General features: G+C 40.9%; 3 protein-coding genes across 3 annotated transcripts; all 3 read left to right on the top strand.

Annotated features, from left to right (window-relative positions):
- The first annotated feature begins 1252 nt into the window (after positions 1–1252).
- Positions 1253–7878, top strand: LOC308298835 (eosinophil peroxidase-like). Its single transcript, XM_080742519.1, has 16 exons — positions 1253–1318; positions 1436–1501; positions 1635–1722; positions 2593–2768; positions 2953–3085; positions 3328–3451; positions 3548–3754; positions 3871–4231; positions 4427–4587; positions 4739–4991; positions 5145–5315; positions 5499–5736; positions 5971–6173; positions 6401–6447; positions 6627–6704; positions 7324–7878. The coding sequence occupies exons 2-16, from the start codon at positions 1438–1440 to the stop codon at positions 7417–7419; spliced, it is 2400 nt and encodes a 799-aa protein (XP_080598645.1). The 5' UTR covers positions 1253–1318; positions 1436–1437; the 3' UTR covers positions 7420–7878.
- A 9860-nt stretch (positions 7879–17738) lies between these two features.
- LOC308299674 (eosinophil peroxidase-like) lies at positions 17739–24081 on the top strand (the record flags this gene model as incomplete). Its single annotated transcript, XM_080743465.1, has 15 exons — positions 17739–17802; positions 18097–18184; positions 18557–18732; positions 18921–19053; positions 19297–19420; positions 19533–19739; positions 19868–20228; positions 20427–20587; positions 21004–21256; positions 21400–21570; positions 21749–21986; positions 22174–22376; positions 22604–22650; positions 22830–22907; positions 23527–24081. 15 exons carry the CDS (start codon positions 17739–17741, stop codon positions 23620–23622), a joined length of 2400 nt encoding a protein of 799 aa, XP_080599591.1. The 3' UTR covers positions 23623–24081.
- An 8768-nt stretch (positions 24082–32849) lies between these two features.
- LOC308299675 (eosinophil peroxidase-like) lies at positions 32850–39398 on the top strand (the record flags this gene model as incomplete). The annotated part of the gene is made up of 15 exons (XM_080743466.1): positions 32850–32913; positions 33208–33295; positions 33673–33848; positions 34032–34164; positions 34408–34531; positions 34644–34850; positions 34976–35336; positions 35535–35695; positions 36110–36362; positions 36506–36676; positions 37023–37260; positions 37380–37620; positions 37819–37929; positions 38579–38683; positions 39273–39398. The coding sequence occupies 15 exons, from the start codon at positions 32850–32852 to the stop codon at positions 39396–39398; spliced, it is 2559 nt and encodes an 852-aa protein (XP_080599592.1).
- Positions 39399–53657: the final 14259 nt, after the last annotated feature.

The raw sequence follows: 53657 nt of genomic DNA on the forward strand, positions 1-53657 counted from the left end.
GTTAGGTTTACTGTTGCAAAACATTGCACAAATGAAATTAAGAAAGAAGGAGAAAACAGTGGGTGAAATTCATTCTTGTGCAAGCTTCATTTTTTTTTTGTTATTTCCAGAGAAAGGGAAGAAGAAGAAGGGAGGAGGGGAAGAGAAGAGAGATCAATAAAAGCGTTAATCTTTAATCTTTAATCATGATTTTAAAACCTCTAGGGACTTTTTTTTCATCCTTTATTTGCCCAGGGAGGTAGAGTTTATTTTAAGCCACACCCTGCACAGCCACAGACATACAAAACAGCTGAGAGGAAGTTTTATATATTATCATTTATAGATTAGAAGATATAGAAATTACAACAATATGCATTTATTTGACCACATGCATCATGAGGTTTCAGAACAGATTATAAATATTCTTAAACATGATATAAGGGTAAATAATGATCTCTGTATTATGCCTCTTACTTCCCCACTTCATCTATATCATTGTGGCAACACCTAATGACAACAGCATCCCTACATCAGTAAGCAATGCTAGTAATTCTCTTAAAATTAACTAATTATCTTCCATCTGAAACTCTCCACAGTACGTGTTCACCTAATCAGTGAATGTTGAAATAATGATATTTTGTAAACCAATTGCCGTGTCAGATGAATGACAAAAGTGTAAACAGAAATGTTTAAAAAAAGATAGACAAAGGCAAATAACAGAGAACACAATGTGTCCAGTTATAAAATCATCTCTTGTGATCAGCAGACAACAAAGGCTGATGAAATTATAGATAAGACTGCACTAAAGAATATAAATAGGGAGAGAAAAAGGCACCAAGAATTGGTGAATTGTGATAAATGTTTTATAATGTCGCCAAAAGGATGCTGAAATTAGCTGCTGCTGCTGCTGCTGCTACTACTACTATAATTGTTGTTAGATAACATATTATTATAATTATTGTTAATACAGAATGCTATATTAATTTGAAAATAATTTTAATTAATGTGAACCATTTGTCATCCTTTAAGGCCAGATTGCACCAATGCAACTAGACGCAATAACTGGTGCATTGGTGTGAACTGGCCTTTATCAGTGAATGATGACGTCAAACAATTACTTATTACTTAATGATGTGGAGAAGGAAGAAGGAACTACCACTTGAGCTGGGGGGGGGGGGGGGGGGGGAGGAACTACAACTGTGCTACTACATGGGGGGGGCGAGGCCTTTCTGACTATAAGTAGGGCTTGTGGTATTAGTATTATTGGTAGGGCCAGTGATCTGTAGATGCTAAAGCAACTTCCTATTTTGGATTACTCAGAGGACCATCAAAGTCACAGGTAAGGGATTCATTTTATGTTTCTTTCTGTTATTTTTTGCAAAGATTTTAAAATAACCTATTGTAGGCTATAATTTACTCTCAATGAAATAGACTGATATTTCTTTTCTCATTTCAGAGATGAGTCTCTTCATCCTTTTGACACTGGGCATGTGCTTCATGCTCAGCCTCTGCTCTCCATCAGGTATACTATTTTACTAAATGAAAAAAAGAAAGAAAAAAAATAAAATAAAAAGAAGCATGGATATTACAAACCCTGGCAATTTCCATGGTATGGAACTAAAGACGTGACTAATTATCTTTCTGGTGGTTTACAGGGAAACATTTGGGCAGCCCATACTTTCAAGATGCATTTGAGGAGGCAAAGACAATTGTGGATGAAGCCTACAAGTACTCCAGAGAAGAGTGAGTGAATGAATTAACCTACTACGTACAGTAGACCTACTGTAGCCTACAGTTCGCTAAAGAACTGAATAATGAATACAACCCATTTATTCTGCTTCAGACAGGAACAGCAATAATCATTAAAAAATATTATTTAAAATAGTTTGTGTAACACCCAGGATTTGAGCCCATCCTTGGCTGGGGAAGATAAGGCTCTGGGCTTATCTATTATTTATTATCTAGCCTACAACACTTGAACACTTTCCATTTGATGTATTGATGTTGATGTACTGATGTATTACCTAGCTTATTCTAAGTCGCTCTGGATTAAGAGCGTCTGCTAAATGCTTCAAATGTAAATTGTAACAACAAATGAAAACAAAACTAGACCAGGTCACCTGGTCGTGCCAGACCCGCAATGAAAACTAGTATGGCACTACATGAACACACAGGATTTTATAGTCTCAGCAACAAAGCGTAGTGAGCTTGTAGATCGTCTGTTTTCACTAGTATGGCACTGAACTAACACATGAACACACAGGATTGTATAGGCTGAGCAGCTGGAAATGTTTGTGAGCTTGTAGATGGGCTGAGGAATTTATAGTGTCAGCAGCTCGTCAGCCAACTCAACTCAGCTGGTCCTGTACAGGTGACGGCACTCAAGGCAATCAGCCCAGCAAGGGAAGGGAGGGGCAGATGAGCAGGCACACTGAGGAAAAAAGGGACAGGCACACTGAGGAAAAGAGGGACCGACAGACCGACCGACAGACCGACCGACAAAGCCTTATGTAGGCCGACCCCCTGGGTCTGGCAAATAGAGGACAGGAGGATATTTCGATCTCTGTAGGACATGATTCATTCATTAATCATTACTACCAATTTTCTTTCAAGGAGCCTGCGCAGGGTGCGTAGGGAGAACGTTAGCCCCTCTGACATTCTTCGGCTCATGAAACAACCACGTGGAGATGCCCGCCAAGCAGTGCGATCTGCAGACTACATGGCCCAAACCCTCAGACTGCTGCACGACAAGGTCCACCATGTGCACAAACGCTCACTGAATGCAACAGGTCAGCAGAGATTTCAACACAAGTTACTCATTCCCCACAATTTATACCTGGGTCCCAAAAAGTGCAATATACTGTAGCATATCTGTAAGCTCACAATGTATAACATTATGTACTGTAGCATTGTGCATTGTGATTATATGACAACATATGAACTACACTCACAAAAAATGTTTATTCTTTTCAGATCTTCTCTCTCCTGAACAGCTGACGATGCTCGCTGATATAACAGGATGTGCTGCTCGAGTGCGTAATCCGCAATGCCGCACCATCCAAAACGTGAACACGTTTCGCACAGCCACAAGTGTCTGCAACAACTTGTAAGTCATGCATTTGATACATTACAAAGCTAAGCCTAATTAGGCTGTATTTAGCCATCAAGATGTATAACTATAGAACTACTTTTATTATATGAAGAAACATTTACCTCAAAAGATTTGATGATTGAGCACGATATGTTTTCAAGACATCAATTTCATTTTAGAAATGTATCTTTCATGCATTTGAAAAGATACGTTTGTGCATTTAAATTACTAAATGCATGACTTCCATGTTTTTTTAGGAGGAACCCTCGTCTTGGGGCCTCCAACACCCCATTCGCCCGCGTGCTTCCTGCTCAATACGATGATGGAGTCTTCCTAACAAGAGGCTCCAAGAACAGGATCAACAATGTCATGCTCCCACTGGTATGTATGATTCACTGTAGGCTACTGTATAGTGTATGATGCATGAGATATCAATAAATGACTTTGTAAACATAACAATTCTGCTCCTCTCTTTAGGTGAGAGAGGTCTCCAACAGGATTCTAAGCACACTTGATAAAAACGTGGTCAGTGACAGAGAGAACACCCTCATGACAACCTTTTTTGGCCAGTGGAACGATCATGATCTTAGCTTCACACCTTTCTCCCCGAGCATTCGTTCCTTCAGCAATGGTGTTGACTGTGAAGAGAGCTGTGAACATGAAGAGCCCTGCATCCCCATTGTGGTTGGTGTCCTTCTTCTAGCCTTTCTGCATTTGGGCATGTCATTAGCTCAGCTATTTTCACTATTTGTCAAAGTACAAAGGGCTTAAGTGGTTAATCTATGCTTTCCAATGAACAGTTCCCCAGAAACGACCCTCGTCGCCCATTCCCCCGTGAAGGTTGCCTGCCTTCCTTCAGATCAGCTCCTGCTTGTGGAACGGGAACTTCAGCCTTCAATTTTGGCGGTGAACCAAACAGGAGAGAGCAGATCAATACTCTGACAGCCTTCCTTGACCTGGGCCAAGTATATGGGTCTGAGGAACAGCTAGCAACTCGCCTCCGTGACTTAACAAATGACTTGGGCTTGCTGCGTGTCAATCCGACCAGAGACGGTGGCCGTGAACTGCTTCCCTTCGACACTATGAACGCAAACATGTGTGCCACACGCAGAAACATCACCAATAACCAAAATGCAAGAGAGGTGCCCTGTTTCATTGGAGGTTAGTGTGAGCTCTGTTGGTTTCTGAGGCTGAGAATAAATTATTTTAATTTAATGAAGAATGAAGAATGCTATTGATACACTGTTTTAAAGCCCACCCACTCAAAAATAATGCAAACATCAAATGATAGTATTGGACATGTTGACAGGACAAAGTGATTGATATTTGGTCAATGTCTGCTTTGCTATTTTTCAGGTGATAGCCGTGTGAATGAAAACTTTTACCTGACATCAATTCACACACTATTTTTGCGTGAACACAACCGTTTGGCCCGTGCACTGAGGAGAATTAACCCCCACTGGGATGGTGAGAGGCTCTACCAAGAGGCTCGCAAGATCAATGGTGCCTACACACAGGTAACATGACCTTTGCAACGTATGAACTCATATTTATTTAGAAACAGAACTGACAGAACTACAGATGAGACAGACAGAGACATATATTCATCCAGACACTCACTGTTCCTGTACATGACTGACTGACACCAAAATATTTCATCTCTTCTAGGTGTTCGTGTTCCAGAACTACCTGCTACATATTCTTGGTCCGAACGAAATCAAAAGGCTTGGCCGTTACCCTGGCTACAGCCCTAATGTAGACCCCAGCATTACTAATGTGTTTGCTACAGCAGCATACCGCTTTGCACACAATACCCTCCAGCCTGTCTTGCCCCGTCTCGATGCGAACTACAGAGAGGCTAATGTCCGCAATGTCCCATTGTTCCTGGCCTTCTTCACTCCCTGGAGAATTGTTTTTGAAGGTACCGTATGTCATTCAGTGAAGATCAGTGCACTATACATGAAGGCAAGACTGTGTAATGTGAAGAAAATGTGAAAATATATATAGGCTATATAACACAATTTCTAAATGTGTTTTGTAACAATACATTTTTGTTTTACATTGGTTTTCTCAGGTGGCATTGACCCGGTGCTCCGTGGCATGATTAGATCGCCAGCTAAACTGAACACTCAGGATAACATGATGGTGACTGCTGTGAGGGACCAGCTTTTCAAATTGATCATGGACGTAGCTCTGGACCTGGGTGCCCTCAACATGGCTAGAGGACGTGACCATGGCCTTCCTGGTACGTGATAACCATCTTTCTACCTGGTGTCCAAATTCCATTATAACCCTACGCAACATTTCAAACATTTTCAAAATGTTTAAAATATATATATAACAAATGACTGTCTAATTAGCCTTGTTATAGACTTCCTCATCATAGCTTAATCAAAATCCATAACAATTTTCTTTGTTTACCAACCAGGTTACAACGACTGGCGCAGGGCTTGTGGTCTCTCTCAACCTCAAAACGAGAATCAGCTTGGTCAAGTTCTGGGGAATCGTAATCTAGCTCGCAGGCTGATTCAGCTCTATGGCACACCTGCTAACATTGATGTCTTTCTCGGAGGTGTGGCTGAGCCTTTAGGCCGTGGTGCCCGCGTTGGTCCTCTGTTTGCCTGTCTCATTGGAAGACAGTTCCAGGCTATCCGTCAAGGAGACAGGTGAGTGATATAGAAATACATACAATACACACACACGCACGCACGCACGCACGCACACACACACACAGACGCATGACAGATGCATACATACATACATACATGCATACATGCATGCATACATACATACATGCATGCATACATACATACATACATACATACATACATACATACATACATACATTCATACATACATACATACATACATACATCTCACACCTTCTTTTCTATTCCCAGGTTGTGGTATGAGAATCCCGGAGTCTTCACTGCTGCACAGAGAAATGAACTGCGACGCGTCACCCTGTCCAGGATCATCTGTGACAACACTGGAATCCGCACTGTCCCTCAGGATGCCTTCACTGTGAATTCACGACTCTGCAACTGCAACGTGATCCCAAGTCTGAATCTGGAGAGATGGAGAGAGACACCAGGCAGATCAGGTGAGATAGCATTTTAATTCTTAGGTTGGGGGAATTGATCTACCCTTCTTGTTCTTAGTGACATGTATTATTCAATGTTCAAGATTCAATATTAAAATATTGTTACATGTTGTGTACAATTAAGGCAAGCACATGAGAATACCATTATGTTGTTCTGCTTCCTCTGAATATAGCTGTGAAAATAAATCAGCAAATTATGGTTTTAATGAACAATGTTGGTGTTGCAGGCCAAAGAGACAATGATGTTGAAGTTGAAGGAGAGGGAGAAGGAGAGGTGAGACTGTTTTTGTTTATCGCTATTTGTCTTGACAACCACTTGATCAAGGCTATACTGTATATGGTTAACACTAACAATTTCACTCAAGCTTATATTTGACCAGTACCAGTCTCAAATATCTTCTAAATTGTGAGACAAAATAAGCTAAATATCCATTTTCTATCTTTGATATTAAGATTGAGATAGAAGACGAAGAAGCCAACCAGGTGGACCCGGAGAACGAGCAGTATGACCAGGAGCTTGAGGACAATGAAGTAATCATAAACTAATATACTTCTTGATTGCCAATAACAAGTCAGAAGTATGCATAGGCTCTGTGCATAACTGTAGTCCCAGGTTTCCATAAGGTTGCATTATGTGTTTCCTGTTCTGTTTCGGTTTGTTTCCCCATAGCTTCATCTGATTGGCTCAGCAGCAGATTTGAACTGGAAACGCAAGTGAAGATCCGTTTCCAGTTCAAACCTGGTTCAACACTGCTGCCAAGCCAATCACATGAACCATGTGTGAACATGAACCAGAACAGAACGGCTTTGCCAACTTCTGAAAATCTGAGTCTACAGTCATGGTCGGAACAAGACTATTAGCTCCCCATCGTATAATGCTGTCACGTGCCAAAATAGCTGACCTACATGCAAGCATCCAATGCATTGTGTCACAGCTCATTGTGAGCATTATTATCTTTCTGTGAGAGTGCAGTGTTATTTTGGTGCAATGTCTTGACAACTTGATCAAGGATATATATGGTTAATACTGACAATTACTGACGATTTCCAATCCAAGCTATTATTTGATCAGCAACAGTCTCAAAAATACAATCTTCTAAATTGTGAGACAAAATAAGCTAAATTTCTATTTTCTATCTTAAATATTAAGATTGAGACAGAATTCGATGCATGGAATCAAGACGAAGAAGCCAACCAGGTGGACCCAATGGACCCGGAGAACAAGCTTGTTGGGGAGGATTACTAGGAGCTTCAAAACAATGAAGTAATCATCAACTAATAGACATCTTGATGGCCAATAACAAGTCAGAAGTATGCATAGGCTCTGTGCATAACTGTAGTCCCAGGTCTCCATAAGGTTGCATTATCTGTTTCCTGTTCAGTTCCGGTTCATTATATAGCTTATATCTGATCAGCCAATCAAATGAATGTGTGAACATGAACCAGCCCAGGACATAACGTGCCAAAATAGCCAACCTACAAGCTTCCGATGCATCGTGTCACGACTCAATGTGAACATATTATCTTTCTGTGAGAGTGAACTTTCATCTATGCTTCTCCCTATTGTACATCCCACACATTATTTATCACACATCTTTAGAGGCTTAGAAGGCGTTAATACTGTACCAACATCTTCTACCTTGATTGCTCAAACACTGTGAGATATACAGTATGTTCGTCCATGCCTTACCCCTTATCCCTAAACTTATTTGCCTTTTTTTACTATGTTGAAAAAGATTAAAAAATACTACAAATAGCCGATCTACATCGGCACGTTGTGAGCTCGTAGATCAGCTATTTGAAATATCTAAAAAATAATAATAATAAGAAGAAGAAGATGCAAAAAGGTTTAGGGATAAGGGGTAAGGCATGGACAGAAATAGAGCCATGTGTGCTTTACTTGTTTTAGATTGCCTTGTAATAATTTAATTTATGGATTTTACCAGTATTATATGAAAGAGCATAAACTGTAATTGTGAACAAATATTATACCTTATTATGCATTGAATATATTTTGTATATATCCTGATTTACACTATTGCTTTTTGTTTTGTTTTACTGTAATCCTCAAAGTCTGTTTTATTGTGCATTCAACATTAAAAAGGTGAAACTAAGCAAAAGTTATTTTTGTTTTTCTGTTTATCACCATATATGTCCTGCTCATTGACTATATATTGTATATAAGTATTTTGCTTATTTTTATTTATTTATTTGAAATTTTACTGGAGGATAAACCCATTGAGTTGCATCAACTAGTTTTCAATAGTGTCCTCCTCCTCAGGGGGATACGGAGACCAGGGCTGGTTGTCTCGCGGGTTGGTTGTCACAGTGCTTATTACAGGCAAACTAGAGGACGCTGTTTCACCATTTTGATATCAGTCATGTAACATAACATCAGAATGATTTCTACACACTGTAAATTGCAAGAGTGCTCCCTTTTGAACAAAATGACTCAAATCATGAACACAGAGTGCGATTTCTGTGAAATTTTGTATGCACATTTCCACTAGGCCCAGGAAGAAATGCCACTTAATTTTTTTTAAATCAGCCTCATGGTGGCACTATAACAGGCCGATTCGTGTTTTTACCAATAACTCCACCGATCAGTGTAAAACTTTGTATGCACACTCCCTAGAGGCCAAGCCCCCAGAACGGCTTGTAAATATTGAAGCAGCCTCCCTACTGGCCAAAGCCGGAACAGCAGGCGGGTGGGAATGACATGCACGAGCATAAGAGCGCGCCACTGGGGTTTACACAATAGGGTTCAATGGATGTCGAGTGACGTTTGTGATGTAATTACATCTCGGCGTAACACATTTTGGCACATAATTATGTGCCAACAATTTCCCCCACAATGCACCTGGAGTAGCTACTTCCGCATGCTTCAAAACGCCACTGAGCAACTTCATTGAAATGAATAGCTGAGGGCGGGGCTGTCGGCTCTCTATTTATATATAACTATGCTAGAGTCCAAGGAAAAACCTTTGCCCTGAGTTTTTCAGATCTGCTTATTATAGAGCCACCAGGAGGCTGACTTATGTAAAACACCTTTTTTTATATTACTCCTTCAGATTTGTTCCAAAACTCACGCAAATCAGTACACACTATAGTCTAGTAGCCTATGTGATAGTATGTGATCAAGACTGATCTGTCTGATATTTCATATTCCATCCTATTGGCTTACATAGCTTCCAAAGTTTGCAGGATTGGTCCGTTTTCAACAAAATGCCTCAAATCATCAACGCAGCTGGCGATTTTCGTGCAATTTTGCACGCACATTCCTAATAGGTCAAGGAACAAATGCCACCCTTTTCACATTAGCCTGTTATAGCGCCAACAGCAGCTACATTTTTGCAAAACATATTTTTAGAACAAAATGCCTCAAATCATGACAGGCCGCAGATGACATGGCACCCTTTTCACATTTGCCTATTATTGCGCCACCAGGGGGCCACAATGACCTACCAGACCTGGCTGAGACCTGTGCTCGGAAGAACACTGCTTCAAGTTCTGGATATCAATTTTAGTACTATTTCCCTTTCTTATTTGTATTATGTTGCAATAAACACTGTCCTATAGTACAGCATTAAACTATGACTTCTAACAACAAATATTATATATCTCATTTGATTTCAACAACTGCCCATATGCATTTATACCCAATTGTCCACATGCATCATTCATACTCATTGCTGAAACCAACACCTTCCTTACTCACATGTACACAACTACGCAGTACAACGTAACTGAGTGCCGCGTAGCCTTACCTGCACTTCTTGTTACTTTAACTCTGACATCCCTATTTTGGGCACGCCATAGGCGAACATTTTATTACTTAGCCTAGGCCTATTACTTGAAAATAGGGATTAGGCCTAAGAAGTGTTTGACAAATAAAATGTAAATGTATGGGTCCTGTAGATGGAGCCATTGTTCTATGTCAAATAAATTACATAATATTTAATTTACTGTAATAATGACCTCACAATATACAATGATGTGTACCTACGCCTTAAGTAATCTCATGAATTTAAGTCATATATTCTTTATCGTCAGAATTTGTATTATGTTTATTTAATTATTAAATGTTCCTCTTCTCTTATATTTCAGTATCAAGTAGGATGATTAATGTGAGAACACTATCGCAGTAAACATGGGCGCAAACCCTTCACACTATGTTGATAGTTGTGTTGACATAGTGTAGTCAAGAGAAGAATTTAGAGTAGGAGAAGTTTGGGACAGGACTCACATGTATTCTGTGAAAGAAACCAAATAACCTATCCATTTGTGAGTGTGGACCATCTCTTCCTACAAAAGGCACACTGTAATATATCATTTCTTCAGTCATCACGGCAGTCAGTCATAATTCAGTCATCATGGCAGAATAACCTTCCTGACCTGGTGGAGACCTGTGCTTGGAAGAGCACTGCCTCTAGTTAGACAATTAGTTCAATTTGGGGGGACTGGGAGGAAAAAAGGGAATAGGCCTACAAGTGTTCACAAATGTCAGTGAAATTAGGCAATTCTTCTGAAAAGATTTTGTTTTACATAAGTTGGACTCCTGGTGATGCTATAAAAGGCTGATGTGAAAAATGCAGGGAAAAGATTTTTCCTTGGCCTCTATAGAGTGCACATAGAGTTTGACACTGATCAGTGGAGTTATAGGTAAAACCACAAATCGGCCTGTTATAGCGCCACCATGAGGCTGATTTGAAAATGTTGAAGTGCCATTTCTTCCTCTGCCTAGTGGGAATGTGTGTGCACAATTTCACGAAAATTGCATGCACGCTGCGCTCATGATTTGAGGCATTTTGTTCAAAACCGACCGATCCTACACATTTTGGAAGCCAATGTTTACCAAATAGGATAGACTATGAAATATTGGACAAATCCGTCTTGATCACATCCCTATAGAGATATAGCTGTCTACCGATTTTTTGACAAAATCTGTAGGTGCCGGAGACTAGCTGGTAACGGACAGACGGACGCACTAATGGACGCACGGACAGAGACAGGTGAAAAACATAGTCTCCCCATACCTTCGCCCTATAGCTGGCGGAGACAATTATTGCCTATAACCTTGTTCTGTGATGGTTTCTAGTAGCTGGTATTTCATGTTTAGAGAAGCTTCTAAGCTACTGTAGAGTCGAAGGTGCAGGCCACTTCAAATAAACAGACTGATGATGTGCAAAGTTTTCTGGATTATCAGTACAGAAATTAGTGTTTCCGGACAACCATATCTGACTGAGTTCTCAGGTGCCCACTGTTCCATGCCCATCTCTTTCTTTCTGGAGAGGTTGGGAGGGGTAAGCCATGATAGCCACTAGTTTCTTCATTGTTCTAACCTTCCTCCACACCTTCCTGTTTAGCATCAATGACCTCATAGCAGAGCCTGCTTTCTTTCATGTAACCCTCCTATCAGAAAATCACATAAATAAACAGACTGATAAAACTTCTGCAGCATCCTGTTGCACACGCAACAGTGCAACGGTGCAACACACAGCACTCAGGAGGACCTATAGTCTCATCAGGAAGAATAGAAGAGCAGAACTGTATTCATAAAGCACATTTAAAGGACAACTTAGTTTTTTACAACAAGGGTTCATATTTTAGATTGTAATTAGAGTATTTTACTGCTTTCTATTGTTTTAGCGATTTTAGATTTCAGTGGGTGGTGGCAAGTGGCTACATACAAGTTGTGAGCTTGTAGATCGGCAATTTCCGGCAAAAAGCTTTGGTTTAGAGGGGGAAAAGAGCAGACTTAAGTACAGAGTGAGAGGTCAAGTTTATTAAGTATTGACGGTTCAAGTGGTTAAATATCTGAAAACACAAATTGACGTGGATGACGGTGGATCCAAAATAAACTGATAATTGTGCTGTCAAATCATGAAACTATATGGAATATATGAACAGGTTGTGGGGGTCCCTGCTTCATCTCTCTCTCAACTAAGGGGTCCTTGGCCTGAAAACGTTGAAGACCCGTGCTCTACTTCAGTGAGGTTTGGTGGCAGATTCAGTTGAGGGTAGACGTTCAGGCACTGCAAGTGATGAAGCTGACGCAACGGCCTCCTTGCTGAAGGTGTTAGATGTTGTGTGGGGGGGGGGGGGGGGGGGGTCTGTGCACTTTCCACCAAACAGGACAGCTATTACTTTGCACAAGGGGAAAGGGGGAGACCTGATTAATTCTGCTGGGGAAATTCAGATTTTAGCATCACCCAGCCGATTGCTGCCGGTGAGCAGTTAGGTGTGAATTGTCAGATTTTATTAATATGCTTCATTCAGTATTTAGATATTTGATATACATTTTATCAGACACTCCTCGTCTTATTCAAACCCATTCTAACTTCAAACTCTATCCTGGTTAATCTATCCTGGTTAAAATGGAGTTTGAAGTTGGGAAGGGGCCCTGGACGGGAAGTGTCTGAAACTATTTATATCAAATATCTAAATACTGAATGAAGCAAATTAAAATCTGTCCACTGTGTTCACAAAATACCAAAAGTATTTTTGTGAAATATCCCTTTAAGCTACTGAATTGAAAAACATATACCAAAATATAAACTAGAGACACGTAAGAATATAAAAATGCTAGAAATGTACGGTCACCTTGGGTGGTACCAAAATCTGGCTTGGCCCCTGGACTACCATTCAGATAGGGATGACAAGTTTTGAAGCTTTGAAAACCCATCCTCAGGGAAAATATACTTTTCACACAAGATTTCTCCAAATCTAATAGGCATATTCCAGATGGGTGACAGTGCTTTTATACTTTTCTCCACAAAACTACTACTGTATGTGATACATTCTCAGGTTTTTAGCTGTAGGCCTAATTGTAGGAGTGCATTCCTATAATAGAAATGTCTTACAGAAAGGATCTCTGTATATTTAGGCAAGGATTTGTTATACAGTATGCAGCTGCCCTTTTACCTCAAAATGGCCTTTTGCCAAAAAAGGGCTTCAACGTGACATTCTGGCTATCCAGACAAATACTCAATCTGTGTTCGCTCATGGCCAACTCTACTACACACTTCTAGGCTGATTCTCAAAAGCCAGTTAGTGGTCTAGAGATCTAGCCTACAGATTCCCCTGTGCAGAAGTCCCCAGTTCAAATTTGACCAGGGACACTCACCTTAAAACCCTATCATGGATAGGCCTAAACACCTAATCATGTCATGTTGATTATTTGGTTGTTTTTGTACTTATTTGTAAACTTTAACTTTTTTCATGACTAAAGGTTTTAACGTTTTGTATATATTTATCTTATTGTTCATAACATGTACTACTACTTCATTGATACACTGTATGTAAGTTTGTTTAAGTATTTGAGTAAAGGTACTCTTTTTGAGGGGTGGAGCTATGTATCCAGTCCCTGTGATTGGAGTAGGTGGTTTGAGCACCACCCTACTCCCAGGTGTTATGCCTTACAATCAAAATGGTCCTGTATATAATGGGTTCTTTGTTTGTTACTATAACTTTTGCCTGATGAAGACGTAAAGTCGAAACGTTGCAGCCAGTTGCCTATAATAAAAGTAAGTTTTTGGAGCTAGGCGCTCTACAGACGGACAGCGGTTGCCGCCGGGGCTTCCGCTTGGATCTGCGAGGACCGCGCCGCGGTGATACACAAACACACTCGCTCTTTGAGTAAACGCTGCGCGGTATTTCACAAAGATGAACACAATCCATCTCTCACCGCCCGCGTACGCATGCACAAACGAGCACGCTCGCGGGGATTTTCACGGGACTGCGCCCGCTCGCCTCGCCGCCTCTAAACTTCGCTGCGCGGACGAAATAGCCGCCCGCCTTTCATTGAAAATGAATTACTAGCAGGCGGTGACCGCGTACCGTGTGCAATCCCCTTAACAGTGTGCGGGCGTTTTTCTCCTTCCATTATCTGATACCTTGATGTCCAGCACCTGGCCTGAATATAGGCTTGAGATGTGCACACAATCTTGTCTATGAACAACTCTACTACACAGCCTTCTCCAGGGGAAAGAGAGCCAGCGTTCTGCGCGTTTTCATTGTGGATAATGACGAGGGCATTACTGAAAACATCGTTTATTGCAAACTCCTTTAATTATCCAAAGACAATCATTCAAACAGCCTTTTTTACATTAAAATGTTACACAAGCTATTCAGTCCCCCCCCCCCCCCCAGTCTGATATATGAACATTTAACAAATTGTCTAATAATACCTCACTAGTCCTTGCCCGTTCGAACATATACGTATGTGCTCTGAATTATGTGCAGTTTGGGTTATGGGGTGTGAACAGTATATGTGAGGGATTGAATGTAGGAGTGTCAGTACTCAGTAGTAATGATGTCAGTCATCTCCAAATTTGGGCACTGTTTTAGCATGTGGCTGTTACCATAGAGACCACGCACGTGCAGTAAAGGCGGCGGCATCAGTGATGTCAATTATCTCCAAATTCGGGCACTGTTTAATATCAGTGATGTCAGCATGCGTGTATATCAGACAGACATCGGACAGACAGACTTCTGGTCGTTTATTAGTAGGATGTAGAAAAAACACAGTAAAATCCACCTAAGGATTTTAAGGATACCCAAATTAGAACCTGTCTTTGTGAGATGATGAGTGATATTAGGAGTAAGGTCACTGGTCAGACCACAGGCCCTATATTCTTGTCACTGCCTTACCTGCTATACTCTTACCCTCTACCTGAATTGCGGGCAAGTCAGCTTGCACTGTCCGTAAATGGTATTTTGGGCCGCGCCGTTATTCATCTGCATGTCTTTCTTTCTGGAGAGGGTGGGAGAAATTAGTCATGATAGCCACTAATTTCTTCATTGTTCTCACCTCCACCACCCCTCCACACCTCATATCAATGACCTCATATAGCAGAGCCTGCTTTCTTCACAAGTTTGATCAGTCACGTAACCCTCCTATCAGACAGTCACAGATAAGACTGATAAAACGTCTGCAGCAACCTGTTGCACACGCAACAGTGCAATGGTGCAACACGCAGCATCCAGGGGAACATAGTCTCATCAGGAAGAATAGAAGAGCAGAACGGTATTCATAAAGCACATTTAAAGGCCAACTTAGTTTTTTTTTACAACAAGGAAATTTTAGATTTTAATTAGAGAAAAGAAAATATGGGTATTAAAATGTTTTAATTTACTGCCTTCTGTTGTTTTAGAGATGTCTAATCTAAATGTATTTTTGGATAAGCCGGCACGATTTCTTTATTACTATTTAGAGTAAGACTGCTAGCCCCCATAAGTCACATCTGCCCATGAAAGATTACAGTGCATCTTGGGAATGGGCTTATTGTGTCTGTATGTGTGTGTGTATGCATGCATGCCCCCACCCACTGAAATCAAAATCATTAAAATCGCTAAAACGATAACTAGGCCTAAATGAAAACATTTTAACACTCATCTTTTCTTTTCTCTAAATACAATCTAAAATATGAATCCTTGCTGCAAATAAAAACGACTTGGTTGAGCAAGGTGCTATACAGGTAAATGAAAAACTGTAAGAACAGTGAAACGACAGAGAAACCACTACTATTAGACAGGAAGGCTTTGTTCAGTGAAGACTACCTGGTAAACACAGACAAATATGAATAAGTTAGTGATGATTTTCACCGTGGTGAGGAGTTCAGGTAGCCTGGTAAACCACCCTGGTTGTGGAAATCAACATTATAACTTCAAACAGATTGGTATAAAAATGTACTTAAAGTACCAAAGGAAGTACTCATCATGGAGCATGTCCCAGTTTTCAAATGCATAAAAATCTTTTGAAAATAGCAGATCTACAAGCTCACAATGCATCGCATCGGCTATTTTCAAATAGCCAAAATGTATATAAGACTGAAGTAGGTAATATATGATTTGTAATAATCAAAATAAACAACTAAAGTTTTAAAATAATAGTGGAGTAAAAGTATACAAGTTGTCTCTGAGATGTAGTGGAGTAGAAGGTAAAGTACTGAAAATTGGAAATATTCTAGAAAAAGTGCAAAATACCTCAAAATTGTGTATTAGGTTTTAGCAGCTTTCCACCACTGCTTCTTGCACAATATGCAGTTATGCACCTTCTCTTGGTTGAAGAAATATCCACCCAGTTTCTTCTTATATCATTTATTTTTAAAGGCAGTCAGGATCATAAAATTGATGAAAACTACCAGTCAGCAAGGTCTATCATATCAAAACTTAATCTAGGGATGTATAGGAATAAAAAAAACAAAAAAAAACACAACTATAATTTGCCATCCCAGGTGGTACCGATATGTGAAATGTGGGTCGTGGCCCAAGGACTATGTGCTTGTTCACCAAATCAATGAATATTGAAATGTTATTTTGTAAATGAATTGCAGTCAGGTGACTGACAAAAAGGTGTATTTCAGTAAACATTAATGTTTTAAAAAGATAGACAAAAGGAAAATAACAGAACACATGTGTCCAGTTATAAAATGGTCTCTTGTGATCAGCAGACAACAAAGGCTGATGAATTTATAGATAAGACTACTACTGAACAATATAGGTTATTGCGAACAAAGGTCACAGTTTAGTATGAGAAACGGCACATCATGTCTCTGTCTGTCTGGACGTGTACACTTTTTTACGGTCTATGGGTTTGCTGCTCTGACATCACACTCTGACATCACTGTGATGTCATGGGAACCACACTAACATAATCCCTTTTATACCCATATATGGATACAGGATATTATATGGGAATGCCCATATACTGTATGTAGGAAGACAGCCCATATCTGTGTGGCTGGTTCTACAGACCGGGATCTCCATATATGGGCATAAAAGGGATTGTATGTACAGTATGATGTCAGATGTGATAGACGTCATAGGACTCTCACATAATGAATAACTGAGTAAGCATCTTTGGGGACTCACAGCATATCTCCATATACAGTACATGGATCTCCATATATGGGACCACACCAGGGGTCTCCATATAGGTAACTGGTCCGATATACATCAACCACACTTCCAATTGCATCTTTCTAGTTGATATCATTATCATTATTATTATTAACAGAGAGCTATTTTAATTTGAAATAAATGTAATTCATGCGAACCATTTGTCGAAAGGCCAGACTGCACCAATGCACCTAGTCACAACTCCTTGCTTTAAAACAGTTATAAGGCCAGTTCACACCAGTGCAACTCCTTGCAACAGACATTGGAGATAATGATTGCAAGCAGTTGCAAGTGTGAAGGAGTTGCATTGGTGTGAACTGGCCTTTATCAGTGAATGATGAAGTCAAACAATTACTTAATTATGAGCCGGTGGGGGGGGAACTATACCATTGGGCTACAACACAGGGGGGGGGGGGGGGGGCCTTTCTGACTATAAGTAGTGGTAGTGGTAGTGGTATGGGTTAGTGTTGTAGGGCCAGTGATCTATAGATGCTAAAGCAACCTCCTATTTTGGATTACTCAGAGGACCATCAAAGTCACAGGTAAGGGGTTCATTATTATGTTTCTTTCTGAAATTCTTTGCAAAGATTTTAAAATAACCTATTGTAGGCTATATTTACTCTCTATGAAATAGACTGATATTTTTCCCTCATCATTTCAGAGATGAGTCTCATCATCCTTTTGACACTGGGCATGTGCTTCATGCTCAGCCACTGCTCTCCATCAGGTACACTATTTTACTAAATGAAAAACTCCTGCATGATTTCATGAGGTTATATTATATTCATTGTGTAGCTGCTCAACATTAGCCTGACACTCAGCCTGAATTGACATTTCGTTTCACTTCATTATTCTGAATCGCCAAAACAAAAAAATTAAAGGGGTGTGGCTAGCGATTCAGGGTCTGGAACTGGCTAGCTCAACATAGTGTGGTCATTATTTGCATGGATGTTACAAACCCTGGAAATGTCCATGGTATGGAACTAAAGACGTGACTAATTATCTTTCTGATGGTTTACAGGGGAACATTTGGGCAGCCCATACTTTCAAGATGCTTTTGAGGAGGCAAAGACAATTGTGGATGAAGCCTACAAGTACTCCAGAGAAGAGTGAGTTAATGAATTAACCTACTAAAATACAGTACTGTACCCTACAGTTCACTAAACAACTGAATAATGCTTAGGCCTACAACCCAATTATTCTGCTTCACAGAAACAGTAATAATCAGTAAGAAATCTTGTTTTAATGGCTTGTGTAACGCCAAGACGTTGAGCCCATGCAGGAAGAGACACTGTAAAGCCAATGATCCACTAATCATCCTTGGCTGGGGGAGATATTATTTATTTGGGTAGAGGCTCTGAGCTAATCTAGCATACTACACTTGAACAACAAATGAAAACAAAAATGGAGGACAGGAGGATATTTCGATCTCTGTAGGACATGATTCATTCATTAATCATTACTACCAATTTTCTTTCAAGGAGCCTGCGCAGGGTGCGTAGGGAGAACGTTAGCCCCTCTGACATTCTTCGGCTCATGAAGCAACCACGTGGAGATGCCCGCCAAGCAGTGCGATCTGCAGACTACATGGCCCAAACCATCAGACTGCTGCACGACAAGGTCCACCATGTGCACAAACGCTCACTGAATGCAACAGGTCAGCAGATTTCAACACACAACACATTCCACACAATTTATACCCAAAAAGTGCAAAATGCTGTAGCAGATCTGTAAGCTCACAATGTATAGCATTATGTAGTATTGTGAGGCATTTTTGGTAAACAACTCCATTAGGCTATATGACAACTTAAAGTAGGCTCACAAAAAAATGTTTATTCTTTTCAGATCTTCTCTCTCCTGAGCAGCTGACGATGCTCTCTGAAATAACGGGATGTTCTGCTCGAGTGCGTAACCCGCAATGTCGCACCATCCAAAACGTGAACACGTTTCGCACAGCCACAAGCGTCTGCAACAACTTGTAAGTCATGCATTTGATACATTACACCGCTGAGCCTAATTAGGCTATATTTAGCCATCAAGATGAATAATTTTGATAGAACTGCTTTTATTATATGAAGAAACATTTACAGATTTGATGATTGAGCACCATATATTTTCAAGACAACAATTTAATTGTAGAAATGTATCTTTCATGCATTTGAAAAGATAAGTTTGTGAATTTAAATCACTAAATGCATGACATACACATTTATTCTTTTAGGAGGAACCCCCGTTATGGAGCCTCCAACACCCCATTCGCCCGCGTGCTCCCTGCTCAATACGATGATGGAGTCTTCCTAACAAGAGGCTCCAAGAACAGGATCAACAATGTTGTGCTCCCACTGGTACGTACCGGTATATCACTGTAGGCTACTGTATGTAGTGTATGATGCATGAGATATCAGGATATCTTCAATAAATTACTTTGTAAACATAACCAATTCTGCTCCTCTTTAGGTGAGAGAGGTCTCCAACAGGATTCTAAGCACACTTGATAGAAACGTGGTCAGTGACAGAGAGAACACCCTCATGACAACCTTTTTTGGCCAGTGGAACGATCATGATCTTAGCTTCACACCTTTCTCCCCGAGCATTCGTTCCTTCAGCAATGGTGTTGACTGTGAAGAGAGCTGTGAACATGAAGAGCCCTGCATCCCCATTGTGGTTGGTGTCCTTTTTCTAGCCTTTCTGCATTTGGGCATGCCATTAAACTAATACTTAGCTCAGCTATTTTCACTATTTGTCAAAGTACAAAGGGCTTAAGTGGTTAATCTATGCTTTCCAATGAACAGTTCCCCAGAAACGACCCTCGTCGCCCCTTTCCCCGGGAAGGTTGCCTGCCTTCCTTCAGATCGGCACCTGCTTGTGGAACGGGAACTTCAGCCTTCAATTTTGGAGGTGAACCAAACAGGAGAGAGCAGATCAATACTCTGACAGCCTTCCTTGACCTGGGCCAAGTATATGGGTCTGAGGAACAGCTAGCAACTCGCCTCCGTGACTTAACAAATGACTTGGGCTTGCTGCGCGTCAATCCAACCAGAAGTTGTGGCCGTGAACTGCTTCCCTTCGACGCTATGAATGCAAACATGTGTGCCACACGCAGAAACATCACCAGGGACCGAAATGCAAGAGAGGTGCCCTGTTTCATTGCAGGTTAGTGTGAGCTCTGTTGGTTTCTGAGGCTGAGATTAAATTATTTGAATCTGATGAAGAATGAAGAATGCTATTGATACACCGTTTTAAAGCCCACCTGACCATGCAAAATAATGCAAACATCAAATCATAGTATTTGATATATTGATGAGAGGAAGTGATTGATATTTGGTCAATGTCTGTTTTGCTATTTTTCAGGTGATAGCCGTGTGAATGAAAACTTTTACCTGACATCAATTCACACACTATTTATGCGTGAACACAACCGTCTGGCCCGTGCACTGAGGAGAATTAACCCCCACTGGGATGGTGAGAGGCTCTACCAAGAGGCTCGCAAGATCAATGGTGCCTACACACAGGTAACATGACCTTTGCAACATACAGTATGAACTCATATTTAGTTAGGCCATAGGGAAATGCGGGTGTAGAATGAAACTCAGGAGTGGACTGCAGGTACATAGTAAGAGTATGTAACCAAGATACATAAGCTTAGAATCTGGCACTAGATGTCTGCCTACCAGATCTCTGAATGAATGCATATTAATTGTTCAGTCTATTAATAAATGATGATGGATGAGAGGGGTCCTCCAGGATAGCATTCAGCTCCCTACTCATCCTCCCCTCCATAATCATCTACAGACAAATGTAGAAACAAGAGACCTACTGAAACTGAGAACTACAGTTGAGACAGACAGATACATACAGTATATTCATCCAGACACTCACTGTTCCTCCACATGACTGACTGACACCACAATATTTCAATATCTTCTAGGTGTTCGTGTTCCGGGACTACCTGCTACATATTCTTGGTCCGAACGAAATCAGAAAGCTTGGCCGTTACCCTGGCTACAGCCCTAATGTAGACCCCAGCATTACTAATGTGTTTGCTACAGCAGCATACCGCTTTGCACACAATACCCTCCAGCCTGTCTTGCCCCGTCTGGATGCAAACTACAGAGAGGCTAAAGTCCGCAATGTCCCATTGTTCCTGGCCTTCTTCACTCCCTGGAGAATTGTTTTTGAAGGTACAGTACTATCATTCAGTGAAGACCAGTGCACTATACATGAAGGCAAGACTTGAACATTTGAAAATATATATAGACTATATAAGACAATTTTGAAATATGTTTTGTAACAAGACTTTTTTGTTTTACATTGGTTTTCTCAGGTGGCATTGACCCGGTGCTCCGTGGCATGATTAGATCGCCAGCTAAACTGAACACTCAGGATAACATGATGGTGACTGCTGTGAGGGACCAGCTTTTCAAATTGATCATGGACGTAGCTCTGGACCTGGGTGCCCTCAACATGGCTAGAGGACGTGACCATGGCCTTCCTGGTACGTGATAACCATCTTTCTACCTGGTGTCCAAATTTCATTACAGGCCTAAGCAACATTTCATAAATTAGATTCTAGTTAACCTTGTTATACAGTACTGCTTAGTTAAATCCTAAGTCCAAATTCCTCATCATTGTTTTATCAAAATCCATAACAATTTTCTTTGTTTACCAACCAGGTTACAATGCCTGGCGCAGGGCTTGTGGGCTTTCTCAACCTCGAAATGAGTATCAGCTTGGTCAAGTTCTGGGGAATCGTAAGCTGGCTCGCAATCTGATTCAGCTCTATGGCACACCTGCTAACATCGATGTCTGGCTCGGAGGTGTGGCTGAGCCTTTCGGCCGTGGTGCCCGCGTTGGTCCTCTGTTTGCCTGTCTCATTGGAAGACAGTTCCAGGCTATCCGTCAAGGAGACAGGTGAGTGATATAGAAATACATACCATACAATACACACACACACACACACACACACACACACACACACACACACACACACACACACACACACACACACACGCATGACAGATACATACATACATACATACATACATTCATACATACATACATACATACATACATCTCACACCTTCTTTTCTATTCCCAGGTTGTGGTATGAGAATCCCGGAGTCTTCACTGCTGCACAGAGAAATGAACTGCGACGCGTCACCCTGTCCAGGATCATCTGTGACAACACTGGAATCCGCACTGTCCCTCAGGATGCCTTCACTGTGAATTCACGACTCTGCAACTGCAACGTGATCCCAAGTCTGAATCTGGAGAGATGGAGAGAGACACCAGGCAGATCAGGTGAGATAGCATTTTAATTCTTAGGTTGGGGGAATTGATCTACCCTTCTTGTTCTTAGTGACATGTATTATTCAATGTTCAAGATTCAATATTAAAATATTGTTACATGTTGTGTACAATTAAGGCAAGCACATGAGAATACCATTATGTTGTTCTGCTTCCTCTGAATATAGCTGTGAAAATAAATCAGCAAATTATGGTTTTAATGAACAATGTTGGTGTTGCAGGCCAAAGAGACAATGATGTTGAAGTTGAAGGAGAGGGAGAAGGAGAGGTGAGACTGTTTTTGTTTATCGCTATTTGTCTTGACAACCACTTGATCAAGGCTATACTGTATATGGTTAACACTAACAATTTCACTCAAGCTTATATTTGACCAGTACCAGTCTCAAATATCTTCTAAATTGTGAGACAAAATAAGCTAAATATCCATTTTCTATCTTTGATATTAAGATTGAGATAGAAGACGAAGAAGCCAACCAGGTGGACCCGGAGAACGAGCAGTATGACCAGGAGCTTGAGGACAATGAAGTAATCATAAACTAATATACTTCTTGATTGCCAATAACAAGTCAGAAGTATGCATAGGCTCTGTGCATAACTGTAGTCCCAGGTTTCCATAAGGTTGCATTATGTGTTTCCTGTTCTGTTTCGGTTTGTTTCCCCATAGCTTCATCTGATTGGCTCAGCAGCAGATTTGAACTGGAAACGCAAGTGAAGATCCGTTTCCAGTGCAAACCTGGTTCAACACTGCTGCCAAGCCAATCACATGAACCATGTGTGAACATGAACCAGAACAGAACGGCTTTGCCAACTTCTGAAAATCTGAGTCTACAGTCATGGTCGGAACAAGACTATTAGCTCCCCATCGTATAATGCTGTCACGTGCCAAAATAGCTGACCTACATGCAAGCATCCAATGCATTGTGTCACAGCTCATTGTGAGCATTATTATCTTTCTGTGAGAGTGCAGTGTTATTTTGGTGCAATGTCTTGACAACTTGATCAAGGATATATATGGTTAATACTGACAATTACTGACGATTTCCAATCCAAGCTATTATTTGATCAGCAACAGTCTCAAAAATACAATCTTCTAAATTGTGAGACAAAATAAGCTAAATTTCTATTTTCTATCTTAAATATTAAGATTGAGACAGAATTCGATGCATGGAATCAAGACGAAGAAGCCAACCAGGTGGACCCAATGGACCCGGAGAACAAGCTTGTTGGGGAGGATTACTAGGAGCTTCAAAACAATGAAGTAATCATCAACTAATAGACATCTTGATGGCCAATAACAAGTCAGAAGTATGCATAGGCTCTGTGCATAACTGTAGTCCCAGGTCTCCATAAGGTTGCATTATCTGTTTCCTGTTCAGTTCCGGTTCATTATATAGCTTATATCTGATCAGCCAATCAAATGAATGTGTGAACATGAACCAGCCCAGGACATAACGTGCCAAAATAGCCAACCTACAAGCTTCCGATGCATCGTGTCACGACTCAATGTGAACATATTATCTTTCTGTGAGAGTGAACTTTCATCTATGCTTCTCCCTATTGTACATCCCACACATTATTTATCACACATCTTTAGAGGCTTAGAAGGCGTTAATACTGTACCAACATCTTCTACCTTGATTGCTCAAACACTGTGAGATATACAGTATGTTCGTCCATGCCTTACCCCTTATCCCTAAACTTATTTGCCTTTTTTTACTATGTTGAAAAAGATTAAAAAATACTACAAATAGCCGATCTACATCGGCACGTTGTGAGCTCGTAGATCAGCTATTTGAAATATCTAAAAAATAATAATAATAAGAAGAAGAAGATGCAAAAAGGTTTAGGGATAAGGGGTAAGGCATGGACAGAAATAGAGCCATGTGTGCTTTACTTGTTTTAGATTGTCTTGTAATAATTTAATTTATGGATTTTACCAGTATTATATGAAAGAGCATAAACTGTAATTGTGAACAAATATTATACCTTATTATGCATTGAATATATTTTGTATATATCCTGATTTACACTATTGCTTTTTGTTTTGTTTTACTGTAATCCTCAAAGTCTGTTTTATTGTGCATTCAACATTAAAAAGGTGAAACTAAGCAAAAGTTATTTTTGTTTTTCTGTTTATCACCATATATGTCCTGCTCATTGACTATATATTGTATATAAGTATTTTGCTTATTTTTATTTATTTATTTGAAATTTTACTGGAGGATAAACCCATTGAGTTGCATCAACTAGTTTTCAATAGTGTCCTCCTCCTCAGGGGGATACGGAGACCAGGGCTGGTTGTCTCGCGGGTTGGTTGTCACAGTGCTTATTACAGGCAAACTAGAGGACGCTGTTTCACCATTTTGATATCAGTCATGTAACATAACATCAGAATGATTTCTACACATACTGTAAATTGCAAGAGTGCTCCCTTTTGAACAAAATGACTCAAATCATGAACACAGAGTGCGATTTCTGTGAAATTTTGTATGCACATTTCCACTAGGCCCAGGAAGAAATGCCACTTAATTTTTTTTAAATCAGCCTCATGGTGGCACTATAACAGGCCGATTCGTGTTTTTACCAATAACTCCACCGATCAGTGTAAAACTTTGTATGCACACTCCCTAGAGGCCAAGCCCCCAGAACGGCTTGTAAATATTGAAGCAGCCTCCCTACTGGCCAAAGCCGGAACAGCAGGCGGGTGGGAATGACATGCACGAGCATAAGAGCGCGCCACTGGGGTTTACACAATAGGGTTCAATGGATGTCGAGTGACGTTTGTGATGTAATTACATCTCGGCGTAACACATTTTGGCACATTTGGCCAACAATTTCCCCCACAATGCACCTGGAGTAGCTACTTCCGCATGCTTCAAAACGCCACTGAGCAACTTCATTGAAATGAATAGCTGAGGGCGGGGCTGTCGGCTCTCTATTTATATATAACTATGCTAGAGTCCAAGGAAAAACCTTTGCCCTGAGTTTTTCAGATCTGCTTATTATAGAGCCACCAGGAGGCTGACTTATGTAAAACACCTTTTTTTTATATTACTCCTTCAGATTTGTTCCAAAACTCACGCAAATCAGTACACACTATAGTCTAGTATGTGATAGTATGTGATCAAGACTGATCTGTCTGATATTTCATATTCCATCCTATTGGCTTACATAGCTTCCAAAGTTTGCAGGATTGGTCCGTTTTCAACAAAATGCCTCAAATCATCAACGCAGCTGGCGATTTTCGTGCAATTTTGCACGCACATTCCTAATAGGTCAAGGAACAAATGCCACCCTTTTCACATTAGCCTGTTATAGCGCCAACAGCAGCTACATTTTTGCAAAACATATTTTTAGAACAAAATGCCTCAAATCATGACAGGCCGCAGATGACATGGCACCCTTTTCACATTTGCCTATTATTGCGCCACCAGGGGGCCACAATGACCTACCAGACCTGGCGGAGACCTGTGCTCGGAAGAACACTGCTTCAAGTTCTGGATATCAATTTTAGCACTATTTCCCTTTCTTATTTGTATTATGTTGCAATAAACACTGTCCTATAGTACAGCATTAAACTATGACTTCTAACAACAAATATTATATATCTCATTTGATTTCAACAACTGCCCATATGCATTTATACCCAATTGTCCACATGCATCATTCATACTCATTGCTGAAACCAACACCTTCCTTACTCACATGTACACAACTACGCAGTACAACGTAACTGAGTGCCGCGTAGCCTTACCTGCACTTCTTGTTACTTTAACTCTGACATCCCTATTTTGGGCACGCCATAGGCGAACATTTTATTACTTAGCCTAGGCCTATTACTTGAAAATAGGGATTAGGCCTAAGAAGTGTTTGACAAATAAAATATAAATGTATGGGTCCTGTAGATGGAGCCATTGTTCTATGTCAAATAAATTACATAATATTTAATTTACTGTAATAATGACCTCACAATATACAATGATGTGTACCTATGCCTTAAGTAATCTCATGAATTTAAGTCATATATTCTTTATCGTCAGAATTTGTATTATGTTTATTTAATTATTAAATGTTCCTCTTTTATATTTCAGTATCAAGTAGGATGATTAATGTGAGAACACTATCGCAGTAAACATGGGCGCAAACCCTTCACACTATGTTGATAGTTGTGTTGACATAGTGTAGTCAAGAGAAGAATTTAGAGTAGGAGAAGTTTGGGACAGGACTCACATGTATTCTGTGAAAGAAACCAAATAACCTATCCATTTGTGAGTGTGGACCATCTCTTCCTACAAAAGGCACACTGTAATATATCATTTCTTCAGTCATCACGGCAGTCAGTCATAATTCAGTCATCATGGCAGAATAACCTTCCTGACCTGGTGGAGACCTGTGCTTGGAAGAGCACTGCCTCTAGTTAGACAATTAGTTCAATTTGGGGGGACTGGGAGGAAAAAAGGGAATAGGCCTACAAGTGTTCACAAATGTCAGTGAAATTAGGCAATTCTTCTGAAAAGATTTTGTTTTACATAAGTTGGACTCCTGGTGATGCTATAAAAGGCTGATGTGAAAAATGCAGGGAAAAGATTTTTCCTTGGCCTCTATAGAGTGCACATAGAGTTTGACACTGATCAGTGGAGTTATAGGTAAAACCACAAATCGGCCTGTTATAGCGCCACCATGAGGCTGATTTGAAAATGTTGAAGTGCCATTTCTTCCTCTGCCTAGTGGGAATGTGTGTGCACAATTTCACAAAAATTGCATGCACGCTGCACTCATGATTTGAGGCATTTTGTTCAAAACCGACCGATCCTACACATTTTGGAAGCCAAGGTTTACCAAATAGGATAGACTATGAAATATTGGACAAATCCGTCTTGATCACATCCCTATAGAGATATAGCTGTCTACCGATTTTTTGACAAAATCTGTAGGTGCCGGAGACTAGCTGGTAACGGACAGACGGACGCACTAATGGACGCACGGACAGAGACAGGTGAAAAACATAGTCTCCCCATACCTTCGCCCTATAGCTGGCGGAGACAATTATTGCCTATAACCTTGTTCTGTGATGGTTTCTAGTAGCTGGTATTTCATGTTTAGAGAAGCTTCTAAGCTACTGTAGAGTCGAAGGTGCAGGCCACTTCAAATAAACAGACTGATGATGTGCAAAGTTTTCTGGATTATCAGTACAGAAATTAGTGTTTCCGGACAACCATATCTGACTGAGTTCTCAGGTGCCCACTGTTCCATGCCCATCTCTTTCTTTCTGGAGAGGTTGGGAGGGGTAAGCCATGATAGCCACTAGTTTCTTCATTGTTCTAACCTTCCTCCACACCTTCCTGTTTAGCATCAATGACCTCATAGCAGAGCCTGCTTTCTTTCATGTAACCCTCCTATCAGAAAATCACATAAATAAACAGACTGATAAAACTTCTGCAGCATCCTGTTGCACACGCAACAACAGTGCAACGGTGCAACACACAGCACTCAGGAGGACATATAGTCTCATCAGGAAGAATAGAAGAGCAGAACTGTATTCATAAAGCACATTTAAAGGACAACTTAGTTTTTTACAACAAGGGTTCATATTTTAGATTGTAATTAGAGTATTTTACTGCTTTCTATTGTTTTAGCGATTTTAGATTTCAGTGGGTGGTGGCAAGTGGCTACATACAAGTTGTGAGCTTGTAGATCGGCAATTTCCGGCAAAAAGCTTTGGTTTAGAGGGGGAAAAGAGCAGACTTAAGTACAGAGTGAGAGGTCAAGTTTATTAAGTATTGACGGTTCAAGTGGTTAAATATCTGAAAACACAAATTGACGTGGATCCAAAATAAACTGATAATTGTGCTGTCAAATCATGAAACTATATGGAATATATGAACAGGTTGTGGGGGTCCCTGCTTCATCTCTCTCTCAACTAAGGGGTCCTTGGCCTGAAAACGTTGAAGACCCGTGCTCTACATCAGTGAGGTTTGGTGGCAGATTCAGTTGAGGGTAGACGTTCAGGCACTGCAAGTGATGAAGCTGACGCAACGGCCTCCTTGCTGAAGGTGTTAGATGTTGTGTGTGGGGGGGGGGGGGGGGGGGGGGGTCTGTGCACTTTCCACCAAACAGGACAGCTATTACTTTGCACAAGGGGAAAGGGGGAGACCTGATTAATTCTGCTGGGGAAATTCAGATTTTAGCATCACCCAGCCGATTGCTGCCGGTGAGCAGTTAGGTGTGAATTGTCAGATTTTATTAATATGCTTCATTCAGTATTTAGATATTTGATATACATTTTATCAGACACTCCTCGTCTTATTCAAACCCATTCTAACTTCAAACTCTATCCTGGTTAATCTATCCTGGTTAAAATGGAGTTTGAAGTTGGGAAGGGGCCCTGGACGGGAAGTGTCTGAAACTATTTATATCAAATATCTAAATACTGAATGAAGCAAATTAAAATCTGTCCACTGTGTTCACAAAATACCAAAAGTATTTTTGTGAAATATCCCTTTAAGCTACTGAATTGAAAAACATATACCAAAATATAAACTAGAGACACGTAAGAATATAAAAATGCTAGAAATGTACGGTCACCTTGGGTGGTAATAAAATCTGGCTTGGCCCCTGGACTACCATTCAGATAGGGATGACAAGTTTTGAAGCTTTGAAAACCCATCCTCAGGGAAAATATACTTTTCACACAAGATTTCTCCAAATCTAATAGGCATATTCCAGATGGGTGACAGTGCTTTTATACTTTTCTCCACAAAACTACTACTGTACATTCTCAGGTTTTTAGCTGTAGGCCTAATTGTAGGAGTGCATTCCTATAATAGAAATGTCTTACAGAAAGGATCTCTGTATATTTAGGCAAGGATTTGTTATACAGTATGCAGCTGCCCTTTTACCTCAAAATGGCCTTTTGCCAAAAAAGGGCTTCAACGTGACATTCTGGCTATCCAGACAAATACTCAATCTGTGTTCGCTCATGGCCAACTCTACTACACAGCCTTCTCCAGGGGAAAGAGAGCCAGCGTTCTGCGCGTTTTCATTGTGGATAATGACGAGGGCATTACTGAAAACATCGTTTATTGCAAACTCCTTTAATTATCCAAAGACAATCATTCAAACAGCCTTTTTACATTAAAATGTTACACAAGCTATTCAGTTTCCCCCCCCCCCCCAGTCTGATATATGAACATTTAACAAATTGTCTAATAATACCTCACTAGTCCTTGCCCGTTCGAACATATACGTATGTGCTCTGAATTATGTGCAGTTTGGGTTATGGGGTGTGAACAGTATATGTGAGGGATTGAATGTAGGAGTGTCAGTAGTAATGATGTCAGTCATCTTCAAATTTGGGCACTGTTTTAGCATGTGGCTGTAACCATAGAGACCACGCACGTGCAGTAAAGGCGGCGGCATCAGTGATGTCAGTTATCTCCAAATTCGGGCACTGTTTAATATCAGTGATGTCAGCATGCGTGTATATCAGACAGACATCGGACAGACAGACATCTGGTCGTTTATTAGCAGGATGTAGAAAAAACACAGTAAAATCCACCTAAGGATTTTAAGGATACCCAAATTAGAACCTGTCTTTGTGAGATGATGAGTGATATTAGGAGTAAGGTCACTGGTCAGACCACAGGCCCTATATTCTTGTCACTGCCTTACCTGCTATACTCTTACCCTCTACCTGAATTGCGGGCAAGTCAGCTTGCACTGTCCGTAAATGGTATTTTGGGCCGCGCCGTTATTCATCTGCATGTCTTTCTTTCTGGAGAGGGTGGGAGAAATTAGTCATGATAGCCACTAATTTCTTCATTGTTCTCACCTCCACCACCCCTCCACACCTCATATCAATGACCTCATATAGCAGAGCCTGCTTTCTTCACAAGTTTGATCAGTCACGTAACCCTCCTATCAGACAGTCACAGATAAGACTGATAAAACGTCTGCAGCAACCTGTTGCACACGCAACAGTGCAATGGTGCAACACGCAGCATCCAGGGGAACATAGTCTCATCAGGAAGAATAGAAGAGCAGAACGGTATTCATAAAGCACATTTAAAGGCCAACTTAGTTTTTTTTTACAACAAGGAAATTTTAGATTTTAATTAGAGAAAAGAAAATATGGGTATTAAAATGTTTTAATTTACTGCCTTCTGTTGTTTTAGAGATGTCTAATCTAAATGTATTTTTGGATAAGCCGGCACGATTTCTTTATTACTATTTAGAGTAAGACTGCTAGCCCCCATAAGTCACATCTGCCCATGAAAGATTACAGTGCATCTTGGGAATGGGCTTATTGTGTCTGTCTGTATGTGTGTGTGTATGCATGCATGCCCCCACCCACTGAAATCAAAATCATTAAAATCGCTAAAACGATAACTAAATGAAAACATTTTAACACTCATCTTTTCTTTTCTCTAAATACAATCTAAAATATGAATCCTTGCTGCAAATAAAAACGACTTGGTTGAGCAAGGTGCTATACAGGTAAATGAAAAACTGTAAGAACAGTGGTGAGGAGTTCAGGTAGCCTGGTAAACCACCCTGGTTGTGGAAATCAACATTATAACTTCAAACAGATTGGTATAAAAATGTACTTAAAGTACCAAAGGAAGTACTCATCATGGAGCATGTCCCAGTTTTCAAATGCATAAAAATCTTTTGAAAATAGCAGATCTACAAGCTCACAATGCATCGCATCGGCTATTTTCAAATAGCCAAAATGTATATGGGACTGAAGTAGGTAATATATGATTTGTAATAATCAAAATAAACAACTAAAGTTTAAAAATAATAGTGGAGTAAAAGTATACAAGTTGTCTCTGAGATGTAGTGGAGTAGAAGGTAAAGTACTGAAAATTGGAAATATTCTAGAAAAAGTGCAAAATACCTCAAAATTGTGTATTAGGTTTTAGCAGCTTTCCACCACTGCTTCTTGCACAATATGCAGTTATGCACCTTCTCTTGGTTGAAGAAATATCCACCCAGTTTCTTCTTATATCATTTATTTTTAAAGGCAGTCAGGATCATAAAATTGATGAAAACTACCAGTCAGCAAGGTCTATCATATCAAAACTTAATCTAGGGATGTATAGGAATAAAAAAAACAAAAAAAAACACAACTATAATTTGCCATCCCAGGTGGTACCGATATGTGAAATGTGGGTCGTGGCCCAAGGACTATGTGCTTGTTCACCAAATCAATGAATATTGAAATGTTATTTTGTAAATGAATTGCAGTCAGGTGACTGACAAAAAGGTGTATTTCAGTAAACATTAATGTTTTAAAAAGATAGACAAAAGGAAAATAACAGAGAACACATGTGTCCAGTTATAAAATGGTCTCTTGTGATCAGCAGACAACAAAGGCTGATGAATTTATAGATAAGACTACTACTGAACAATATAGGTTATTGCGAACAAAGGTCACAGTTTAGTATGAGAAACGGCACATCATGTCTCTGTCTGTCTGGACGTGTACACTTTTTTACGGTCTATGGGTTTGCTGCTCTGACATCACACTCTGACATCACTGTGATGTCATGGGAACCACACTAACATAATCCCTTTTATACCCATATATGGATACAGGATATTATATGGGAATGCCCATATACTGTATGTAGGAAGACAGCCCATATCTGTGTGGCTGGTTCTACAGACCGGGATCTCCATATATGGGCATAAAAGGGATTGTATGTACAGTATGATGTCAGATGTGATAGACGTCATAGGACTCTCACATAATGAATAACTGAGTAAGCATCTTTGGGGACTCACAGCATATCTCCATATACAGTACATGGATCTCTATATGGGTACCAGGGGTCTCCATATATAGGTAACTGGTCCGATATACATCAACCACACTTCCAATTGCATCTTTCTAGTTGATATCATTATCATTATTATTATTAACAGAGAGCTATTTTAATTTGAAATAAATGTAATTCATGCGAACCATTTGTCGAAAGGCCAGACTGCACCAATGCACCTAGTCACAACTCCTTGCTTTAAAACAGTTATAAGGCCAGTTCACACCAGTGCAACTCCTTGCAACAGACATTGGAGATAATGATTGCAAGCAGTTGCAAGTGTGAAGGAGTTGCATTGGTGTGAACTGGCCTTTATCAGTGAATGATGAAGTCAAACAATTACTTAATTATGAGCCGGTGGGGGGGGGACTACCATTGGGCTACAACACAGGGGGGGGGGGCCTTTCTGACTATAAGTAGTGGTAGTGGTAGTGGTATGGGTTAGTGTTGTAGGGCCAGTGATCTATAGATGCTAAAGCAACCTCCTATTTTGGATTACTCAGAGGACCATCAAAGTCACAGGTAAGGGGTTCATTATTATGTTTCTTTCTGAAATTCTTTGCAAAGATTTTAAAATAACCTATTGTAGGCTATATTTACTCTCTATGAAATAGACTGATATTTTTCCCTCATCATTTCAGAGATGAGTCTCATCATCCTTTTGACACTGGGCATGTGCTTCATGCTCAGCCACTGCTCTCCATCAGGTACACTATTTTACTAAATGAAAAACTCCTGCATGATTTCATGAGGTTATATTATATTCATTGTGTAGCTGCTCAACATTAGCCTGACACTCAGCCTGAATTGACATTTCGTTTCACTTCATTATTCTGAATCGCCAAAACAAAAAAATTAAAGGGGTGTGGCTAGCGATTCAGGGTCTGGAACTGGCTAGCTCAACATAGTTTGGTCATTATTTGCATGGATGTTACAAACCCTGAAAATGTCCATGGTATGGAACTAAAGACGTGACTAATTATCTTTCTGATGGTTTACAGGGGAACATTTGGGCAGCCCATACTTTCAAGATGCTTTTGAGGAGGCAAAGACAATTGTGGATGAAGCCTACAAGTACTCCAGAGAAGAGTGAGTTAATGAATTAACCTACTAAAATACAGTACTGTACCCTACAGTTCACTAAACAACTGAATAATGCTTAGGCCTACAACCCAATTATTCTGCTTCACAGAAACAGTAGGCTAATAATCAGTAAGAAATCTTGTTTTAATGGCTTGTGTAACGCCAAGACGTTGAGCCCATGCAGGAAGAGACACTGTAAAGCCAATGATCCACTAATCATCCTTGGCTGGGGGAGATATTATTTATTTGGGTAGAGGCTCTGAGCTAATCTAGCATACTACACTTGAACAACAAATGAAAACAAAAATGGAGGACAGGAGGATATTTCGATCTCTGTAGGACATGATTCATTCATTAATCATTACTACCAATTTTCTTTCAAGGAGCCTGCGCAGGGTGCGTAGGGAGAACGTTAGCCCCTCTGACATTCTTCGGCTCATGAAGCAACCACGTGGAGATGCCCGCCAAGCAGTGCGATCTGCAGACTACATGGCCCAAACCATCAGACTGCTGCACGACAAGGTCCACCATGTGCACAAACGCTCACTGAATGCAACAGGTCAGCAGATTTCAACACACAACACATTCCACACAATTTATACCCAAAAAGTGCAAAATGCTGTAGCAGATCTGTAAGCTCACAATGTATAGCATTATGTAGTATTGTGAGGCATTTTTGGTAAACAACTCCATTATATGACAACTTAAAGTAGGCTCACAAAAAAATGTTTATTCTTTTCAGATCTTCTCTCTCCTGAGCAGCTGACGATGCTCTCTGAAATAACGGGATGTTCTGCTCGAGTGCGTAACCCGCAATGTCGCACCATCCAAAACGTGAACACGTTTCGCACAGCCACAAGCGTCTGCAACAACTTGTAAGTCATGCATTTGATACATTACACCGCTGAGCCTAATTAGGCTATATTTAGCCATCAAGATGAATAATTTTGATAGAACTGCTTTTATTATATGAAGAAACATTTACAGATTTGATGATTGAGCACCATATATTTTCAAGACAACAATTTAATTGTAGAAATGTATCTTTCATGCATTTGAAAAGATAAGTTTGTGAATTTAAATCACTAAATGCATGACATACACATTTATTCTTTTAGGAGGAACCCCCGTTATGGAGCCTCCAACACCCCATTCGCCCGCGTGCTCCCTGCTCAATACGATGATGGAGTCTTCCTAACAAGAGGCTCCAAGAACAGGATCAACAATGTTGTGCTCCCACTGGTACGTACCGGTATATCACTGTAGGCTACTGTATGTAGTGTATGATGCATGAGATATCAGGATATCTTCAATAAATTACTTTGTAAACATAACCAATTCTGCTCCTCTTTAGGTGAGAGAGGTCTCCAACAGGATTCTAAGCACACTTGATAGAAACGTGGTCAGTGACAGAGAGAACACCCTCATGACAACCTTTTTTGGCCAGTGGAACGATCATGATCTTAGCTTCACACCTTTCTCCCCGAGCATTCGTTCCTTCAGCAATGGTGTTGACTGTGAAGAGAGCTGTGAACATGAAGAGCCCTGCATCCCCATTGTGGTTGGTGTCCTTTTTCTAGCCTTTCTGCATTTGGGCATGCCATTAAACTAATTAGCTCAGCTATTTTCACTATTTGTCAAAGTACAAAGGGCTTAAGTGGTTAATCTATGCTTTCCAATGAACAGTTCCCCAGAAACGACCCTCGTCGCCCCTTTCCCCGGGAAGGTTGCCTGCCTTCCTTCAGATCGGCACCTGCTTGTGGAACGGGAACTTCAGCCTTCAATTTTGGAGGTGAACCAAACAGGAGAGAGCAGATCAATACTCTGACAGCCTTCCTTGACCTGGGCCAAGTATATGGGTCTGAGGAACAGCTAGCAACTCGCCTCCGTGACTTAACAAATGACTTGGGCTTGCTGCGCGTCAATCCAACCAGAAGTTGTGGCCGTGAACTGCTTCCCTTCGACGCTATGAATGCAAACATGTGTGCCACACGCAGAAACATCACCAGGGACCGAAATGCAAGAGAGGTGCCCTGTTTCATTGCAGGTTAGTGTGAGCTCTGTTGGTTTCTGAGGCTGAGATTAAATTATTTGAATCTGATGAAGAATGAAGAATGCTATTGATACACCGTTTTAAAGCCCACCTGACCATGCAAAATAATGCAAACATCAAATCATAGTATTTGATATATTGATGAGAGGAAGTGATTGATATTTGGTCAATGTCTGTTTTGCTATTTTTCAGGTGATAGCCGTGTGAATGAAAACTTTTACCTGACATCAATTCACACACTATTTATGCGTGAACACAACCGTCTGGCCCGTGCACTGAGGAGAATTAACCCCCACTGGGATGGTGAGAGGCTCTACCAAGAGGCTCGCAAGATCAATGGTGCCTACACACAGGTAACATGACCTTTGCAACATACAGTATGAACTCATATTTAGTTAGGCCATAGGGAAATGCGGGTGTAGAATGAAACTCAGGAGTGGACTGCAGGTACATAGTAAGAGTATGTAACCAAGATACATAAGCTTAGAATCTGGCACTAGATGTCTGCCTACCAGATCTCTGAATGAATGCATATTAATTGTTCAGTCTATTAATAAATGATGATGGATGAGAGGGGTCCTCCAGGATAGCATTCAGCTCCCTACTCATCCTCCCCTCCATAATCATCTACAGACAAATGTAGAAACAAGAGACCTACTGAAACTGAGAACTACAGTTGAGACAGACAGATACATACAGTATATTCATCCAGGCACTCTGTTCCTCCACATGACTGACTGACACCACAATATTTCAATATCTTCTAGGTGTTCGTGTTCCGGGACTACCTGCTACATATTCTTGGTCCGAACGAAATCAGAAAGCTTGGCAGTTACCCTGGCTACAGCCCTAATGTAGACCCCAGCATTACTAATGTGTTTGCTACAGCAGCATACCGCTTTGCACACAATACCCTCCAGCCTGTCTTGCCCCGTCTGGATGCAAACTACAGAGAGGCTAAAGTCCGCAATGTCCCATTGTTCCTGGCCTTCTTCACTCCCTGGAGAATTGTTTTTGAAGGTACAGTACTATCATTCAGTGAAGACCAGTGCACTATACATGAAGGCAAGACTTGAAAATTTGAAAATATATATAGACTATATAAGACAATTTTGAAATATGTTTTGTAACAAGACTTTTTTGTTTTACATTGGTTTTCTCAGGTGGCATTGACCCGGTGCTCCGTGGCATGATTAGATCGCCAGCTAAACTGAACACTCAGGATAACATGATGGTGACTGCTGTGAGGGACCAGCTTTTCAAATTGATCATGGACGTAGCTCTGGACCTGGGTGCCCTCAACATGGCTAGAGGACGTGACCATGGCCTTCCTGGTACGTGATAACCATCTTTCTACCTGGTGTCCAAATTTCATTACAGGCCTAAGCAACATTTCAAACATTTTCAAAATGTTTAAAATAGGTATATAAAAAATCTGACTGGGGGGGTATAAGAGATCAAGCTTTCTTTGCAAGGCATGAACTTGTAGATCATCCATTTTCCCCAAAAGCTGTAGGATTCTCACCGAAATATTTCACTTATATTTGCCACATGACTACTTACAACAAAGTATAAATTAGATTCTAGTTAACCTTGTTATACAGTACTGCTTAGTTAAATCCAAATTCCTCATCATTGTTTTATCAAAATCCATAACAATTTTCTTTGTTTACCAACCAGGTTACAATGCCTGGCGCAGGGCTTGTGGTCTCTCTCAACCTCAAAATGAGTATCAGCTTGGTCAAGTTCTGGGGAATCGTAAGCTGGCTCGCAGTCTGATTCAGCTCTATGGCACACCTGCTAACATCGATGTCTGGCTCGGAGGTGTGGCTGAGCCTTTCGGCCGTGGTGCCCGCGTTGGACCTCTGTTTGCCTGTCTCATTAGAAGACAGTTCCAGGCTATCCGTCAAGGAGACAGGTGAGTGATATAGAAACACATAACGCACGCACGCACGCACGCACGCACGCACGCACACACACACACACACACACACACACACACATACATACATCTCACACCTTCTTTTCTATTCCCAGGTTGTGGTATGAGAATCCCAGAGTTTTCACCACTGCACAGATAGCTGAACTGCGACGCGTCACCCTGGCCAGGATCATCTGTGACAACACTGGAATCCGCACTGTCCCTCAGGATGTCTTCACTGTGAGATCAAGGCTCGTCAACTGCAACAGCATCCCAAGGCTGAATCTGGAGAGATGGAGAGAGAGACCAGGCCAAGGAGACAATGATGATGAATTTGAAGGAGAGGGAGAAGGAGAGGTGAGACTCAGGTTTTGTTTATTGTATATTGTGTTATTTTGGTGCAGTTTCTTGACATCCACTTGATCAAGGCTATGGTTATTAATACTAACCATTTCACCCAAGCTTATATTTGATCGGCACCAGTCTCAAAAACACAATCTTCTAAATTGTGAGACAAAATAAGCTAAACATCCATTTTCTATCTTTGATATTAAGATTGAGACAGAAGATGCTTGGAATCAAGACGAAGAAGCCAACCACATGGACACAATGGACCCGGAGAACGAGCTTGTTGGACAGGATGACCAGGAGCTTCAGGACAATGAAGTAATGATCAACTAATATACATCTTGTTCAATAGGGAGTCAGAAGTATGCATAGGATCTGTGCATAACTGTAGTCCCAGGTTTCCATAAGGTTGCATTATGTGTTTCCTGTTCTGTTTCGGTTCATTTCCCCATAGCTTCATCTGATTGGCTCAGCAGCAGATTTGAACTGGAAACACATTCAACCCTGTTGCCAAGCCAATCAAATGAACCATGTGTGAACATGAACCAGAACAGAACGGGTTTGCCAACTTCTGAAAACCTGATTCTACAGATAAGACTATAATTCCCCCCCATAATACAATGCTGCCGCGTGCCAAAATAGCTAACCTACAAGCTTCAAGCTAATCGTATCACGACTTACAGTATGTTTTAACCACGGGCAACAGCCAGCGACTCTGGGCGACGTCGTCCAAAAGATAAACTATTTTCACGTTTTTGGCCAAGGTTGCCTCATCACATGCTATCGCCAGTAGTTGCCAGTTCCCTTTGACAAATAACGCACTTTACAGAAAATAAGGTTTACAGAAAATAAGGTTGGCCATTACCCGCTGTTGCCTGCTGTTAAAATCTCGCCATCATTTTGAACATATTATCTAAATTGTGAGACAAAATAAGCTAAATATCTGTTTTTTATCTTTGATATTAAGATTGAGACAGAAGATGCATGGAATCAAGACGAAGATGCCAGCCAGGTGGACACAATGGATCCGGAGAACGAGCTTGTTAGAGAGATTTACCAGGAGCTTAATGAAGTAATCATCAACTAATATACATCTTGTTCAATAACAAGTCAGAAGTATGCATAGGCTCTGTGCATAACAGTAGTCCCAGGTTTCCATAAGGTTGCATATTATTATGTGTTTCCTGTTCTGTTCCGGTTCATTTCTCCATAGCTTCATCTGATTGGCTCAGCAGCAGATTTGAACTGGAAACGCATGTGAAGATCCGTTTCCAGTTCAAACCTGGTTCAACCCTGCTGCCAAGCCAATCAAATGAACAGAACAGAACGGGTTTGCCAGCTTCTGAAAACGTGAGTCAATAGATAAGACTATTATTATAGTTCCCCCCATCATACAAAGCTGCCGTGTGCCTTAATAGCTAACTTACAAGCTTCCAAATGCATTGTGTCACGAGTCACGACTCATTGTTAGCATATTATCTTTTATATTGTCAAGACATTGGTGCAATGTCTTGACAACCACTTGATCAAGGGTATTACCGGTATATGGTTAATACTAACAATTTCACCCAAGCTTATATTTGATCAGCACCAGTCTCAAAAATCTTCTAAATTGTGAGACAAAATAAGCTAAATATCCATTTTCTGTCTTTGATATTAAGATCGAGACAAAAGCTGCATGGAATCAAGACGAAGAAGCCAGCCAGGTGGACACAATGGACCCGGAGAACGAGCTTGTTGGGGAGGATTACCAGGAGCTTCAGGACAATGAAGTAATCATCAACTAATATACATCTTGTCCAATAACAAGTCAGAAGAATGCATAGGCTCTGTGCATAACTGTAGTCCCAGGTTTCCATAAGGTTGCATTATCTGTTTCCTATTCTGTTTCGGTTCATTTCCCCATAGCTTCATCTGATTGGCTCAGCAGCAGATTTGAACTGGAAACGCATGTGATGATCCGTTTCCAGTTCAAACCTGGTTCAACCCTGCTGCCAAGCCAATCAAATGAACCATGTGTGAACATGAACCAGAACAGAACGGGTTTGCCAGCTTCTGATAACCTGAGTCTACAGTCATGGAACAAGACTATTAGTTCCCCATCATACAATGCTGTCGCGTGCCAAAATAGCTAACCTACAAGCTGCCAATGCATCATGACTGAATGTGAGCATATTATCTTACTGTGAGAGTGAACTTTCATCTATGCTTCTCCCTACTGTAGATCCCACACATTATTTATCACAATTTTAAAGGGGACAAGAAGTCATTAATAATATTAATTGCTTACCTTGTTTCTCCCTCTCCCCCTCTTTTCCTTTCTTTTTTTCTTTTTGAAGTCAACCCTTTCCAAGATATTAATTCAAGTATTTACTTTTCCTTTTGTCTATCTCTTCCCTTCCCTTGTCTTTGTTTATTGTTTATTTTTTATTTATTTTTTATTTATGTGCCTGTCTGATGAAATATGAAGAGGCCAATTTTCCAAGTGGGAGGGAAAGGGAACGGGATTGCAGTTTTGAGTCGTTTGTAACGCATCACATCAACTTAAACTATTCACATTTTCTCATATTTTTGATCTGTTGGGTGTGAAGCCTTGTTTCTTTCTATATCTTCGTCTGTACGTAGATATATATAAAAAATAAGCATGTACTGTATTTCTCCCTGCCTAAGAACACCCTCTATGCTCAAACATGATGTGGGTTCCATAATTGTTTTAGATTTTCTTGTAATAATTTAATTTATTTTACCAGTATTATATGAAAGAGCATATACTGTAATTCTGAACAAATATTATACCTTATTATGCATTGAATATATTGTGTATATTTCGTGATTTATGCTATTGCTTTTTGTTTTGTTTTACTGTAATCCTCAAAATCTGTTTAATTGTGCATTCAACATTAAAAAGGTGAAACTAAGCAAACGTTGTATTGTTTTTTATCTGTCGGAGCATTATGAACTTTCGTCATATGGTTATTAAACTGTGCTGCACCATAAACCTTTTTGACTATACATTGTAGATAAGTATTTTGCTTACTTGTTATCTTGGTAGTATATCCTTCATTCCTTGCTCTCTTGGCTTTCAAATTCTTATCCCATTCACCTCAGCTTTGGGGAGATAATTGATCACATATTGGACATCAAAGTCATCCCAATTCCGTTTTTAGATTTTTAACAACACAGAATCCAAATCTGATCTATTCAGATATAGGGATGACACGTTTTGAAGCTTTGAAAACCCCTGCTCTCTAGCGCCCTCCTCAGAGATCGCCCTTACTAGTGGAGATGTCTCCAAATCTAACAGGCAGATTCCAGGTTGTATCCAACTGATATTGGTGACCCCATTCTGTTTCATTAGCACCACCCTTCAGTCAGTTGCTATTTGGGCATACTGTATACAGTAGGAGCAACATTGACTGCTAGCAGTGCTTTTATACTTGTTTAATGTAGGCTACATTTCTCCACAAAACTGCTACTGTATGTGATACATTCTCCGAACATCAACCATCGCAGAGAATTCATGAAATGAAAACATTGTCTTACAGTAGCTGTAATTGTAGGAGTGCATCCCTACAATAGAAGGGTCTTCCATAATGGATATCTGTATATTTAGGCAAGGATTTGTTATACAGTAGCAGCTAGTAGCGGGGCAGATAAATGCATTTTTGCACTAAAATACTTCACAAGTGGAAAGAAACCTAAAACTTTTCACAAGTACTCCTTAGGGGTTGTTCCTATGATAAAACACGTTAGACACTGAAAAATCAAAATGGCTGCCATGTTTCCAAGATGGCTGCCTCTGAACAGTACGCCAGCCAGTTAATGTCCGATTTTCATAATATTAGAGTTGTTTTGTATGTTTTAAAACATCCTGAGTTCATTTATTACACTTTTAAAGCAGCCAGAATATCCTTTCTGACTTTTGGTTGGGGTCTTGCTGGACCTGGGACCCCCCAAACAGACCCCTGAGCCTATTTCAGTAATCGCTCTGCTCCTGCTCCAGAGCAATGTTAAATTAGATCATAAATGAAGCATAAAAGTTGTTGTAATGAGGGCTCTGAAAGCAAAAATTAGTAGTAGCAAATACCAGGGGTCTTCCACGGGGCATCCGGGACCCGGGGGTCCTCAGAGTTACTACAGGGGGCCTGCCGAATCTTGATGGGGACTTTTCTTTTTTTTTTTTTTTTTTACATTTGAAACCGTTTTCATTAGTATTCTCAGTATTATTCATAACATTTTTTTGTGTTTCAGACAGACAGGTTCACAGCTGTTACTGCAGGGATTGCAAGAATTAAGGTATTGCAACTTCTCACTTTGGGCGCGCAGACTAACATGTCCATTTATTGCTCTACACTCACACTGACAACACAACACACACACCTCTTTGTTATCATCACCCCAAAACCCGCACCCTATCCTCTTAAAGAGCTCACGGTCAATTGTACCCAAAGAAATTCACTACTATATATGTCCTCCCTAATAGTGTTGGCAGTTTCCACTATAGCATTTGCTATTGTTTGAGCAGCTGCACCGTCCCTTGTAACCTGCTTTGCAGCCACATTTGATGAGCTCAAGTACTGCCTTTAGAGCAGGGAGGGCAAGAAACCTGACTGGAACATACCCTCCACTCTCTGAATTTCATCTATTTTCTTCAATTGGTGGAAGCTCAGGGCAATTTATCAGGTATGACAAAGTAGGCTTCATAATACGATACCTTCATCAAGGGACATGATTTTGAGGAAGTGCAAACACGTGAAGATTCCTTATCAAGTCCTTGCCTCCGGTACGCCTATTAGGTTCCCCAATAGGCGGCCCGCCGGCCATTTGAGGCCCGCGGGGGGGTTCTGTCCGGCCCCCACCAACCCCAGTAAAAAAAAGAAAAAAATATTTTGGGGGACCAGTGAAAGTTACAGGTATGGTGAGTGCGATATGAAACATAAGCTTACCTTAATCACAGTAATCCTTAATCATTTTCAATCATATTCAAGGGCTTTTGGAGAGAAATGTGACAGACAGAGCACTGCAGAGGGAAGGTGCGTGTGTGTCTGTGTCCAGCTGATGCCATTAAGTAGTTGACAGCCCCTCGTTAATTGATCAAAGGAAGGCAATTACTGTATGTCTCTGCACTGTCAACTAGCTGCTGTTATACAGTACAGATGCATACTTTTCAAGCAGACTGGTTAATTGGTTCTTAACTTATTTTGTTTCAACTTTAAGGGGTGCATTTGTCATAATAATTATAATAATGGTGGCATAAGAGCAGCAACAACGCTAGTATATCTGAAATGTCACTGGAGTAGTGGGATCACAGCCATGTGTGGCCCTCGGCTTGGTACCCTATAATTCTTACTGTATTGTAGTGAATCTCTTTGGGCGTAATTGACCATGGGCTCTATAAGAGGATAAGGTGAGGGTTTTGGTGTGACAATAACAAAGAGGTGTGTGTGTGTGTGTGTGTGTGTGTGTGTGTGTGTGTGTGTGTGTGTGTGTGTGTGTGTGTGTGTGTGTGTGTGTGTGTGTGTGTGTGTGTGTGTGTGTGTGTGTGTGTGAGAGAGAGAGAGAGAGAGAGAGAAATAAATGGAAATGTTGTTCTGCGCGCCCAAAGTGAGTAGTTGCAATTCCTTCACTATTGCAATCCCTGCAGTAACAGCTGTCAACCATAACTGTTTAACACAAAAACTTTATAAATAATACTGTGAATAATAATAAACCATCAAAGTACAATACATAAAACCAGGATACATAAAAACATTCAGTTTCAAATGAAAAAAAAAAAAAAAAAAAAGATCTCATCGAGATTTGGCAGGCCCCCTGTAGTAGCTCTGAGGACCCCCCAGGGGTCCCGGACCCCCCATGGAAGACCCCTGTTATTTGCTGCTAGTCATTTTTTCAGATCTAATTTAACATTGTTCTGGAGCAGGAGCAGAGCGATTACTGAAATAGGCTCAGGGGTCTGTCTGGGGGGTCCCAGGTGAGGAAAGACCCCATCAAAAGTCAGAAAGGTTATTCTGGCTGCTTTAAAAGTGTAATAAATGAACTCAGGATGTTTTAAAACCTACAAAACAACTCTAATATTATGAAAATTCAATATTAATTGGCTGGCGTACTGTAAAACATATCCGAAAAGGCAGCCATCTTTAAAACTGGCGGCCATTTTGAAAATTAAGTGTCTAATGTGATTTTTCTAAAGAATGACCCAAGAGGTACACTCTGTCAAATTTTGGTGCTTCTTTCCACAACTGAAGTATTGTTCTCCTTAACTGCCCCACTATAGCAATGATGCTTCAGCTAGAGACTTATGTTGGGCTTCAAGTTTAATTTTTCTCTCATTCAAACACTTTAATAGTCCAGTGGTCACCCAGTTTTTATCTCTTTCTTATATGATGTGTCAGCAATATGGAAGTCTATGGCATCCATATTTTGGGCAAACCATGATAGGCGAACATTTTATCACTTGTTTGAAAATAGGGATTAGGCCTAAGAAGTGGTTAACAAATAAAATGTAAATGTATGGGTCCTGTAGATGGAGCCATTGTTCTATGTCAAATACAATTACATAAGATTTAATTTACTGTAATAATGACCTCACAATATGCAGCCATGTGTACCTACACCGTAATCTCTTGAAATGAAGTCATAACATTCTTTGTCGTCAGAATTTGTATTGTATGTTTATTTCATTGTTAAATGTTCCTATTCTCTTACATTTGAGTAGCCAAAACATAGTGTGTTGTGTTGACATAGTGTAGTAAGTTAATAGAAGACTTAAGACAAGTAAGAGTAGTGATGGGCAGGACACTGTATTCTGGTAAAGAAACCATATAGCCATTTGTGATTGTGGACCACATCTTCGTACATACTGTAAGGCACACTGTGATATCTCATTTCTTCAGTCACCATGCAGGGCAGTGACTTTTTATTCCATTTCCCCCCCAGTCATATGAAAATTTAGCAAATTGTCAAATAATGCTTCATGTAGAGGAAAACATAGTAAAATCCTCCTTATACCCAAATTAGAACCTGACTCTGTGAGATGATGAGTGATATTAGGAGTAAAAAGTAATCGAGTATGGTGAGATGTCAGGTTTGTTGGGGTTGCATCTTAGTGAAGGGCTCCTCCTCCTGGTTGCTGAGTCTACCCGTGCAGAGTGCCACGTAGACCACTAAAAGACCACGATTTGAGTTTGTGTGTATGTGTGTGCGTGAGTGTGTGTATTTGTGCGTGTGTGTGTGGAGGGTGGTGGGGGAGGGGGGTCAAGCTTCACTCACAAAGTAATGTACCGTAAACGTACCATTTATGAAAGAGGGAAAACGGTTTTGAAAGCAGACATGTTTAAAATGGCTAAGAGCCAAGAAAGTTTGTGTGTGTGTGTGTGTGTGTGTGTGTGTGTGTGTGTGTGTGTGTGCGCGCGCGCGCGTGCGTGTGCATGTGAGTGCGCATGTGTGTGTGTTTGTTTGTGTGAGTATCCGTCTGTTGATTGGAGTAAAGGGTGATTGTTATAGAGTAAGGAATTCGCTAATAGTAAACAGTGATTGTATCTTAATTGCAGTTAAATTGCAGAGGGGATTAGTGGATGTGCTGGGAAAGTGCTGGTGAGGGCCAAAAAGCAGGTGTACTCAACTCAGTTTTTAGAGTTGTAATGATGAAGTATATGACGTGTGTGTGTGTGTGTGTGTGTGTGTGTGTGTGTGTGTGTGTGTGTGTGTGTGTGCGTGTGCGCGTGCGCGCGCGTGTGTGTGTGGTCCTTTTTGAAGTTGGTGATATCATGCAACTAAAAATATAGAGAGAGGAAAAAAGGGGGGAAAAACATGACTGTACAAAAATGTTCAAGAGATGGAAACGCTATGCAATAAAATAATTTTACATAGGTTATAAAGTAGGCTACTCAGTACATAAATAAACATGCACTTAATTAAAGGTAGTGTAAGAGATATTTTATGAAGTATATTGTATAGTAATCATTGCTAAAGAGTGTTACTGTAGTATAGTAACAGGAGTCTCCCCGTTTATCCAGCTCTTTAATAAACAGAAAACATTTTAGGTAGGCTGCCTGTCGTCAATAACATTTTAGATAGGCTGTCAACCCATTTATCAGCTTCCATTTGATAGTGTTCCATTTCTAAATGCGTGGCTCATTTCCTGTTGCGTCACACCAAATTCTGGGCCCTGGGTACAAGGATTCACTGCGGGCCCCCCATGAATGTTAACTATTGAAAAATAGCAGATATACAAGCTCACAGCGCGGCACCGAGTGCCGCACTGCGAGCTTGTAGATCTGCTATTTTTGAAAAACTTTTGACATGGAAACCTATATGTTTCCATGTCAGTGATGCTCAAACTTTTTCATGTGAAGGACCCCCCATCTCAAAATATTTAGTTCCAGGGACCCCCCAGAAGCAAAATTTGAGTTACAAATGTTCACTTAAAAATACATATATTCAAAGATTTGCGCACATTTTCACGACTTTTCAAATGTGACGCCCCTGCTCATTTCTTTGTGTCATTAACTCCGCTTTCACTTCACTTATCCTGTATCCTGTATGTGTTCTCTCTCCTGATTAGATACAATTGGCAAGGTTTCTTTTACTAAAGAGCTGCAGAGACATGGAAACTAGTGTTACTGAACAAACACACACTATAGCATTGAGTACAATGTAGAGTTATTTAAGACCAAACTGTTGAATAATCTGGTACCATGAGAAATAGACATATAGATATACAGTACAATATACAGTAATATCCATTTTATGCTTCAGAAGTGAGCTACTGTTAAGTGTCTCAGGGTGGCTATAGGTTGGTATTTACTGGCCAGATGTTGAGTTAGTGATGCACTGAAAAAAATGGTGTTGATTTTACACTACGGGTAAGTGGAACGGGACTTACAAGAAAATGCCTAGCTCTTAACTTTTTTCACTTTCCTGAAGGATGTATTTTAGTCAGAGGGCGTTGTCTCAAAAAATAAAATCACATTTTACAATTCAAAAGAGGCTAAATTTAAATTCTCATTGTACAATATGCCCAAGATCAGAAGTGCGAGAGAGAGAATTCCAGCGACGTGGACAAAGGAACTGGGTTAATAGCTTGCAGATGTGCCTTCACTCAATGTCTGAGGGAACACTGTATACCCTCGCTGGAGAGAATAGAGTCTGCATGGAGGAACTTCAATGAGTTATGAGCAAAAAATAACAGTGACCCAGTACAGCTGGTTCTGTCTGGCTGGCTGGCCGGCCTTCCATGGAAGGGAGTGGAAATAACGCAGGAACACGTAGCCTGCACATACTTTCACTCTCTTGAGGAGCCAGTGGTATGAGGAACCACAGAAGTATGACCCAATCCATGCTCAAAGCCAACACACAATCAAATCATGGCCAAAAGTCAATTACCTATATAGTAATTTTTCATTTGATGTACAATAAGATCCTCAGTGGATACTCTCAGAGTTAAAGGATAATATTTTTGAGCGGTGGTAAACCGCTCCATAGAGTGGCTGTGCGTTTGTCTGTAGCCTTTTTCCTCAGCGTTTTGCCATAGCAAAACGTGTGTGTGTAGCAAACTGCTCCATAGAGTGGCTGTGCGTGTGTCTGTAGCCTTTTTCCTCAGCGTTCTGCCATAGTAAAACGTGTGTGCGTAGCATAGCCTGTACATCCTAGACTCAAATCCTAGTCTGAAGACTTTATGCAAGCACGACCAATACCCTTTGAGACTGCTGGAAATACAAGCTATGGCAAATGTGAAGAAAAAAAAGGTCTAATACAGTAGGCTCTTTTTAAATCAAATGTTTCTGTAAAAGATATACAAAGGAAAGCAGTGGAAAAACTGTAGACTGTGGTGATGAAGGAAATTACATTTCTTGCTTTCAGTATTGATTAGCTTATGCAATTTGATCTCTGTTTCTGCATTTTGGGATGTAACTTTATTGCGACCGAAGTTCTCATTTACTATAAACACCTCCAGATCCTGTGCGTGCATCGCAGTGCATGACACCTGGCAATGGGCTTCTTAAGCTGTGACATCATTTTGTAGTCAGGTGCCAAGCAGATTTATTGTCAATATGGGCAGTGCTATGTCCCTCGCTATTTCAACAGATCCGAGACAAAAATAACGACTAAAGTATAATTCTACCACTTTCCTGTCAATGCGAAAGAGAAGAAAAATTAGCTTATAGTAAAAAGATTCACGGGCGCTGGTGCCTCTTGGCACCAGAATTTCTCCTCCGCCTACAAAATGATGTCAGACTTAAGAGGCCCATAGTCGCAATTCACCCAGGGACGTGCTGGGCCCATGATTCAGCCTGGGAAAAAGAGTTGGAGAGGCCCTCATTGCGCGCTATAGAGAGAGATCTCTCTCTCTATAGCGCTGCTGCTGCTCAAATATTTGCCATTTCAGATCATGACAAGTGACAAGCCAGTGGGCCAATTACATGAGTTATATTTTGTCGTTGTCGGGTGGAAACCTTCTATGTCCAAAACCGTTTATTTTGTATTTATCATTTTAAAAATGATTTAAACTAGTGAAAACAGCCGATCTACAAGCACACAACGCCTCGCACCGCGAGGCGTTGTGTAGATCGGCTGTTTTCACTACTTTTGTGCGACGGCCTTGTATGATGAAGCAGGGCTTTGCTTTGCGAAAAAAATGTATACATTTGAGATACGAGGTTTCTGCCCGACAGTGACAATTTACTTTGTTGGCCGTCCATCACCCAAAATTTACATTTTTTTTCCCTAATGGCCGGCCTGGACCGGCCGGGAATGAACCGGCCGTTCGGGAGTTGTCCCGCTTTTCCCAATGGCCAGCACGTCCCTGAATTCACCCCTTGTCAGACTTCTGATTGGACCCTGACTGACCAACCAGCAGGCTCTTTCTGCCTTGTCCTGCCCTGGTTCCGCCTTTTTTATGTTGAATTTACTAAAACATCATTTTTGGAGAAATAAAAACATTTAAAAACATGCCCATTGCCCAGTCCCTATACTGCACCTGAGAGGCTCCTTTTTACTGAAACCAAGTTTAAAATGAGAATTGAATACACCAAATAACAATAAGAAGCAACTGCATTTCAACGGTAGTGGATGGAGAGAAAGGACTTTTGTCCCACCAAGACACAGCAACCAATGGGTGCGAAGAGGGGCGGGACAACGGGCGGGACTTGACAAAGGGTGAATTCACCGTTTGTCAGCCTTCTGATTGGTCCCTGAGACTCCCTGACTGGCCAACCAGAAAAAAACATTCACTTTTTGCTATCGGGGGTGGAGTTTGTGCAGTGGAGAATGTTGTTTCAGGCTTTCAGCAACTGTCCGCAGTGCGGAGCACGACCTTCGTCCAGTACGGCCGCGGCAGTAGGGGGCGATCTCGCTCATCATAATGAATAAGCTTCAACAAACTAGTTCACATGGACCTTATCAATGGTCTAACTAGTTACGATTGGGTACATATCTATCTATAAATGCGACAAATCTCTGTCTGTCTGTCTGTTTGTTTGTAATCCGCGTATCTCGAGAACCGTTCGTCCCACCGGCTTCAGATTCGGCACGCGCGTTCCCCGCCGCCGCGCGGAGTGCAGTGCCAGGCCTCGACCCGACCCGACTCGCGGTTTTCCGAAACCGGCGCGAAACGTTCGGAATCTCCTTATGCGGAGCTGATTGTTGACATCAGGCTGTTCCGGAGGAAATCGGCGCAAGCGCTGAGTCATTGTGAAGGCTCTGACATCACGTACGCCACATGAGTCAACACAAAATCTCTGTGAATGTGTATGTATGTATGTAATCCGCGTATCTCGAGAACCCTTCTTCCCACCGGCACGCGCGTTCTCCAGATATGGGCATAAAGTCTGACATCAGAGTTTTCCGCAACCGGTACTGTGTGTGCAGAGATCTTCATATATGGGCATAAGTGGACAAAGACAAACAGATGGTCAAAACGGGTCCTATGACAACAGGTATATTGGGGTTTGCATTAAAGGGTGGGTCTGCATAGATCTCCATATATGGGCATAAAATGGATGCAGACAGACAAATACAGATATCTCCATATATGGGCATAAATGGACACTTGCAAACAGATTTTCAAAGATCTCCATATATGGGCATAAAGTGGACGCAGACAGACAGATACAGATATCTCCATATATGGGCATAAATGGACACAGGCAAACAGATGGTCAAAACGGGTCCTATGACAACAGGTATAATGGGGTTTGGTTTGCATTAAAGGGTGGGGCATTCATTCCCTATTTCAAATTCGGCACGTGCGTTCCCCACCGCAGCAGGTAGTGCAGTGCTCGGCCTCGACCCGACCCGATACACGATTGGGCATAAAGTGGACGCAGACAGACAGATACAGATATCTCCATATATGGACATAAATGGACACAGGCAAACAGATGGTCAAAACGGGTCCTATGACAACAGGTATAATGGGGTTTGCATTAAGTTTGTCTCCTCCTCCATCTGTTTGTCTGTGTCCCTTTATTCCCATTATGGAGATCTCTGTATCTGTCTGTGCCTCCGACTGTGTTGCAGACACAGTGCCGGTTCCCCCTTTAATGCAAACCCCATTATACCTGTTGTCATAGGACCCGTTTTGACCATCTGTTTGAAAAAGCGACAGAAATCTCATATATGGGCATAAAATGGACGCAGATAAACAGATATCTCCATATATGGCATATATGGGCATACAATGGATGCAGAATCACAAAGATCTCCATATACGGGCATAAAAGGGACACAGACAGACAGATACAGAGATCTCCATACAAAACCTCTGTGAATGTGTATGTATGTATGTAATCCGCGTATCTCGAGAACCCTTCTTCCCACCGGCACGCGCGTTCTCCAGATATGGGCATAAAGTCTGACATCAGAGTTTTCCGCAACCGGTACTGTGTGTGCAGAGATCTTCATATATGGGCATAAGTGGACAAAGACAAACAGATGGTCAAAACGGGTCCTATGACAACAGGTATATTGGGGTTTGCATTAAAGGGTGGGTCTGCATAGATCTCCATATATGGGCATAAAATGGATGCAGACAGACAAATACAGATATCTCCATATATGGGCATAAATGGACACTTGCAAACAGATTTTCAAAGATCTCCATATATGGGCATAAAGTGGACGCAGACAGACAGATACAGATATCTCCATATATGGGCATAAATGGACACAGGCAAACAGATGGTCAAAACGGGTCCTATGACAACAGGTATAATGGGGTTTGCATTAAAGGGTGGGGCATTCATGGGGTTTGCATTAAAGGGTGGGGCATTCATTCCCTATTTCAAATTCGGCACGTGCGTTCCCCACCGCAGCAGGTAGTGCAGTGCTCGGCCTCGACCCGACCCGATACACGATTTTCTGGAACCAGCACGAAAGGTTCGGATTCTGATGTCTGACATCAGGATTTTCCGGAACTGGCACTGTGTCTGCATAGATCTCCATATATGGGCATAAAATGGATGCAGACAGACAAATACAGATATCTCCATATATGGGCATAAATGGACACAGGCAAACAGATGGTCAAAGATCTCCATATATGGGCATAAAGTGGACGCAGACAGACAGATACAGATATCTCCATATATGGACATAAATGGACACAGGCAAACAGATGGTCAAAACGGGTCCTATGACAACAGGTATAATGGGGTTTGCATTAAGTTTGTCTCCTCCTCCATCTGTTTGTCTGTGTCCCTTTATTCCCATTATGGAGATCTCTGTATCTGTCTGTGCCTCCGACTGTGTTGCAGACACAGTGCCGGTTCCCCCTTTAATGCAAACCCCATTATACCTGTTGTCATAGGACCCGTTTTGACCATCTGTTTGAAAAAGCGACAGAAATCTCATATATGGGCATAAAATGGACGCAGATAAACAGATATCTCCATATATGGCATATATGGGCATACAATGGATGCAGAATCACAAAGATCTCCATATACGGGCATAAAAGGGACACAGACAGACAGATACAGAGATCTCCATATATGGGCATAAAATGGACGCAGATAGACAGATCTCCATATATGGGCATATATGGGCATAAAATGGACCCAGAACTATAACTGCAGTGATCTCCATATATGGACATAAAATGGACACCGACAGACAGACAGATACAGATATCTCCATATATGGGCATAAATGGACACAGGCAGACAAATGGTCAAAACGGGTCCTATGAAAACAGGTATGATGGGGTTTGCATTAAAGGGCGGGGCATTCATTCCCTATTTACATTGTTCCGAGTTGGCCAGGTCGCCGACTAGACGCTGGGCCGCCCTTCGGGCGGCCCAGCTTCTAGTATTTTAAATGGGCAGAATTACGAAAAGCCAGCCTATTATGTGAGGAGAACAGATTATAGTTCTCCTCTTCCTACCCAAGATGCAATGCGCTTTTTCTTTCTATTTCTATTCTCTCTCTGATCCAGAGGATTAAACTAATTAAAACATATATTCTCGGGGGAAAATTACTGTTTTGCTATGTAATTACTGTACCTTTTTCTTCCCTTTTTATTAATATCACGTAGATGTGTTTTTTTTGGTACTTTATATAGCTGTAATGAGGCTATGACGAAAAAAAAAATCCCATCCACTTCCACTATAAAAGAATCTGCAATAGTGATTCTGTCCCACTGGGATTAAACAAATTAAAACATATATTTTCGGGGAAACCCCCTGTTTTGCAATGTAACTACTGTACCTTTGTCTTCCCTTTTTATTAATATCACCTAGATGTTTTTCCTTTGATACTTTAAATTGCAATAATGAGGCTATGAAAAAAAAATCCCATTCACTGCCACTATAAAAACAATCTGCCCAGGGTTAATGTCCCGGCATAGTAACAGGGCAGAATGGGGCGGGATTTGCAAAAGCCTGAATTAAGCCGAGGTGTGTCACAGTGCGTGACACCTCATCCCTGCTCAGCAGAAAGATATAGCTGACCTGTTCTGACATCACTATGATGTTGCAAATGAATTCCATCCTTGTCCCTTTTATGCCCATATATGGAGATCCCTGATGTCATCGATATAATCCCAGCTCAGCAGAAGGATAGCTGACCTGTTCTGACACTCACAATGATGTTGCAAATTAATTCCATCCCATGTCCCTTTTATGCTGATATATGGAGATCCCTACTGATGTCATCAATATTAAGCCCATATCTGGCAATGCCCATATATGGACATATTGTGTCTGTCTCATGTGGTCTATGACATCAGACATGACATCTATGATGTCAGATGTCAGTCATCTTCATATTTGGGAGATTTACCATGAAAATCTGCAGCATCATATGTCATATGTGTCCAATTAAAATGACATGATCGCTGTCCATGGTGCTGAACTGTTGGGTTGTGTATGTGCGTGTGCTGTGGTGCACAATTTGGCTGTGCAGGCAGGCATCTAGTGTTGTTTTGTATCATTAACTTATATTACGTGTTTTGCAATGGTTTGCAAAACACTCAAACAATTTGTGTGTAAAATGTCCTGCCTATAATGGGTGTATTGGTTTTTTTATGAGCGTATCGGGTTTGTTTATGTGGAAAATACACTTCCATAATAAGTTATCTCTAGGCCTAGTCTATATGAAAGAATACCAAAGAATATGCGTGTGACTTGTGAAACTGAAAGACCTTGTGCATGCTGACGTTCATGAGTGGTTAAGGAGCAGCCTGTGGTCATGCAGATTCTAGAAGGCTTTCCTGGTTTGCTAGACAGAGGAAAATGAAAACCTTTGATTAAGTTTCCCAAACTAGGCATTATGCCTCTGGTGTTAACAACATGGCAGTATTTTTATTGGACTTACAACAAAAGCCTCAAATTTGTCAAGGACTTTGGGGTCATTGTGGCCAGGTCGCAACCTTTATGCAAAAAATAAGCCATGATCTGATAGCCTTTAATGTGTGTATTTTTGGCAAAATGGAGATTACTTGGCAGGCATGGTCATTATTACCACATAGGCTACACGATGACTAGACTAGGCTCCACGTTTTCAAAAAGGAGCCAAAGGAGAGGAGAGGGTTAAGGCCGGGAGGGGGA

The sequence above is a fragment of the Nannobrachium achirus genome (assembly GCF_963921795.1).
Source record: "Nannobrachium achirus genome assembly, chromosome: 15".
Lineage (NCBI taxonomy): Eukaryota > Metazoa > Chordata > Actinopteri > Myctophiformes > Myctophidae > Nannobrachium > Nannobrachium achirus.

What these genes read in the sequence shown, in the direction of transcription:
- LOC308298835 (XM_080742519.1), top strand. Translation starts at nt 1,438, where the DNA reads ATGAGTCTCTTCATCCTTTTGACACTGGGCATGTGCTTCATGCTCAGC. An exon ending in CAGCCTCTGCTCTCCATCAG is followed by an intron (nt 1,502 to 1,634) that starts GTATACTATTTT and finishes GGTGGTTTACAG; the next exon opens with GGAAACATTTGGGCAGCCCA. An exon ending in AGGAGCTTGAGGACAATGAA is followed by an intron (nt 6,705 to 7,323) that starts GTAATCATAAAC and finishes TTAAATATTAAG; the next exon opens with ATTGAGACAGAATTCGATGC.